This window comes from Gymnoscopelus braueri, assembly GCF_963280865.1.
Source record: "Gymnoscopelus braueri genome assembly, chromosome: 16".
Classification (NCBI taxonomy): Eukaryota; Metazoa; Chordata; class Actinopteri; order Myctophiformes; family Myctophidae; genus Gymnoscopelus; species Gymnoscopelus braueri.
The window spans coordinates 14,002,495-14,074,583 of NC_137616.1; the positions used below are offsets into that span (position 1 = coordinate 14,002,495).

Consider the following 72,089-nt stretch of genomic DNA (forward strand, 5'->3'; position numbering starts at 1 on the left):
TGTGGATGGACTCATGACACAAACTATAGTTTAAAATTTTAGATTTTTGGGCAAATTAATTGCCCGTGCGTGTGGAAGGACATTATAGTGTGGGATACTGATCAAGGCCATTTATTTGCAGCCTCGCTCAGAGAGCATTGTTTATACGCTTTTAAAAGGGAAATAATAATAGGGTTCAACATAAATTCATCCCGGGTTCGGGGGGTCCATGCATCATAACATCAGCATTCTTTACATCTCTCCACAGGTTGCCTATGAGGTAAAAGAAACAGTCCTTTAGTTCTACATTTCACCAGCAATTAACACTGTGAGGGAAATTGTGGAGTATTCGCTTACCGCCTGAGCACCCGTCTGTTCACCAGGAGAGCCAGACTGAGGCAGAGTGGCTGCCTTTGAGGTTTGGTGCCACACCTAGCCGGTCTTCGTAGGTGCGCTCAGTTGGGGCTGATTCATGAGGGCGGTTGGTAAGTAACGCCCCTCTATGACGCAGCCCAGGCTGCTGCGCTGTCTGTAGGGCCTCTCTCTGTCTCTGTCCCACTGTCTCTCCATGGTGAGGTGCCTACCTAGGCGGTCTCCTAGCGATACTCCACAATAGGTAAAGATTTTTTTTACCAAATTTTTACCACATTTAAGAACACTATCGATACCAGGAAGCTGTAATTAGAAATGGCTATCTATCACCGTGAAGAGCAACGAATAGCACTTTCCCCACATTTTGATCACGCATGTTGTGCAAGTGGCCGGTCAGCATTTCTTTAATGACACAGTGGATTTCTGCTCGGCTCATTAAGCTCAGAGGAGTGCAAGCTCTGGTGAAATAGATCATGTGTGACATGTGTCAGTCAAAACGGTGTGAAACTAATTGCCTGCTCCTCGTTTCAACTATTTACAATCAGCTCTCAGGTTAAATTCTCAGTGTTCATTTAAACCAGGGGTCTTCAACGTTTTTCAGGCCAAGGACCCCCTAGCTTAGAGCGAGATGAAGCAGGGACCCCCACTACATATTGTATTCATGTTATTCAACCTTCAATACGTTGTAAACTTGACCGTTTGCGCTGTACTTGGTCTGCTCTTTATTTCCCCTCTACACCAAACCTCTTTGCCGAAAATAGCTGATCTGCAAGCACACAACGCCTCGCGGCGCGAGGCGTTGTGAGCTTGTAGATCTGCTATTTTCGGCTAATGTTCCCCTCAGAAAAGGGATGCTAGGGTTCAAGTGGTTAGTGTAAAAAAGGAGTTCCTATCACACAAATATTTGGCGGCCCCCCCTGTAGTTACTCTGAGGACCCCCTAGGGGTCCCAGACCCCCTGTTGAAGACCCCTGATTTAAACCATCTGTAACCGGCACAGGTCCATTTGGTTACATTTGAAAACTCTCCGAGTTGAATTAACACTATGGATTTTACTGTGTACTGAGGTGAAATACTATATATATCCATGCTTTGGCATACATACATTGTCATGTCAGGTGGTCCCTGCGCCGTTTGTTTTGGCTCGAGACTACCGTCAGATGTATTCCCAAAACTCGGAGGAGCATTCTCAAGTGGCGTCTGATTCATTCAATCAGAAGCATCAAGTACATTTTGAGAAGTTACTGACAGTGCGCCTCGAGCGCGCCTCGAGCTATAAAGCGCCCGCAGACCATTTTATTTTCTCCACGCTGTGGAACACTGCCTCCTTACCTTACCGCATGACATCTGGCATCTGTGAAATGATTGTCACTATTGCTTTTCTGCCACTGATGCCTCTCCTCCGCACTCTGGCTGTTCAATCAAAACACCACCGACCACACAGTCCTCAAAGAGAAAAAATCTCAGTCGGAGTCTAATCTCTGTTTATTTAGGTCATGCAGTGTGTAAAAGTCTACAGTAGCCTGTCTACTGTATGTTCCAGGGTTTTCCCCAAACTTTTCCAATAGCCTCTGGCTTAGACCCCCTATTGCAAAATGGATTAAAAAAACAAACGAAAATAGCAGATCTACAAGCTCACAACGTGTCACACTGTGACGCGGTGTGAGCTTGCAGATCTGCTATTTTTGCTATTTGGCTTTGAAAAACGTACAGAGTCGTGACTTATGTACTTTAATTTCATGCAGGTCAACAGAAAGGTCACTCTGTCCTGCCTAGTCTGGGAAAGATTCAAACCCATGGGAAAAGCTACCATGACCATAGACTTGGGTCTATGGTCATGGTAGCTTTTCCCATGGGTCTGGAGTATGATTCGACTTTATTTATCGTTTACAACGCATTTCACGCAAACGATTAGTTTCTATGTGGACACTGGGCGCCAATAAAATGCCACAACCCATGGTCACCCCAGGGGTCCTTGGGGGGGTACCAGGGGTCCCCAGCTAAATTAGTTAATATAGCGTCACAATCATTTAAACCATATTTTATACTTTGGCTATTCAAAAATAGCAGATCTACAAGCTCATAGCGTGGCACAGAGCTATGAGCTTGTAGATCTGCAATTTTTGAAAGATCTTGAAAATGTGTGCAAATCTTTGAATATGTATATTTTTGAAACCTCAGCGCTTTTTTAAAACATTTTTAACTCAAATATTTGCTTCTGGGGGTCCCTGGCACAAAGCTATTTCAGCGGCCAAATAAATATCAATTTGGGGGTCCTTGGCATGAAAAAGTTTGAGAACCACTGGTTTATGACAATGACGTGTTCACACCTGATCACTTTGCATGTCATCCTCTCCCACTTTCCGTCCCTATGGAAAAGACCTGGCCCATCTGTCGTCAATTCATCTCCCTCACATCAGCAACTATCTTTGTGTTCATTTATAATGCTGAATTATACACTTGCACAAAGAGTGGGTCACACAAGTAAAGTTCAGTGCCTCATACATACTCATTGTTCTTCGCAACAACAAAGTATTGTCCAGCCAGTGGAAGTCAATACAAGCCTCTTGTTAGCCCCTTTCGGGACCCTGTTTACCTTTTTTGTATTTGGGAAGGCGGTATCCAGGGTCCCTTGTTGGTTAGAACACGCTCTCTCGTACCGGCGGCTACCACTGTCTGGTCTCGGGCGTACAGCTCGTCGCTTAGAAGTTGCAGAGATTTCTCAAAGGTACCAACAAGAGCAATACTAACACGCGAGAAAGCGGCATCAAAAAGCGGGGATCGGCGATGCCGTTTAACATTTTTAATAATTTAGTAAACCTTAAGCTCATTTCTCACACTCTGCTCCACTGCCCATGTTCCGCCCCCCCCCGCGGTGACTGACAAGCTGCGCGTCCTACGTTACTGCCTCTGATTGGCGAGCTCCTACACGCTTGCATGACAATCACAACGCGGGGAGGCGGGACATGGGAAGTGGAGCTGCAGGAGCAGAGTGTGAGAAAGGAGCTTAAGGTTTACTAAATTATTAAAAATGTTAAACGGCATCGCCGATCCCCGCTTTTTGATGCCGCTTTCTCGCGTGTTAGTATTGCTCTTGTTGGTACCTTTGAGAAATCTCTGCAACTTCTAAGCGACGAGCTGTACGCCCGAGACCAGACAGTGGTAGCCGCCGGTACGAGAGAGCGTGTTCTAACCAACAAGGGACCCTGGATACCGCCTTCCCAAATACAAAAAAGGTAAACAGGGTCCCGAAAGGGGCTAGCCTCTTGTCAGCTACAGACACAAATGGTGTCTGTAAATGACTGCATTGTGTCTTGGAGATGTAATGAAAAAAAACATGGGTTTTCTAAATGTGCGTCTGCAACAATGGGGTCTACCCCTTGGCTTATTGAGCATTATTCTCCATTATTGTCAGACTGATAAGCCATTGCTTGACTAGTCTCCCTTCAGAAGTGTCTGCGAGGCAATAAGACTTGCATATTGTCTAATCACAGTGGGGTCAAATGCATTCTTTCGCCTGTTTATTAGATACTGTTGTTAGCCTCCTATAATTCCATAAATTATATTGGGAATTTGCGGTAGGCATTTTGTTTTGTTTGTTTACTTAAAGGAGAAATCCGGACATTTTAAGTGTTATCTTTGATGTGTCGTTACTCACCTACCGACGTAAAAAGTGGCATTGTTTATTTCCAGAGATTCCCCTGTCGTCATATTTTCAACCCCCTCCGTTGTCATAATGGGAGCGCGTGGCATAGGGAAATTCGTCTATTATAACCGATGCAAAGTTATTTTTTTCTCTACTACTACTCATTGTGGAGTCTCATGATAGTCAAACATGCAGTGAAAGTTCCTGAGAGGCTACCGCTAATGACGAACGAGCTAACGCTAGTTGCTTGTTTCTCAACATGGCAACACCAAGTTGCCAGGTTCTGGGAGAGAAACAAGCAACGGAGGGGGTTGAAAATATGACGACAGGGGAATCTCTGGAAATAAACAATGCCACTTTTTACGTCGGTAGGTGAGTAACGACACATCAAAGATAACACTTAAAATGTCCGGATTTCTCCTTTAATGACATGCCCATCAAGGGTTAAACTTTGGAATGCTCTAACAATGGCATAATTTTACTTACAAGCTTTGTTGAGACTTCGAAATAGCTGGGAACCTTTTTGAAAACTTTAATACTTTTTGAGACATGTAACTTAAACAAAATGTATTTAGACTATAACATCCAGGTCATATTCAATACTACGTCCAGTCGTCCAACATACAAACTTGGGACAGTTCGGGAATGACTGACGTCAGTTGTTTTTACACGGAACATCCTGTGTCAGACTTTGAGCCCACACTGTACCCGTCTAGTTCGATATAACACTTTAGACATGGTTACATAATAATTCCTCTGACTATACGAAAACAAAAAACAATGCAAGTGCTATGAATAGCTAAATTAAAGTCTGAAAGGTCCCCTTTGAGAATTATTTTTATTTTCTCCCTGCAGCATTCTAGCTCAGAAATCTTTTACTCTCAGCTACATTTTATCTCTGCGCCTCGCATCCTGATAGATCAATGCGTGGTGACGGTGATAGGAGTTCATTTTAGAATCGACTCTTGCCACTTATGGCTCATTTGGAAACTCCGGCGGGCTTCAGGAAGATAAACAACTCACAGCTCTCATCTCGGCATTCTGGGCATTTAATAATTGAATGTTTGTTTTTTTAAGGTCAAATTCAGGGCCATAAGTTTTGATTGCTGGTAATGCTGCCAATTAGACCTTCACAGTCTGAGAGCATCAGCCACCCCCGGCAGGCAGGTTGTCCACACATTAGATCAAATAAATAAATACATCTTCACAAAGGGGGGGTGGGCGGCCGGGCATCAGCTCTAATGGTACTGCAGCACTTTCGCAGGGATCCTGCGAGTGTGGCTTAATCACTTGTAAGACTTGATTGAGTGCATGTTAATAAACATTAGGCTGTCTCTCTGTCCTCACGGTGATTAGTGGTTTAAGCCTGATTGATAGGCTACTTCGACCAGTGACACCTCAAGGACAATAGCCGATCTACAAGCTCACAACGCATCTCGACGTGACGTGTTGTAGAGCTCGTAGATCGGCTTGTAGATCGGCTATTTTCATCGTACAATGAAGTTACGTATAAATGACGCGTTGTGTGTGCTTCTGCTCCTCCACAGGCCGAAGACGCAGTCCTGAAGATTGATGGAGGGCCATGCTATTCAAACAGCAGGCATTGCTGAGACAGAAGCTCTTCGTCCTGGTCAGCCTCGCTATTGGAAGCCTCCTCTACCTCGTGGCCAGGGTCGGGACCTTGGATAAGTGGGTATCCGCGGCGCTAATCGAAGGCTTTGTTTTGTTTAATCAAAGTAAACGTCTCGTTTCACATCACGTTAATCATCATAAATGCCCCCAATGAAATCAGCGCAGCGGTGAGACTGAGGACATTATTCATGTGTCTGCATTTCAATCAGTCCTGAGTCAAATAGAAGAATAGGCTATTTCATTGGAACAAATTAAGATAATGGAATAATAATGTCTGTTGTATTCTAAATCATTGAAATGCTTTGTGAGCAATAACAGACATAACATTTACTGGATAGGCCTATAGACAACTTGTTGTGATTTGACACTTTAATAAAATTGAATTGAATTAAATTGAATTATAGACGAACCAGCTGGCTTGTGCTTTCCTCCTGTTTGCAGTGGGCTTTGGGAGAGAGGAGTATACTGTGAATCTCACACGTCCACACGGCACAAGACACTTAGCACCACAGATCACACTGCAGCTCCACAGAGCAAAGTGCACTACGAAATTAAATCAAGCCAAGCGCCTTGGTTTAGCAGACAGCAATCCAAACGGTGTAAAAGTCCCTCCCCTTAATGGCAGCCGAAGCGCAAAGGAGAGCTTAAGCACAGCTGGGTTGCCAGATCAATCTAGAGTGGGGAGGATGGTTTGACAAACAAACAAACAAACTAAAAAGTTCAAACCAGCTAACTAACCATCTCCACACTCCATTTACTACAATAAGTCAATAAACTATTCACATAATGTGCTCACCAGCTGTAGCCAGCCAGCTGACTACGAAAGGTTACTTCCTTGGCCTATTAGCAGTGTGCACAAGACATTTTGTGCAGTTCGCGAGATTAGTCCCACACTCGTTTCTATTGCTCATGACGTCACTTTTGTCCTATAGTGACTTGCCTCCCTCTGGCGGCTACATTTAGAACACCCCTTGCATAATTGAGACGCATGGAATCTCTGAGTATCTGTGTGTTTGTGTTGTCTGCATATGGATTTTTAATTACTAAATAATTGAGGCTATTGTGTTAGGCTGGTCTCTAGATGGCCACCCTAAACATGGTGGTCAGGGCTAGTGTCACCTCATCAGTGAGTGACACTTCTGCCTTGTCTTGGATGGCCATCTAATGACAACATAATTGTCATGCTGCCCTGTTCAGATAATATAACATGGTTTTGTCCTCTTTCAGGTTGCAGCCCCTTTGCCCCGTTGAGAGCAGACTGGCCCCTCCTGAGCCAGAGCAGATACCTCTTCGCACCCTGCAGTACAAGCGCGGCCTGCTCCACGAACTGCGCAAGGGCAATGCCACCAAAGAGCAAATCCGCCTGCACAACCTGGTCCAGCAGCTGCCTCGGGCCATCATCATCGGGGTCCGCAAGGGGGGCACCCGTGCCCTCCTGGAGATGCTCAATCTACATCCGGCGGTGGTCAAGGCCTCGCAGGAGATCCACTTCTTCGACAACGACCAGAACTATGCGCGGGGCATCGACTGGTACCGGGGGAAAATGCCCTTCTCTTTCCCTCACCAGATCACCATCGAGAAGAGTCCGGCCTATTTCATCACGGAGGAGGTGCCAGAGCGCATCTTCAAGATGAACTCCTCCATCAAGCTGCTGATCATCGTGCGCGAGCCCACCACAAGGGCCGTGTCGGACTACACGCAGGTGCTCGAAGGCAAGGAGCGCAAGAACAAGACCTACCACAAGTTTGAGAAGCTGGCCATCGACGGCAACACCTGCGAGGTGAACACCAAGTACAAGGCCGTGCGGACCAGCATCTACACCAAACACCTGGAGCGCTGGCTCAAGTATTTCCCCGTGGAGCAGTTCCACATCGTGGACGGCGACCGCCTCATCACGGATCCTCTGCCGGAGCTGCAGCTGGTCGAACGCTTTCTCAACCTCCCGTCGAGGATCAGTCAGTACAACCTGTACTTCAACGTCACCCGGGGATTTTACTGCCTGCGATTTAACATTGTCTTCAACAAGTGCCTGGCAGGCAGCAAGGGCCGCATCCACCCAGAGGTGGACCCCTCGGTGGTGGCCAAACTGCGAAAGTTCTTTCACCCCTTCAATCAAAAGTTTTACCAGATCACTGGGAGGACATTCAACTGGCCATAATGAGAAATTTGGACTTCTTTAAATGGGTTTGTTCGGCTCTGTGCTTGTAAAGGGCCAGGCTGGGAACAATGTAAAAGGATATTAATAGCACTTTGATTGAATTTAATACAAGAATGACAATGTGACCAAATACTAAGCGGAAGTTTGTTTGTTTTAAACTGTGTGAAAGTTCAAAGGAAATAGTTTGTTTGACAGTTTGACAAACATGATTCTGTTCAAAGCACTTGATCTTGCGAAATATTCCACCTGTTTATCACCACCCCTATACATAAAAAGTCCAGTGCATTAGTGTGTGGTAAAATAAATACATTATTTTTATGTTACCATATATTGCTTTTCAAAAGACTATCAACATTCATGCTGTTATGATAAGCTTTAAGTGTGATGCCTTTCATGAAAAAACAAAACACCATGAATGAATAAAACGTTCTTTCAGTATAAGATTATTTTATTTCCCATGACACAATTTTTTCCGATCCTGTCTGCATGTCCAATCAAGATTTCATAATTACACAGTCGACTCCTGTGTTGTATATGACATATTTGTATTCATTTGAAACCATTTCTTTCATCATGCTATTTTCAATAAACACTGTGGCTACCGTGACTTCGGTCTGTTTTCCAATGGCGTTGCTCAGTTTTGATTCCCAACACAACAGTTCCCGTTTTCCCACAATAAAGACCAGAAATGCAGTTACAATCTGAAGTTTCAAACTGAACTCAAACCATGTTCACGCATTAATAAGACTCGAGACTTGTGGAGTACTTTAACTTTCTTGCTTTTCCCCCAACAACATTTACCATTTGCTTTCAATCCGCTTGGCACAAAGCCATAGTAAAAAAGATGTTCTTGTCAAACCAACTGTTTATTCTATGATAATTAGCAAAATTGTCTGTTTGTGTGCAAGTATTCATTCTGTATCATAAGTGTGATGTAAAAAAATGGAAAAAAAAGATTTAATTAAAAGAACATGTAAATATGTGTCAGTTCATTCATTATTTAACAACTCACATGCAGCATTTCTTTGTTTGATCAGGAAATACCTAAGATAGAATAGAACAAAAACAGTAGAAGCCTAGTAATGCTACTAGTATGATTGCCTTTACCCCACCATGTGGTTGATATTCAAGGCAAAGCAATAAACATATCTTAATATTAGCGTAGAACATTTTCACTTCAGCTTCTCAGATTTTCTGTATTTTTTTGTATATGGTGCAATATTTTCAATGTTTGATTTTGCAGTAATCAAAAATGCCCATCAGGTTGAATTATTTTGAGATTATGTTTTACTAATTAGAAAAATTGCCATGTCATTTGTATTCAGTAACTGACTACACATTTCAAAGTAATCTGACCCAACCCGAGATTTACAACACTATTCCACTGCAGACAATGATGGCCATATTTTGCTCGCCTCTATCAATGACCCCAATGATGTATTTGTTTGAAATGAGTTAATTCAAGTGAATCAAAATAGCATCTGATTATCCAGCTATGCACCAACATACACAAGGTCAGAACAACACCCATGACACACTACTTAGCTGAAATGCAAGTCAACTTTAAAATCTGCCATTGAAGCAAGTATTACGTTTCCAGTTTCAGCTGAGGTGGTGATGATGTTCCAAGATGATGGTGACATCTAGTGTTGTTAGATTTTACTGTAATTTTGACCATAAATCATTACTTTGGATTAGAACATGTATTGTGTTGGTCCTCGTGACTAAACAACCTGATGTTCTATAATTTACAGGCTAAATTAACTGTTTGTCTACTCTATATTGCTGAATCTCACAATAATATTGGCATGTATTATTGCCTAATACAATGGTTTTCAAAGTGGAGTCCAGGGACAAAGCAAAAAGTCACTATTCTAATAATGTTTAAATATCAAAACTGTGAATCTATTTCTCATGTACAATTAAACATTTTCATATCAGGGGTCAGTCATTTGATACCCATATCAAATCCATGGCATAAAGAAAATCAATGTGGGGGTCCATGACATGAAAAGGTTTGACAGTGAAAACCCCTGACTTAACAGAACAGCAGAAGGAATTAATTTCTAAATCCATGCAGCTGTGTCACCATGGTGTCTAAATTATTTGAGCTTGCACGGTTAAGTATTTCACAAACCTTTTAATTTCAAGGACCCCCAGTTTGGTATATTATGCATTATTCCACTGACCCCCTATAACTCTGACAGTGTACAAAGGGGAACCAAATGGACCCGTTCCTAACTAACAATTTTGCTGAGTGGGGACCCCCTGGAACCTCCTCAAGGACTGCTGAGGATGGTCCCCAGGCGGCCAGACCCCAATTTGAGAACAGGATCGGCTATTTTCAGCAAAGTATTTTCAGTTCATTAAAGTAACTAAGTATATTTACTCAAGTACTGTACTTAAGTACAATTTTGAGATATTTTCACTTTACTGGAGTATTTCCAATTTTCAGTACTTTGACTTCTACCCACTACATCTCAAAGGCAAATATTGTACTTTTACTCCTCTGCAATTATTTGATAACTTTAGTTACTAGTTACTTTGCAGATATAAATTATGATATTATAAAACATGCGTTAACCACTTTAGCCCTATTTCATACATAGGCAATTACAAAATAGCCGATCTACAAGGCAAGCTCACAACACAATGCATCATTAGATCTGCTATTTTCAAACACGTTTCGTATATTAAGTACATTTTGATGCCAATACTTTTGTACTTTTACTCAAGCAACATTTTGAACACAGGCATTTTACTTGTAACAGATCATTAATAATGATCACTGATCAAAATAATGTATTTTGATATGGTAAATATCTGAGTACTTCTTCCACCCCTCCCCCTCCCCCTCCCCCTCCCCCTCCCCCTCAGCCAGTAGGCCCCGCCTGCCTCGTGCGTTAGCACCGCCTCCTCCCATTCAACACAACCTCTTTATTGAGGAACCATCATCATCATCAATAACAAGATAGTTAACACCGGATCCCAGGCCTGAGGCCGCACCATCTTTATCCACACAACAACAAAACCCGAGTCTAAACTAAAGTAGTGGTTTTGCTGTGGTAGGGGTTTGAGCAGCAGCATGGCCTTCACGGCTGCAGGAGGGACTAAGAAGAAGGTGTGCTACTACTATGACGGTACGTGCAGTAGTGAGGAACGGGACGTGATCCAAAGGATCATCCCAATATTGGCCCAAATCGGGGCACCTAACCTAGCCCGGCTGGTGTGATGTATTCATATACTGTGTCGCACGGAGCGTGTTGTTGCTTGACCAAAAAAATGACATGCTTTCGACCCAAGGGGACGCGATCCGCGTCGACGCTTTTTTTGCATCGGCGTCATTTGTGTCGATCAGCAACGCGCCTCGTCCGACCAGAGATGTTAGGGTTAGCCTGTAATGCTAGCTGGTTAGCAGCAGCAAGGTAGCCACACAAGAACGTTGTTGGCTAGCATTCAGCGTTGCCATGTCTGCTTATTGTAAGCGACTTGGCTTGTTTTTTTCCTTTACTTGTAAATATTGGTGGTTGCGTTTATTTGGGCTTGTTTCTAAAGTGTAGTTGATTATTTGGGCTTGTTTCACATTTATAAATTATTTTAACCAGTGGTTCTCAATTATTTATTATCATGGACCCCCACCCAAATGTATTTGTCCCTAACCCCCATCTGAAAATGTTTTGTGCCAGGGAGCCCCGCATACCACATTTGTGTTCTTCCAAATCTTCCACATTTTATTTCACGATTAAAAAAATTAATAGTAGATCTATAAGCTCATAATTGCCGAAGTGCCCTAGTTGCTTCTTTTGGGCTTGTTTTCCTAGACCTGGCTGCTTATTTCTCTCACAAATTCTGGCAACATTGATAGCACTAGTGAATGGAGCTGGTTAGCAGCTTGGAGGCTAGGTTGGCTAACTTGCAGGCTTGCTACTAACGTTAGTGGCTGATATGATATGACTAATTGTGTGTATGGGTGGGTGGGGTTTGAATGGAACACACACACACATATTGATTGAATACTTTACTAACAGTTTGCAAATGGTACAGTGGTACGATTATACAATATACAATGGTGCTAAAAGAATAACTCAAAAAGCCCTGAGGGCTTATTTCCATTGTGGTCCTGTGTATTCAACACACACACACACACACACACACACACACACACACACACACACACACACACACACACACACACACACACACACACACACACACCCACACCTTTAGTGCATGCATTTAAACCACACTGCAATGGCAGTGGTTTTATTTGTAAGGTCACAGAGGCACATTTTTTGATGGAAGTGCTGATTTTGAATATAGGTTAAATTATAGGTCTACTTATTGGACCCACAATGAGCCTTTTATGGCCAAATTGTATTATTAGAGGTTAACAACTGAATAACAGACATAGAATCACCTTTATCAAGCAGGACGGGAGTTGATAAATTGAGGTATGCTGTTATATAAATTGACCATGAAGATGATCCTTTTGATAAATTCTAAACTAACTAAACCCTATATACTTTATTGAGCGGGGTCCGCTTTTCCACCCCACTACACTCTACCTTAATTTCTACACCAAATCTTCTAGCTGATCTACAAACTCACAATGCGTCGCAACGTGGACTTGTAGATCTGCTATTTGCGCCAAATGTTTGCCTATTATGACAATGCCCAGGATAAGGATGCAAGGGTTCATGTGGTTAACCTAGTGTAAGATTTTTTAGCACTTTTTGTAAGCCTAAATATTTACATTATGTTATGGACAACGGATAATGTCAAATGTGTCCTTGGGTCATCAATGACATTACTTTCAGGTCACTGAAATTGATAGCAGTGCATTACTTATGAATGTTCAATTTAACCAGTTGTGGTTCATTTTTGTGCAGGTGACATTGGGAACTACTACTATGGCCAGGGTCATCCCATGAAACCCCATCGCATTCGTATGACCCACAACCTCCTTCTGAACTATGGACTTTACAGGAAAATGGAAATATACGTAGGTTACTTACTTAGGTTCAATCATAATTCTTGCCTGTAACATTGAGAGGATGTAACATAAATGGAAAATAAGGCATTTGTATGTTCATATTATACCCTTTTTTTAAGGTAAAAAATTGGGCAGTTAAAGGTAGGGTAAGTGATCTTCCTTTGTTAAAATAAGTGTTGAATAACTATATATTCAGATAGTAATCATTGCTATAGAGTGTTTGTTCAGTAACAGGAGGACAATGCATTTTCAACTCATACAGGATAAACATGTGAAATTGGAAGTGATGGAAGAAATAAGCAGACAAAATTGGAACTGGAACAATATAACATTTTTAAGCTGATAAATGGGTACTCTCTCCTGATTGGTTTATTAAATATCTGGAGAGACGGGGAGACTCCTGTTACTGAACATGCACTCTATAGCAATGAATACTATCAGAATATAGTGCTTTAACCTATTAATAAAAAAATATCACTTACCCTACCTTTTTATTTTAAAGTTGTGAAATTGAGAACAGTTACTTAACAATGTATCTCCTGTCCTACCAAAAGCACTGTTGTAGTACATAAGTTAGTAGTATGATATTATTTATCATTTATTGGTACACACTTTGTACAACAAAATTACACTCAAGTAAAGCAATTACTCCTGGCATACTATTGTACTATTTCAAATTGTCTGCAGTAACACATTTGCAGGTCGCACTTTCCATTGAACTGCTTTGGTTCTTTTGCATTGCAGAGACCTCACAAAGCCACAGCAGAGGAGATGACAAAGTACCACAGTGACGATTACATCAAGTTCCTCAAATCTATAAGGCCGGACAACATGTCTGAGTACAGCAAGCAAATGCAGCGCTGTAAGTGATGCGAGTAAACGTTCTTACGTAGGGCTAAGTCATTGGTCTTCATATTAGTAGTTTTTGGTTACAAAATAGTTTAACAGTCATGCACAAAATGCAATAATCACTCCCCCCCCCGTCCCCCCCCCCGTCCCCCCCTGTCCCTTACAGTCAATGTTGGAGAGGACTGTCCAGTGTTTGATGGATTATTTGAGTTCTGCCAGCTTTCCTCTGGTGGCTCTGCTGGTAAGTTTAAAGAAAAGATCCAACTATTTAACACTTGGTTAAGATACTGTGAAGTTGTGTACATAAAGTGGCAGCTGCTGGAAAAATGCTGTTGGTTTATAATATACCAAGATCATATGCAAGTGTACATGCGCTTATTGTCTCTTTTTTTGTGTTTAGCCAAACCAGCTTTTGACAGACTTGTTTGATGCCTCTGCTTTAAGCGTTATGCAGAGGTATTGGAGCCAACCTTTTACATACATGTACAGTATATCGCTGTTGTCGGGCAGAAACCTTTTTTTTTTTTTGTAACTTAACGCCCTACTTGATCATACTACAGCGTCACACAAAAGTAGCAGATCCACAAGCTCGAAACGCGGCGCGATGCGTCGATCTGCTACTTTTGATACTTCTCGAATCCTGAAAAGTCACAGTTTTGGACATGTGAGGTTTCCACCCGACAGAGACGATATACAGGTCTTGGTAAATGGGAAAAGTCCTTATCGAGGCTTATGGCTGTCACAACACCCATTTCGGATGCTGTCAATGCACTGAATGGGACATTATCACGTTGAATCAGACTATTGATTGGTCTAATCAAGAGATACTGGCCTACCGACGGGGCTCACTAGGTGTTTTGTATAAAGTATAGTTTTGGAGTGCGTCCGGAGGCACGCCGTCTCAAGCGAACTTGAGCCACGAGAGGCACCACCGAGAGAGCTTGAGCGAGTTGCCGTGCCAAACGTTGCGAAGTTCGCCTGAGCCGACTCAGCGCCGTCCGAGTTATGTACCTATAGGCACAGAATTGTAAATTCATCAACTTTCATCAACCCACAGTAGAACACCTACTGAGCCCCGTCGGGAGGTCAGTATCTCACCTACTTCGACCAATCAATAGTCTGATTAAACGTGATAATGTCCCATTCAGTGCGTTGGCAGCATCCGAAGCCGGTGGTCACAAAGAGGGTCATTGTAGTAAAGTGACCTGAACTAAACTTTATTTCCTTTATCTTGAAAATCTGAATCTCTGAAATGTTAAATGTCTAGCCTCATGTTTAATTTACCCCATTTTCAATGAAAGATTAAAACCGTTGATCAAACAATTCTTGCTTTTATTTGGGCCAGAAATATATTGTATATTAGATTGATGGAGGAAGCATTTTTGGTATGTTGGGTTATGCCATTCCTTCTGAGTGGCAGTCAATTGAAATGGCATGTCCTTATAAATATGGCATTTTGAAATAGAAAATGTGTAGACACCCTGTGAAATGTACAACATCAATGTACAGTGTGTGTGTGTGTGTGTGTGTGTGTGTGTGTGTGTGTGTGTGTGTGTGTGTGTATATATATATATATATATATATAATATATATATATATATATATATATATATATATATATATATATATATATATACATATATATATATATATATATATATATATATATATATATACATATACATACATACATACATACATACATACATACATACATACATACATACAAAAAAGGTACTAAGATGGCTCTCTTCTTGGCACAGCGGGGGCAGTGAAACTGAACAGACAGCAAACAGACATAGCAGTGAACTGGGCAGGAGGACTCCACCACGCTAAGAAGTCGGAGGCCTCTGGTTTCTGTTATGTGAATGACATTGTCCTGGCCATTTTGGAGCTGCTCAAGTGAGTATTATGTTTTGTTTTTACATTTCATCTTTCCTTTTTTTATTTTGTATTACATTTTTGGAGATGAAAATGCATTGAACATTTTTTTTTGATTGTTATTTTGTTGAAGAAATGACATTTCATGAAATTGTTGTGATACTCACTTGTGTCACTATTTCTCCTCTCCCTTCTCCCCAGGTACCACCAGAGGGTGCTCTACATCGATATTGACATCCACCACGGGGATGGAGTGGAGGAGGCCTTCTACACCACTGACAGAGTTATGACTGTGTCCTTCCATAAATACGGGGAGTACTTCCCCGGTACTGGAGACCTGAGGGTGAGCCTTTGCATTTAGAGTGGGTGTTTATGTTCAGACCTGATGATTTCCAACCGTACAATTGTTCTGAATGTCTTTACAGCCACTCCCCACTTGCAACACTTATCACAGCTATGCAGGCCTGTGGGACAAATATTCAGCCATGGCATTTCATGCGCTGAATGACCCATTTCCGATGTGGGGGAAATAAGTGCCTCACCTAATGTTGTTTTCATCCCTTGTGCTCATCCTCACAACAGGCCTACGTTTCAACATCGATTCTTTGACTAACAGAGGTAGCAGACTGCCCACGCAGTCTCTCTCACACACATAACCTTCCAACGTTGTTGTCACAGCTTGCCTATCAAATCAAGTAGATACATAGTAGTCTAAACCAAAAAATGGGCCCTTACCAAATCTGCTTTATTCTTATCAACGCATGCATGTGCGCGCTCTCTCTCTCTCTCTCCTACATAAACACATGCATGAAAAGTGAGTGAGACTTACTCAGTGATGGTGGCTACATAGGTATACAAGGCTGGATAGCTGAAACGTTTGTTCATTTAACATGTAAGAAATAATAAAAGAGGAAACTCACTTGCAACCCATTACTTTTATAAATGTTACATAGGGATACACACACCAGAATGCAACTCTATGATACACTATACACACGCACACACACACACACACACACCATAATACAACTCTGACACACACACAAAGATGTGTTATACTTAACCACACACTGCTTAGTAGAAAAGGCATTTATTTTTGCCTCTTCTACAGCCCTTGTCTTCATGAATGCAAAGTCCTTTATAGTCTTAAAATCCATCTGGTTAGCCAGTTCACACTCAATGGCAGGTTACTGAGCTCTCCTGCCACACTTACTGGTAAAGTGCAAGATATCATCAGTGCAATGCAAATCTCACCAGCTAGCTAGGCACTCGCTACCTCTTGGCTGGTAATGTTAGCCAACAGATTTTCTAACGATGCAAGCTTGAACGCGATGCGAGCTTGAAAATCACTTGTTGGCAAGCAGCATTGTGATGTAGTGTTAAATCAAGCTTACCTCTGCTCTTAGGACATTGGAGCTGGAAAGGGCAAATACTACGCTGTGAACTTCCCACTGAGGGACGGCATCGATGATGATTCATACGCTTCGATCTTCAAACCGGTGAGCATCTTTTTATGCTTTATTCACTGCAAAGACGGTGTGAATTCAACTCTGAGGGTACAAATTTTGTAATGATGCCTAAGATTTATTTAGTGCTTTTCTAGGTACTAAACGTGGCTTTACATTGAAAACGGATAAATAAACCTTTATCCGGTAAATAAATAAAACTGTACCCGTACTGGTTTGGCTTCCTGTGTGTAACTGCTTGCTGTGGGTTTACAGGTGATGGCAAAGGTGATGGAGATGTACCAGCCCAGCGCCGTGGTTCTTCAGTGTGGTGCAGACTCTCTCTCAGGAGACCGTCTTGGCTGCTTCAACCTCACCATCCGCGGTACGAGGGCTCAACTTTTAAAGTCCCCCTAAACTCAAAAATGTGTTTTTCCCCATGTTTTTGTCCAAAAAAGGTTTGGCATGACAATACCAACTGGTATTTGTGTGAAATTCATTTATAAAGGAGCTCGAAGCTCTACACTTTCTCCCTCATAAAATGTTACGTTAACTCTGAAATTATACAAATGTAACCAGAGTCTATTTGATTTCATTCATATAATTTGTTACAAATGGATACATTGACCCTGGTTGTTTTTTTTTCTTTTCCACAGGACATGCCAAATGTGTGGAGTACATGAAGTCGTTCAACTTGCCTCTGCTCATGCTGGGTGGAGGAGGCTACACCATCCGCAACGTGGCGCGCTGCTGGACCTACGAGACGGCAGTGGCACTGGACTCAGAGATCCCTGATGGTTGGTCACTGGCTTCTCCAAATATCTGTTGAAATTATGACTGAAACTATCCATTATTGTCTCAGTGATTATTCTATCGGTAGCTTTTTTTTTATGAAACAAAACATTTTGAAGCACTTAAAAAAAGAATAAAAAAATCTTTATATATTTCAACAAATAAAATCAACTAAATCGGTTAGTCTGGTGAACCATTTAAGCCCTATTTTTAAACGCCGTCGTGCAACGGTGTCGGAACATTCTCCCCCATGAAAATATGATGTGACCGCACCATAACTCCTTCAGGGAGCTGACATAACGTCTCCATCACAAAGCGTGTGTCTGAAGTAGGCGACATTATCAAAAGTGCCAGTGGTTCAGTTAATGGAATTCCGGGGCATTAAATGTAACCCTTTTCCTCTTTCTCGGCTATCCTCCACTCTCAGTGTGTCACCTTATAAATCACATTAACCGGTGCCGTTATCCCTCATTTTTTATTTGAATGGCATTTGAAAGGGCCGACAATGTGGCGCTTTCGTTGAAGCATCAGAGTATAAATCTGTTACTGCCATGTTCATCATCTTAACCCGTTAAGACCGGGAACGCATCTGTGTGTCATTTCAAGATTTCTTTGGCTATTAAAAAACAGCAGATATACAAGCTCATAGCGCGGCACTCTGTGCCGCGCTATGAACTTGTAGATGTGCTATTTTTCAAAAAACGTGAATATTTGTGCAAATCTTTGAATATATATATATTTTTTTGACGCGAACATTTTTAACTCTGTTACAACTTCTGGGGGTCCCTGGAACAAAATGTTTTGAGATGGGGGGGGTCCAGGGCCAAAATACATAATTTGAGAACCACTGATATTATTAGCAACATTAGTTTGGATTTAGAATACATTTTGTAGAATCCCCAGAAGCAAAGATTTGAGTAACAAATGTTTGCTTTAAAAAACAATATGTATTGAAAGACCCACGATTTCCCCCCCAAAAAATAGCCCAAAGAAATCTAAAGATCACAGAGATGCGTTCCCGGTTTGAATGGCTTAAGTCACAGCCCATATAGATTCCTCCTCACCATTTCCCAATGATGTTTCTATTCCAGAGCTCCCGTATAATGATTACTTTGAGTACTTTGGGCCTGACTTCAAACTGCACATCAGTCCCTCGAACATGACCAACCAGAACACACACGAGTACATGGACAAGATCAAGTATGTATTGTATATTAATGTACACAATAATAACTGCAACAGTGTTTTAAGTATTATATAAGTACAGTATGTTTGTGCAGCATTTTCATAAAGATACAAAGTAATGCAAAATAAAAGGAGCTCAAAACAAAAAAGATATACAGCATAGTATAGACGTCTGAAAGTGTTACCAATAACAGTGAGCGTTTCAGCCGATATTACCGTCTATTTCCTGGATACTAAATTAGAAAAAGTATTGTTAATTCAGAAGTTAACTTAGCTAGCTGGGTGTAATGTCCAGTAGTTATTATGATGTGGAAAAAAGGGATCTCTCTCCCTGACCGTTTCCATTGACGGCTACTGTGCTATCTGTCATTGATGTCACAGAAATGCTTTAAGAAATAATATTGTTAATATCAGCTGTACTGAACTGGTGTCGTTTATTTGAATTTCCAGGCAGCGACTGTTTGAGAACCTGCGAATGCTGCCTCATGCCCCCGGTGTACAGGTACAAGAGCGCCCTGAGGATTCCATTCCAGATGACACTGTTGATGAAGACACAGAGGATCCTGATAAACGCATGTCCAGTAAGACAAGACAGCCCACCATTTGTCCCTTACTTTTCAATGTAAACTGGATCTGCATAATGGACCAACAAAAAGATGTAACGTTATATAGAGGGTTGTTGCATGGCTGCATCAGTCCGAGCCAAAGGTGATACACCTGCCCCTCGTTGTATAACCTTGTTCAACGATGAATGCCGGGCCGTATTTTGCTCGTCAAATACCCATAGCCTTAATTTTTGGAAGTCGATGGGAAAATGGACACTAAATCAACACTTTAATAGAATAAATATATGAACAGACGATCCAAATGGTAATTCTTCTGGGATTCCCTGAATCAGTGTGGGGAGGGAGTTGGCTGAAAACACTGCAGGTGCTGCTGGAGGCCAGCGTCTGCATTATGCAGCCGTTCTGTGAGTTGTCGGCTCTGGCTCTGGCTATAAACCAAACAAAAATTACTGCTGACATCTATCCTTTGCCAACAAATCAGGTTTTGACAGTTTTGACTTGTCATCGCTGGCAGTATCTTAAGCATTGCGTCTCTCGTCCCTTTGCAGTTCGCGCCTCGGACAAGAGGATAGCCTGCGATGAGGAGTTCTCAGACTCGGAGGACGAGGGAGAGGGAGGCAGGAGGAACGTGGCCAATCACAAGAAAGGGTTGAAACGACCACGTGTTGAGGAGGACAAGAAGGAAGCAGAGGAGAAGAAAGTCGGTGAGTGTTGTTAAATTGGACGATGAGGCACACACCCGTCTTGCATCGTGCAAGACGGGTGTGAAGGATGAGGCTGAAGCTTTGCTCACATGACACAAGTTTTAAAATCCTGAACGATTTTCAAATCTGGTTGCATCTCGTACACAAGGATAATGTTAAAAGATTTTCTTCTCTATAATCTTACCCCATAAAGACCGGGAACGCATCGGTGTCATTTTAGATTTCTTTGGCTATTCAAAAATAGCAGATAAACAAGCTCATAGCGCGGCACCAAGTGCCGCGCTACAAGCTTGTAGATCTGCTATTTTTGAAACATTTGTGCAAATCATAGATTTATTTTTTTAAGGGAACATTTGTAACTCAAACCTTTGCTTTTTGTATTGCCATCTCAAAAGTCCTCTTATTCACTTCACGTCTGTCTCCTCGTAGACTTATCTCAACAATTCACACCATCCCACACAGACAGTAGTGATGTAATCATCCATATAAATGTCAAACATTTTGGATAATCGTCTGTAAGCAGATCGAGAGGTTTAAGATTGGATCCTTGGATCCCCTTACACTGCAGGTTAATCTGGGCAGATAATCACTCCTAATCAGCCTCGAACCAGTAGCATATTGTTAAGAGGGGCATTTCCAATCCAAATCTCCTTTATTCTCCTGTAGTGTGAGCCCAGCTTAAGATGTCTATAAAATGTGTGGATAACATTTGAGACATGACTTACAATGTTTTAGTCTGTCATGTACCAAGACCATGTTGTCTACATGCCTGGAGTTAAATCACAAGACCGACACGTTGCATGTATTGTTTGAAAACGTTTTGGAAGTAAAAGTATGAAAGAGCTTTTTCCTATCGTCTATGCTGAGGAACGGTATATTCCTTCCTATACTGAAACGGTTTATTCAATATTGAAATTACATGGAATTTGGAATGCTATTTCATGTGTCTTTTCTGCTTCTCTCCACCACAGAGATAAAAGAGGAGAAAGAAGAGAAGGGAAAAGACAGTAGCGCTGACAAGGCTGACCCAAAAAGGTAACACGCATACTGTGATTTTATTATGAATACAATCTTAATTTTATACACCGACTTTTCTCCGTCCTTTTAATTAAAAAATAAACCATGTTCTGAAAACTATTTGTAGATTTTTACATTTGGTCACTTTCAAAAGAGGCATTTATGTCCAATTCAGAGGACCGAATGCAGTTCTATATTTAGCTTTGTGTTGTCATATACTGCGAATGAGCCAGCACACATGCATGTGTGCATGCCTAGCTAATAAGAAATTGCTCTTGCTGACTTTAGCCATTAACCATTTAATGGTCACATTTTATCTTGTAGATCTGCTATTTTTGAAAATCTTTTTTGACAAATTCCGACTATAGTGACATGCCCAAAATATAGATGCCAGGTTGAAAGTGGTTAACGGCTAGTTGCATTGGACATGTGGCAAAGTTTGTTTTTGTCAGATGCGTTCCCGGATTGAATCGGTTAAGCCTATGTGTTATTTTAGATTTCTTTAGGCTATTTGCACAAATTTTCAAGATTTTTCCAAATTCGCAGATCTACAAGATCATAGCGCTATTTTTGAATAGCCAAAGTATAAAATAATGGTTTTAGTGGTTACACAGATGTGTTCCCGGTCTTAATGGGTTAAAGATGTCAAAACAAATCTTTCAAAGAGCTTATCTTTCCTCATCTTTTTATTTTCACAGTGTCGTCAAGGTGGAGCAGACAAGCAGTGCCTGAACACATTTTTCCTACACCAAACACAGCAGTGCAGTCTGACCACACCACCTGAAGCATTATGCTGTATTTATTACAGATCTCTTGTGTCCTAGTTGTAAATCTCTTGTGAAAGTTAGTTTCCCTTTGTGTATTGCAGCAATGGATTTCCTGAATCCGTGATTGACTTGAATTCCCAACACAGCTTCAATTGATACTATGTTTTGTTCCCCCTCTTTTCTTCCCCTACTGCTATTGTTCCAATGTGCTTTACCTTCTGAACAAAACATGAACCTCTTGACTTGTTTTTTTTTGGAGATAATTGTGTGGGTATTCCCTGTAGATTAACCTATAATGATTTCATATATTTGAAATTTGATAAATAAAACATTTTTATACCAAGTTTAGACTGCAGAAATTATTTCTCAACCTAGTCGTGAGTTCTACAGACGCTCTTCACAGAAGATATTTTGAAGAGTAAACACAGCTGAAGGTAATGCCACCATGGACAACTTCTGTACAGTTAACTTGATGCTGGCTGGCACACAATCAACAAAATAAAACGAACCCACATGCAGTGGTGTAAAATAACTAAGTACGTGTACTCAAGTACTGTACGGACATTTTTAGGCGTCTTTTACTCCACTACATCTAAAATTATTATTTCAAAACATACAGCCCTGTATACATTTGATAATACCAGATTTTTCAAAAGATTTTTTTGATACATTTTAAACTTATGAAATGGGACATTCTGATTCTGCACAATGAGTACTTTTACTTTAGGTACTTTAAGTATATTTTGATGCTGATAGTTAGTAGTTGTACTCAAGTGAACACACTTTTACTTGTAACAGAGTATTGCTTTTTTACAATGTTGTATTGATACTTTTAAAGTAACAAATCTGCCCACCACTGCCCACGTGCCAAAATTAAATGTCTGCTCTGTGAAAATAGACCAATTATTGTGTGTTTCATGCAATCAATTCTCAACCTGTTGTTTCGGGATGCACCCCAACCGCCTCTTGTGTGTTGGCTAGTGCTGCGCGCCCTAGCGAGACCTGACAGAATGGGTTTTATTTGCAACCAGAGTATGACGCTTGCAACCAGTGTGACGTCGTCTGAATGTGGGGTCTATTATAGAGAAAGGGGTGGTCCAATATGTCATGACAATATAGAGCCACACGAGGGCGCCACAACACCAGGTTATACTTGCCGCTCATACTTGCCGCTGCAGACAGTAGCGCCACTGATCATTTCCGGTCTTCATTTGGGAATGTTTGACTTGTTAGACTTGACAAAAGCGTATGGTATTTTTTGCACCGTGATGAAAATGTGCGTCGCCTGCAGCAGGTTTGGTTCATGTAGTTAACTGCTCATAAACAGCTGGAACCTGAAGACTCAAGAGAAGCGAGTAAAAAGAAGTGACAGCTGCTGCCCGGGGCGGGGCTCCCCCACAGCCACACACTGACCAAGGACAGCCAGGTATGGTTGGTTTCGAGTAAAAAGTACAACAACTACAATAGCATGGTGCGCATTTAAGCCAGTGGTTCTCAAACTGTTTCATGTCGAGGACCCCCACCCCCCCACAAATTGGCAGTGGTGGAAAAAGTACTCGCATGTTTTACTTGAGTAAAAGTATCAGTACTGCAATGTAGAAGTACCCTTTTACAAGTAAAAGTACCAGTGTTCAAAATGTACTTGAGTAAAAGTACCCTTTTACAAGTAGAAGTACCAGTGTTCAAAATGTACTTGAGTAAAAGTACAAAAGTATTAGCATTGAAATGTGCTTAAGTACTGAAAGTAAAAGTAGTCATTCAGAATGTCCCATTTCACAGGTTTTCAAATGTATACAAATCTTTTGAAAATAGCAGATCTACAAGCTCACCATGTGTCGCATTGTCAGCTTGTAGGTCTGCTATTTTCAAATAGCCTAAGTATACATAGGGCTGAAGTGGTTAATGCATATTTTTTAATAAAGATCTACAAAGTAACTAGTAACTAACATTTTAAAAAATTGTAGTGGGGGTAAAAAGTACAATATTTGCCTCTGAGATGTAGTGGAGTAGAAGTAAAAGTACTGCAAATTGGAAATACTCCAGTAAAGTAAAAGAAGCTCAAAAATCCTAAATACTCACTTTCCACCACTGATAAATAACTATAAATAACATGTCATGATTTAAACCAGTGGTTCTCATACAGTTTCATGTCAAGAACCCCCCAAATTGGTATGTATTTGGCCACGGGCCCCCATTTGCAAAGAGTTTTTAGGACTACCCCTTATTTTTTAACTCTATGGACTACCCCCATAAGAGCTCTGCAATTTTAGAATAGAGAACAATTAAATGGAGCTTAATTGTTCCCCATTTTTGCTGGGGACCCCCTAGAACCCTTAAGGATCCCTAGGTGGCACCCCTGACCCCACTTTGACTCGGCTATTTGACCGGCATAAAGCCTGAACATGGCTCACATACATTATTGTGATATAGACTCACTTGTTGGACAGGCGAGAGATACTTGCGTCATTAAATACAGTTAAAACTTTGTTGGTAATTAGGATGCATTGTTTGAGATGTAAGATTTTGAGATTTTTGGGGTCCCATCACCTCAATCCATGTCAAATTGCTCCTCACACAACAGCATAATTAACCTTTTTTTTGTGTGATTGTTTTACACAAAGTTTGGAAATTGACGACCTGAAAGGATCAATTTGAACCCTGTTTGCATTTAAAGGTGGAGTTCTAGAGTGACAATTGATAAATGCTACAATTTAGATTTTAAACAAGCCTGTTTTGTAAATGGGTGAAACAGCTGTGCCAGAGTGGCTGGCTGGCAAGGCTTGAGTTCAGATGCCTATAATGTGTTTGTTTCAATGCAATATGTAGTTGTGAGTTTGTAGATTTTGGAATTGTGTGCCTCTAATGACATGCAAAACATAGGGATGCCATGTTGAAAGTGGTTACGGATACAGTGACAAGAGATTGACACTAGATGTCATGGGCATGCACGAGCGCACACACACCTGTGACATTCCCACGTAAGTGTATACATAATTCAGCCTATAATAAATCACAATGAGCATATTTCCCCCCCAGTGGGCAATTCATTTCTCATCACAACTTCCACAAATGCTATGTGGCGTCAAACTTGTTCTATGATGGATTTTTGGACTCGCGCCAAAGTGTTGCAGCACCAGAATCCGTTGACTCAGAATGATGAATCCACTTAGCTTAGGTGTCAAAACTACACTTCAAACAAGCAAGCTTTGCTGCCTGCCTGACACACTACTGGCAGACTGGAGTGATTTATTCCCATTAAGACCCGAGGCCGATTCTGCAAATGCCTTCTAAATCAGTAGTTCTGACACTTTCGAGATTTTTCAAAAATAGCAGATGTACAAGCTCGCAGATGTACAAGCTCGAGCTTGTATATCTGCTATTTTTGAATAGCCAACACAAAGAATCTAAAACAACACTTCAGATGTGGGTTATTCCCACTATTGCCACAGGGAGGGTCAAGAAAAAGACAAAATACTGCTCAAATTTTATTCACATTTATTTTTGCTTTTAGTGTGCTCACAGAAAATCAGAACACCTTAAGCAGAGGAGTTTAATAAGCAATTTTTGTAAGCAAAGTTACATTCCATCTCTAAGTCAAATTGGTCAAAGCTTCTCCAGTATTTACAAAAGAAAAAAAGAGACAAGATGCTACACAAACATTGCATCTGATAGAGATTCCTTAAATTTGTCAAAGACCACTGAAAAAAAGCAGTTTGCTGTAATCAAAACATACCACAGTATATAAACAGTAACCATTCCACTTATCACAGCTTGGTTTGAGTTAAAAATTGCTTAAAAGGTCTTTCCAGGATGAATTTTGTTTGTTATCTTACAAAATGAGCGGGTGGAAAAGAGAGCTGCAAACTTCATGTGCTTCTTGAGATCAAGATTTCATTTGTACAATAATCACAGTTAAAAACACCCCGCCTATACATACTTACACTTTATTAAGGTCATAAAACCAGCAATAAACAATAAAGCCTATACAAACTTGTTTTTTTCTACTGAATCACTGACTGGTACAGCTAATGAGAAGTGAAAAGCTCCTATGATTTTTTTTTTAATATGACTTCCTAAACCTAACTCTGGGAATTGTATTTTTGTTGTCTTATAGTATAAATGACTTAGTGTTGTAAACCGCATGGTCCTTTCATGGTATTATAGACGTTGGTCGATCATGTGTGTGTGTGACGTGTCGTTGTGTGTTGTGTTTTTAAGACTACTCCTTACATAATAGTCTGTGGCACATTTCCCCCAGGCACAAGGGTGCCACCCCTCCAAAAGCCGTTGCCCTGGCCCCTCTCCCGAAACCCCCCCACCCTTCATTTACATCGCAACTGTATCCCCATCTCCTTCATACCATGGGCAAGTCCATACATTTTTGACATGTTTACATTTTGTATAAAAACGAGAAAAAAAAATTTAAAAGAAAAAAAAACATTTAATACTGATGCAAAAAAATATATGGCAAAATGTGGGTGTATTTTTTTCTGTTTTACATATTTGTAAGCCACCCACCTCCCTAGCCCATTGGAATAGTAGTAACATTGGACCGAGATGGGTTTTGTGTAGTTGGGGTGGGGAAGGGAGGGGGGATATGGAAACCAAGAGAGAAAAAAAGCTTTAAAATATCCCTGGTTGTAGACAAGTTCTCCAAACGCCATGGAACTGGCACCACTCCAACATACGAACAGGGAAATGTTCTTTGATTATCTTTTTTTCCTCCTTATCTAGACTTTTCTTCCGCATTGGCCGCAATACCTCTGGTATTACTCGGCGGCCTCGGCGGCAGCAGCGGGGGCCTCTGGTGATGCTGCCTCTTGTGTTGCGGGTGCAGCCTCCTCTGTTTTGGGCTCCTCCTTGGCCTCTGCGACCGGCTCGGCCGCCTTCTCCTCTGCCTTCGGCTCCTCCGCGGGCGGGGCGACCTTAGCCTCCTCGGCGGGTTTCTCTGCCTCTGGCTTGGCCTCCGCTGGGCTCGCGGCCTCCTTTGCCTCCTCCGCGGCGGGTGCGGCCGCCTCGGCAGGCTTGGCCTCTTCGCCACCGGCGGCGGCGGCGGCCTCCTCGGCGCCCTCCGCCTTGGCCTCCTCCGTGGGAGCGGCGGCCGCCTCCTCGCCCTCTGCGCCCTCGCCCGTCTCCTTCTTGGTCTTCTTGAAAGAGAAGCCGCTCAGCTTGAAGGACTTCTTGAAGGAGAAGCGCTTCTTCTTCTTCTTGGGTGTCTCGTTGCTGGTGGAAGGCGTGGCTCCGTCCTCCGGCTTGGCTGCTGCGGCCTCTCCCTCGGCGGGAGCGGGAGACGCGGCCTCTACCGTCTCCCCGTTTGCAGCCTCTGCCTTCTCGGCGGGTGCCTCCTCCGCCTTGGCAACCTCCTCTTTAGGCACCTCCTCAGCTGTGGCGCTGCCGTTGGCCTGCACCACCTCCTCAACTGCAGGAGAGGCATCTCCGTTTACTTTCACGTGACCGTTCTCCTGAGAAGAGAAAACAAGAGAAGAGAGAAATGAGGAGAATGCAAATAGCGCCTCTAATTTGGAATGCAATATGGACCAATGCCACCGACTGACACAAGGGGCAGCAGACACCATAAAAATCAGCAGCACCGACTCTCCGTTCACCGTTTGGAAGCCAGGCGTGGGCTCCATGATTTCACTCTCTCTCCCTCTCTACGTTGGCCCTTCTTAGCAAATAACGTTTTTGAACAAAAAGCTTAAAGTTATGCTCCAGTCGGCCTACGAGCTCATCCGAAAGTATCATTTGACATTATTTGACATTATGATGAGCGACATGGAGCACAATGCCTCTAGTGGATCGCAAGGGGTCGGTGCCTGGCTGGGCGCTCCAAAGAGCGGAGCGCCAAAGCAACGCAACCAGTGTTGCCATGTCCGCTTATTATAAGCGACTTTGGGCTTGTTCTTCTGTAAAGTTGCTTGTAAATATTGGTAGTTGCGGGTTGCGGTTTTTTGGGCTCGTTTGAGTAGTTTCTAAAGTGTAGTTGCTTGTTTGGGCTTATTTCCTAATGTTGTTTAAACCAGTGGTTCTCAAACATTTTCATGTCAAGGAAGTGAAGAAACCCCAAATGAATATTTGAAGACCCAACCTTCTGAAAATATTTTGTGCCAGAGACCCCCACACAAGATGTTGTGGATTTGCCCTACATTTTCACTTTTCCCCCCAAAATGTTTTCTTTGAAAATAGTAGATCTATAAGCCCACAACTCGTACTTGTAGATTGGCTATTCCAATGTATTTAGGATTCGAGTGCTCATGTGGCCTGGAGTCGCTTCTTTTGGGCTTGTTTTCATAGACCCGGTTGCTTGTTTCTCTCTCAAAACCTGGCAACACTGAGCGCAGCTGCTCATTAAAACGGCAGATGCTCATTAACACACAAGATCACGAAGAGAAGAGCCACATTCTGGTGGGTATCATCACAAAAACTTCAACATGTTAAAAAACGGCTCGTTTGGTCGAACTTGACCAAGAATAACTGACCAATGCATCTCATCTCTCTCGTTGTGTGGCCGTTCTGTTGTGTTCAGTGTGATAGTAGCTGCCATCTCCACTTTCTACTCGAGCATCGCTAACAAAAGGCGTGGTGCTGGAGCGTACAAAGCCATTGTTGGCGTCGTGCATCTCGTCTTCATTCGACTACCATGCATTCAAGCCACAAACGCTGAAACAAACTTCTCTTTTTCTCATTTTACGTAATCAATTTAGAGTGACTGGGATCCCAAATCACGTCCCCCGAATCAATCAACACATGGTTTTACTCTAATCCTTCTACAATGTGATCACATTCTAGGCGACTTGCTCTAAACAAAGGATTCCGCGTCTGGTGCCACAAAAAGGGTTCAAAATAAGAAATAAACCCCCATAAAATGTCCACGTTATCCACAACACAAAACTGTTCCATAATTTCGCAGTGAATGAAATTAAAACAAACAACCAACGGATCAACTGTTGCTCGCAAACTAGAGTTGAGTTTATTCTCATTCAACATCAAAATCTAGTTGATTTTCATTCACAACTCCTGGGTGCAATTCCGTTTAAGTTATCAGTCGACAATTACGCACGGTTTGCGCCATTGTCCATCCAAAGCCCCCCCACCGCCCCCCAGTCCCAGTGAAGACTCGCTTCCACTCGGTGAGCGTAAATACGATAATAAAACATCCTTTTACCTGTCCGTTAGTCTTGGTCGGTGAAGCGGCCACCTCTCCTGGCTTCTCAGCAACCGTCGTTTCGCCCTTTGCAGCCGCCGCCTTGGAGTATTGCGCTCCCATGCTTTCGCTCCAACAAAGAAACTCAACCGATCCAAAAAAAAAAAGCCCCGAACAAAGACCCTACAAGCTCTTCTTTCCTTTAAAACGGCAGGCGCTTTTTGCACAAGGTCTCCCCCCTGTTTGAAAAGTTCACCGCCGAAGAGAAATCAAGGGTGACCAAAGGCTGCAAGTGAACGAAATTTTAAAAAATCGCGAGGAAAAAAAACTGCCGAGTGAACAGAAGAAGTAATAAAAATCCCCCAGATTTGTGGCTGTGTGTCGCCGTAGACAGGCTGGAAAATGGAGAAATTTCCCTGGTCGCTAATAAGATGCGGAGTCCAACGCCCAAGTGCAGAGATGAATGGGCATTCCGAGCGATGACGGCACCGCACTCGCGCTCGGCCAATCACGGCGCGCCGTACGCGTAAGTGGGCAGGGCCTCGAGCGAGAGTGAACAATGGATTGTAGGATATTGTAACATATCTGAAAAGATCAGCTTATCGTGGGCTACAATTTGTCTTTTTTCTAAAAAACACAAAATGGTTTCCTTTGCGCAGCTCACGAGGATATATATTTTTAAAATCGTTTTGGTGACTTTAAGTTTTAAGGAAATAAAAAATATATATATTTTGGATTAACTCTTTGAAGATGATATTTCATTATGTTAAGCCATGTTGCCATGACTGTGCTTGTCTTAATGGGCGGTTGGTTATCTGACACTTGGAGCTGGAGGGATGGAGGCTACCATCCCTCCAGCTAGATTTTGTTTTGTTTTTTATATACTTTCACTTGCATGCCTGACTGTGTGGTTGTTATGCAGCCTTACAATTCACCTGTTTGTCTACTGCTCCTCATGTCCAGCTTAAGGACATTTAATTTGATTGAACAATGCTTTAAAAGCCCAGGAACTGTACCAATCGCCTCCACTGATGAGCAAGAATTGAGGCTTAAATGATCTATCCTGAGCTCTGGGGAATCACTGATCCTGATGCTCTTCTTAGCATGATATACCTACTTGGAAAATGGACTCTGGATTTTTTGTTAGAGTTCTGCCCTCTTTATAATTAAACATTGCATCTCCTTGTTGCTGGGAATCTCAATGTTTCCATGGCAATGTGGACGGCAAGTGGGAAGCTGAGCGGATGGAGGCGTGTGCATAATATGCACAAGGATATTATCCTTTCCTTGCAGTGCATCGTCCTGGTGCACATTTCACAGCTTATGCAAACCATAGTAGGACTTTAAACCACTGTCAACCTGGCATCCTTACTTTGGGCATGTCATGCTCATTATCGGCAGAAATGATCAAGGATTGCCAAAAATGCTCTCAAATAGTGAAAATAGCAGATCTACAAGCTAACAACGCGTCACATCGCGATTGTGAGCTTGTTGATTGGCTATTTTTGCTATTGTCGTACTACAATTATAGGGTTCAAGTGGTTAAAGTGCAATTGAAAAATAAGTACAGGGGGTTGTAAATTGTACCAGATTAGAGCCCATGATGGAAATACTTTTGAAGAAAAATCATGGGAGCATTGTTTACGGCGTTACGATAAAACACCAGCATTGCTGCAGCCATTCGTTTTTGTACTGCATCATTAGGCACACTTTGCATAAGTGCTTGGAATGACTCGATGGACTTTCCATAGAACTTTGTGATGTTTGAAGTATCCTAATACAAACTTGTGAGATGTGTATGTACTTGTGTTTGACTGAATGCAATGTTTTCCTCCAAAACGATATAACTGAAGGCAAACGCCTTGAATCTTGGCATGTGGTTCTCCTGAGCCTTGCGTGCACTTCAGGCTCACACAACACTCTCTGCGTTGCTGTTTGTGAATCATAAAACAATCACAGTCGTTTAATTTCCCTGTTGTCTTAAGCATTAGTCATTGTTTTAGCATAATTCGCAGTGCAAATCGTGTGATAGCCACACCTTGTGTTAAGCCATTATTCTCAGAGCAATAAACAAACATACACAAATAATGAGACGGAAATGATTTGAATTGATGCTCTCGTTCCCTTATTTTGTTTGTTTCATTATTTAACCACATGAACCCTAGCGTCCCTGTGCCGGACACGTAGCAGATGTACAAGCTCACAACGCGACGCATTGTGAGCTTTTGGATCAGCTATTTCCGGCTGTAGCGAGGGGAAAAAGGAGGGGACCAAGTATAGACCCCTGGGGGACCTCGGTCAACGAAGTACTACATACGGTTTAAGTGGTTAACTGTCAGTTGTATGAAAACATGTCATTCCAGTCTGAAACCAACATATTGACATTCAGTAGAGAGACGTTAGCATTTTGACAGATGATGAGTGAATTATCTTTTTCAGGTGACCGTCTAGGGCAAAAGGTCATTCGGGGTCACTGACAAAACTGATACCCACCCTCTCTGTGCATTCCTGCACGGACAGGCACCCTACCCCCCACCCGATGGGGTCTTCCCCCCCCTCCTGCCCCCACTCCACCCACCCCAAGTATGATGTAAGAGCAAAATGGCCGCCGTTCAATGAACATGTTCAATGATAACTGTAGGAGTGCAACAGTTAATCAAACTATCAAAAATAATTGATATTAATTTAATAAAATAATCGATTAATAATCAAACCCTACTTTGGGCATGTCATTATTGGCAATATGTAAAAAGAAATTTACAAAAGTAGATGATAATAATCAAAAATAGCTCATGTAAATTACAAGCTGTTTTTGCACAACACCATTGTATGACAAAGTATAAAGTAATGCCTTCAGTGGTGAATCCGCTTTTCGGTTAATCAAAAAAGTAATCAATAGAATTATGGCTAAGAAAATAATTGATTGCAGTCCAAGATAACTGCCCCGCAAAATAATGTAAATAAACCATACAGATTAAACCCACAAACCAATTCGATTTTTTTTCATAAATATTTTAACAATTATTATATTTTGCAAGACAGAAAAACCTACAAAAATCCAAGTTGGTAAATATGAAGGTAAGACCTGAGCTTCTGTTTCCATTAACCCACGTTGGTAAAAATGCACACTCGGCAGTATTTAGAAACCCTCCCAGATGCAGAGTGGACAAATTATCAATACTACTAGAGAGCACAGTGAGACCAAAACACAAGTTAATCTACATGAACTGAATTTGTGTCTGCTACTGTGCTAAAACACAGAAAGTCAAAATATTTAAGAGATTTCTGCCCGACATCGACGATATGTTAGTGGTTCATGGGTTCGAGGACCTGTTCAGCTGCAACCGCTTAGGAACTACTCGCTAGAGTCTGACCGTCTGCCTGGTATATCGGTCATTATTAGATTTGTTTTTAAGACATCAGTATTGGCAATTATTATATGTGGCGTCATTATAAAAATTCTCAAAGTTTCAAAAAAAGAACCACAAGCTCACAACAGTCGCAATGTGACTCGTGAGCTTGTAAATCGGCTATTTTAGAAATGTTTTGATTAGGGCTTAAATGGTTAAATAAAATAAAATGGCAAATCATCAGTAATCGGTGGTCTACGACTCTCCAAAATCACAATCATCTGGCATCGGTTGCACTCTACCACCTGCCCATTTGATTAATGACAGCGAAATGGACACACATTTGTTTGTTTGTGAAAATGTGGGCGTCACATCATGCATGTTTGTGTCTAAACACAAGTGTACGGTGTGGATATAATGTATGTGCGTGTGTGTGTGTGTGGGTGTGTGTGCCTGTGTGTTTGTGGGTGCGGTGCGCTGTTGACATCCATGTGATCTGCCCCAAAGGGGAAGTTGAGTGTGCAAACAGGTCCCATGTCCCACATTTGCGATGCAAATACAACATCACATGGAGCCAACTGCACTTTGCTGCACATGGAGATTGAGAAAACAGATATGGTTTGGCATAAGTACCTAGGCGTGCTTCCTGGAGGGACTTTTTTTTTCTGATATCAGATGCTATGCAAAAACATTAGAACTGCTACTACGCATCTTCCTCTTGCACAGAGATCTCATACTGCACAGTATGATGCCAGATTCCTGGGTCCCGATTTTGGAGAGTCCTAGACCATGGAATACCAATGTTTTAACAGACACATTGTCAAAAAGTGAAACATCTATTCTGATCCATTTGAAAAATGTAGATTTGAAAAAAAATGAAAATAGAAAAATAGCCGGTTTTCAAGCTTTTTGAGCTTGTAGATTTGCAATTTTTGTACGTTTTTGGAAAGCGTTTTAAAACTGAAAATGTTCACCTTAGATGAAAATGAGGACACCAGAAAGTTATAAAGAAATCAGGATTGGCTGCATAATTGCCGATACCGATGTAGTCAAAAAAGTCAAATAGTAGCGTGGCTGATATATCGTCCAGACCGATATTGGTCTGGCTTAATGTTAGAGGTGGTGTTGGAGGTGTGAAGGTGGCCTGATGTGTCCATCCTGGTAGGGTGCAAAAACAAACTAGTCTACTGAACTATACCTGCGGCTTGTAAATGTAAAATGGATCAGATGATGGTGTCATTAAAAGCCCTATTTTATACTTTGTCGTACGACGGTATTCCACAAAAACAGCGATGTCTAAGCTCACAACGCGTCGCACTGCGCCGCGTTGTGAGCTTGTAGATCGGCTATTTTCACTATTTTGGTACATAACGGAAAGAACAAACGCCAGGTTGAAAGTGTTTAAAGAGACTGTCCTGTAATCAGAATTTCAAAGGTTTGATCCCTGCGAGCAAATGTGTTCCTCAACAGCCACGCTGAAAACTGGAGGTCACTCATTATGTCATTAGTAATGCATATTGTACTCAGATTTATTTTCTTAAATGAGTTTTCTTAAAACAAATACAAATATAGGCTATATTGTCATTCTTTTTTCATCATAAGTATATAACAGGAAAAAAACAAATATTGATAACATTGCATGTTCGGCATGTGGATCCATTTTCCACTTCAGGCATCAGGATTAGGTTGAGCTGAGCAAACACCCCGTGGCAGCTTACAGTATGTATGTAGCTAATGTATCTAATGATTGAACAGTAAAAAGGGTGTCTGGAGGAGACATGACGGCCTGGTATTCTTGTCGTGCGCATGCAAATAATGTGATATATAGCATGTTCTATTTGCACTAATGAGATGTCGGTTCTGTTCAAACGCCAGCTTGTCTGTCTTTGGGAGTTTCACTCATATGGGTATCACGCGACCACAAAACAAGTTTCAACCTAATTTAGCATTTCTTATGTAGAACTTGCTATACGCGCAAGTTGCATGCAGACTACAGTGGCTACTTGATAACATGATTTAGCAGGTACTGTTGTGCTAATTACAGTGTGTTGTCATGACATTAACCACTTAAGCCTTATAGCCTATCTATAGCCCACTTTGTCGTAGAATGAATAGCTAAAATAGCCGATCTACAAGCTCACAACATGTCCTATTGCGATGCATTTTGAGCTTGTTGTTCTGCTATTTTGGCTATTCTTGAATATTTCGAATCGCAATGACTGGTGGTTAACCGCAATGTTGGTGAGTGAGTGTTCACCAGCCATTTTGATCTACAATGACCCATGTCAAAACAGCTTGGTGAAGATAAGGGTACTGTGATTTTAGTTGTTGAAATTACCACTGATCAAGGAGAATTAATGACCAGATTTACATCTCTGGCCTGTAGCTGATGCTTTTATCCAGACTAGGCCCTTATCCATTCATGCAGGACCATCTGGATAAAAATTGCTCAGCCAAATTAAAGCCCCTCTGGCAGATACTCATACAAAATGGTAGCCTATGTTGACAAAACACATTATTTGCCTACTCACAGGATTTGTTAGTAAACACACCTTTGTTGACTGAAACACAATGGCTGGGGACATACAGGGTAGGGGAAGGCGTAGCATTTTTAGAGGGCAGACTGTGATCTTCAACACGACACCTTTCCAAAATATGCGACCAACTGTTTTTTGAAAGAAAAATGATGTTACTATGTCAGTGGTTCTCAAACGTTTTCATGTGAAGGACCCAAAACTTTATATGTATTGGCCACGGACCCCCATCTCAAAATATGTTGTTCCAGGGACCCCCAGAAGCAAAGATTTGAGTTACTAATCTTTGCTTGAAAAAAAGATATACTCAAAGATTTGCAAAAATGTTCACGATTTCTCAAAAATAGCAGACCTACAAGCTCATGAGCTTGTATATCTGCTATTTTTGAATAGCCAAAAAATTACACAGATGCTTATCCCGGTATTAATGGGTTAATATGTAAAATTAATTTTACAACAGGTATTGCTATTGCTACACAAGCCAGGCAGTGTGACTTTCACAGGAAACATTGTATCGTAAGAGTGGAAGCGTGCTCTTTGCCTAATTAGTGTCTTGGGTTTCTACTGCGATAACTGCCGCCAGTCATTTTAATCTCCACTCTGCGCCCTTAACTGGCTTTGTGAAGATAAGGTGAAAGGTGGTCAACATGCATCACCTAAAAACTTTAATGAGCTTTACTTTGCCCAGCCGTGTTCACTTTGTCTCCCCCCCGAACCCGAAATCTGCTTAAGCAGCATGAGGTCCTATCTCCCTAAACATCCACCGCTGAGATGCCGTTATGTGAGATACTTAATCCCTAGCTGCTTAAAGTGAAGTTGCTGTACTGTGGTTCCACTGGTCAGCTGGAAGGTGTAAATGTGTAAAACCACATTGATGTGAATCAATGTGTTTCACTGTATTTCCTCCCTATATGGTATGCATCTTCTTGACTAGAACAGGTGCCTTGTGACTTGATGTTTACTTGCACCTGTTGTAGGACTACGCACGGTGTGTGGAGAATGACTTAGAACATTAAGAGGCGTTAAACTCTCAAGGGTTTGAGAGTCAGCATTTGATAATAATAATGTGTAATATTCCTGCCTGTCATCAACAGTGGTTACTTATAGTTTAACACAATTTCTGAAAGTACCATGATGACTAACACTCTGTCATTGTAGATTTACTTCCTCTTTCGGGTTCTGCTTTGTAATTTGTCACTTTTTCCCCCCTATTCTGTCATAGGCCTCCCCCCCTGCCCCTCCCGGTATTGATGAATGCCAGTGCACATTTTGTCCAGGGTTCAGGATGTTGTGGAATCAGCTGCACCTTGGGTAGCGGGGCTGAAAGCAGGAGAGGTGGGGAAAGAGGTATGGGTTCACTCACACATTCAAAACAAACCATGGTGATTTTCCGCTGACCTGCCTCAATTGGACAAGTGCAGGTATAGCCTCTTTCAAAACTCAATCTGCCCCCAAACCGTGCCATGTTTGTCCACAGCTTTTCTCCTCTCGCCGTTTACAGGAGCTACTATTAGCACGACGGGGGCACCTTTTGTTGCCCTGTGGGAATAGCCTGACTCAACCCCGTTGGCCCAAGCTGAGATTTTGTCTGCGTGGTTCCTATACAAAAGCTATAGGAACCAAACACTCAGGCGCACACAAAAGATCAGGGAAACGTGATATGTCTTTTTCATAAGCTCATGATTTTTTTTTTCTTCTGTCTTTGCGTGTGTGTGTGTGTGTGTGTGTGTGCGTGCATAGGGAGTGGCAAGGCTTCCGCTCTGGGTTGTGTATAATTGCACCCCCCCCCACCCCCGCTGTGGAGAGCTGGCCCAGGTTACTGCTCCCGTTGCTTTGTTTCTTCCTCTGCTCCGTGCCCCGCCCTCACTGGGAGAGCGTGGAGGGAATATCTCCTTCTGTTTTGGGTGTGCCGCTGTTACCGGCCCAGATGGCCACTCGAGCCCTCTCCCGCATTATCTGGTCGTCGACGACGACACACAAGTGACTTGACACGAAGCGGTGACTTCATTCATTGCGGTTTTCTGATTCGCTGTATTTTGCGTACGCCGCACGTTCTGACCTGCTTGAACCCTAGCATCCCTATTCTTTTTTTTAACCCTTTAAGAGACCTGAAGCCAATTCTACAAATGTCTTCTAAATCCCAACAGTATTCGGAAAAAAAACGTATGTTTCTATATCAGTGGTGCTCAAACTTTTTCATGTCAAGGACCCACAAAATGATGTGTATTTGGCCGCCGACCCCCATCTCAAAATATTTTGTTCCAGGGACCCCCAGAAGCAAAGATTTGAGTTAAAAATGTTTGCTTTAAAACAGTATATATTCAAAGATTTGCACACATTTTCACGATTTTACAAAAATAGCAGATCTACAATCTGCTATTTTTTAATAGCCAAAGTGTAAAATAATGCTTTTTAGCTCAAAAAAGTAACACAGATGCGTTCCAGGTCTTAATGGGTTAAAAGATATTTTTTGGGGGCTTTTTCTGCCTTTTATTGATAGGAAAGTAGGTTGACAGGAAAATGGGGAGAGACACACAGCAAAAGGTCGTCGGGATCGGGAGTTCGAACCCGCGGCACGCTGTTGAGCTGGATTAACCAGCATATGTGGTATGCGTCTGGACCGCTAGGCCAGCGGGCGGCCTCAGCATTCCTATTCTGAACATTCGGTGAATGAGCTTGTAGATGTCGTAGATCGGCTGAGCTTGTAGATCGGCTATTTTCGGTCAAGATATTTAGTTGTGTTGAGCGAAAGAAGCACAGGGCCTAGTATACTGCCCTGGCGGACTCTGGTTAACCAAGTAGCCTAGAGCAGCGATTCCCAAACCTTTTTAGCTCAAGACCCAAAAGAGATATTAGTTAATTAACGTTTGCCCGGGACCCAAACTAGTGAAATTAGCAGATCTACACTACTTCTGTTTTTATTAATTAATTATTTGATTTCTTTATTTTATTTATGAAATACTTTTGAAAATTAGTTTTTTTTTATTGACGAAAAGTTGTGATTATTTTGTTTAAACTTTTGTTTTTGAAATAATATCCTCCTATTATTTGACAAACCTCTGTAGTGCGTGGGTGCATAGTGTCGTCGTGGTGAGGCCAAAATTGTTCTGCCCGGTTCTCCTCAGTGGTTGGAGCAATTGATCTGAATTTGCACACAGCCATTGACTATTACCATGTGCACCGAACAGCGGGGCCCGTTTTCTAATTACACGAAATCTCAGCTGTTTATTAGCGTTTTTGTGTTCGCTGGCTCCCGGGTTGCCAGATCATGCGCGCATATCCCCCCACGTGTATGGTCTAGTTTTTTCTAAATGTAGGAAACCAAAAAAAGGGGATATTTTACTTGCGACCCATAAAAATTGGTCCGTGACCCGAACATGGGTCCCAACCCACTGTTTGGGAAGGGAAACAGTGGCCTATATAGGATTTAAGTGGTTTAACAGAGTAAAAGACATTGTTTGCCATCAGACCTGTTTTTTTGTTTGTCGTCAGAACCTGATGAGATGTAAGAGGAAAACAAACACTGCTCTGCCGCTCTGCAGTTTTTCTCCACTTTTTCTGAAGCCTTTCAACCCCGAGACTTCAGAATCTTCTAAATGACATACGATAACATATACTATGGTTTCTTGGCTTCAAATAATCAATTTCGTACACATCTTACAGTATGGTAATGTTGCAATTAAAATTGTAATACTTGTATAGGCCCTAATGCATGAAACAATCCTTCTGGGTTTGATGTTAAGCCTTTCCGTATGGGCATCGTGTATGTATGTATGTGTGTGTGTGAGTGGGTGAGTGGGTGGGTGGGAGGGGGGGGGGGGGCCTTGTTTCTTTGGGTATTTCCGTCTATATAAATGTGTGTTTGTGTGAATATTACCGTGGGTGGACATGCTGACTTGCGTACATGCTTGCCTGCACACACACACACACACACGTGCGTGTTCATAAGCTTGTGTGTATCGACATTTGGCACCTGGAAGTAATAGCCCCGCATTCCATGACTGATGTTTAAGTGTTTCTCATTAGCGAAGGAGGAAAGAGTCCCTGGCCCTGGCGTCCCTCACAGAGCGTGGTCGCGGCTGCGTTCTCTCAGCACATCACATCCTCCCCAATGCAGCCTTCATGCCCTTAAAAAAAACCTATTATTGCCCCAACCCTAAAACATCACTGAATGTTGCAACTATAAGCTCCTTTGTGAGTGTTTCGATTAGTCATGAATTGCACGCCGTCTTTTTCTGTTCTTCTTTCCCTTTTGAAGAAATTATTAAAAGCAGGCCTGTGTGAGGAAAGAGAAAGAGAGGGGCTTGCGGTGGTCTGTGTGTGTGTGTGTGTATGTGTGTGTGTGTGTGTGTGTGTGTGTGTGTGTGTGTGTGTGTGTGTGTGTGTGTGTGTGTGTGTGTGTGTGTGTGTGTGTGTGTGTGTGTGTGTGTGTGTGTGTGTGTGTGTGTGCTTGTATGAAAGGGTGATGGAGAGAGATATCTGGTAGTGTATTTGTGTGTGTGTGTCAGAGAGGGGTTTGGGGGGGGGGGGGGGTCAGACTGTTGTTTGTGCGCGGCGTGTCGATAAGACTTTTTGTCTGTGCGGATCGCTGCCTCAGCATTAGGCCGTAGCCACAGGAATGCCACCGGCTGACAGATGCACTACAACGCAAGCAGCATGTGTGTCACAGAATGCGATGTTCATCATAGCCCGCCCCAGTGTGCTGCTACGTGCCAGGCTGAATGGCCTCTCTCACTCTCTCTCTCTCTCTCTCTCTGCCTGTGTGGAATATCTTAAATGTGCACTGCATGGGTGATGGATTGGATTGGGTTATAGGGGTGCAACAGCTTAACGGCAAACTAATTGGTTCTGAATTTCGTTTCGCACCGATTCGCTGGTCTTTATATTAAAATTGCCTTGTGGGCGGACGGTGGGCATCACAAACGTAACATCGGGATTTGATTGCTTCATGTGATGTAGAGCTCTGATCAACGGTACTAGACTTTCAGGCTGCTGAGTGGACCATTATCATTGGTGCGCTCTCTCTCGTGCCAGCTCCTTGTTACGATGCTTAGATGTGGTTTGAATGAATACGAATCTCGTCTCCATGATTGTTCTGTAACCATTTTTGTTTGAGTAATCATCTTGCCGACTCATTTTCATTGAATAATAAAGGATAGGAAGGGGGAAGGTACTATGGAGAGCATAGCAAGGTAAACAGATGTAACATGAACTTAAAGAAGAATCCTGGCGAGAGAGATAACTCTGACCCGCCCCTTTAAATCACAATGTAAACAATGTGCTCTGGAAAGGCCAATCAACTGGTTAACAACTTAAAGGATATTATCGTTAACCCCCAAAAGTGACTTATTTATTTTCTATCGATTACACACCCCATGAAGACCTTGAATTCATGGATTTATAGAAAAGATTTTTTTTTATAGAAAATATAACTTTGCAAAAAGACAGGATTGTCTTTTTCTCATTGCCTTCAGCTTTTGCTTGAGGTAACGTTGTTATCCCTGGCTGTTTCCCCTCATACAGTTCCCCCAGTACCCACAGCAATGCCCCTAAGGCCTGGGGGGGGGGGGGGGTGTGCAGCACGCGCATGTCTGCAACCATTCCCTTTGATGACACCGACGGTCAGTTTCACCTAATTAATGAGAAACGTGTGTGTCAAGAATCTCTGACCCCTGACCTCTGTAAACAGGACTGCCGCTGGGTGGGGCGTGTCATACCAGAGAGCTTAAAAGCAAGCGTTTTAGGAGCTACTAACAGGAACAGGGTTCAAGTTAAAAAACAACCATTTAACAATCCCTGCTGCCTCTCTCCATATTTCTTAACCCAAGACCTGAGGCGATTCTTAAAAATGTTTTCTAAATCCTAACAGTTTTTTTTTTTTTAAAGGAAAAAAAATGTTTTCAAGATTTTTCAAAAATAGCAGATTTACAAGCTCATAGCGCGGCACTCGGTGCCGCGCTATGAGCTTGTATATCTGCTATTTTTGAATAGCCAAAGAAATCTAAAGTGACACAGATGCGTTCCAGGTCTTAATGGGTTAAATACTGTCCTACTATTACCTAATACTGTTTTTTTTTTTTTTTTACAATTTGTGGCTTATAATGTTAGAATTTCATCCATATCTTATAATTGGTCCTTGACCTTACTAACGCTCATTATAAGATGGCACCATTTCTGTCTACTCACTCTGTGTCTCATTGTTGGCTATGGACAGTTCAGAAACGGTGATTCCAAGCTAATAGAAACTACAGCCTTTCTCTTTTTTTTGCATGCTAAAATAGAAGCCAAAAAAGAAGGTTGAATTTGAAGTTTAAATGACCAAAACCTGCCTATGGATGATGTCACTGGTAGGCAGGCCTCCTCTGAGACATAGTCCAAGACAAGTAGACAGAGATGGAACCATATTTATAATGAGCATTAGTGAGGACCAGTTACATGAAGATTATATGAAGAGGTTGAAACGTGGTGAAGTGGTCTTTTAATTTGCTAGAATGAGTTGCATCAATGAGGGGTCACAGATGATCAGGTCAGGTCACGTGATTCATCAACACCCATTATGATGAATTCAATCTTTAAAACTATACAGTAGTGTTTGGAACTATTAGTCGCTCAGTGGCAAGCGTTACCTCTGCATTATTCTTGTTCTTGTTATCTCTGAGCACACCAAAACATGTGATTCTTCATTTACACGATCCGCCATTGCTGTAAAATAATTGGCCCGATGGAGTGAACAGAGATGACGAATCTCCTATCTCAATGGCTCTGGGTTAGAGCTAGCCTAGCATGGCCAGACTAATATCACTGCACTGGCAGATTCGTCTGTAATATCACTGCACTGGCAGATTCGTCTGGTTTCCAGGCTAGGTTAGAGCAGTGAATGGACCCTCATTTGGTACTTTTTAAAATTCTTTGGGACCCCAATCTACGATGTAAATGGAACTAAATGGATTTGGATCCGTAAGGACCCATAAGGGTCCATTTGGTTCCATTTGTACAATTTGGTTCCATTTGTACAGACGTAGAACTCTCGATCACAGTCCATCCACTACTATAGGATTGTATTTAAAAAGACCCCAGGCTTTCATGTAAGACGAGTGAAATAATTCCCTATCCCTGGCCGTGACCCCTGCCTTGTGGTACATTCTTGCATCATTCCAGTTTGGACACTGGTGGTGACACAAAAAACACTTTATACCCTGTTTAAAACTCCAGTGCCGAAAGTTTGGCAAGTTCCAAGTGCCTTTGGCAACTTGGAGGGCAATGCTTTCCAAGAGCAAGTCAGTAGGCCAGCTCTAAGCAAGATGAGAATCTGGATCTGTTGAATAGACTTAATTTGGCTTGACTTGTAATTAGATTGTCTGCCTAAATTGCTACTTGGATTGAATCTCATTTTGTTTATTATTGGAAATCATTTTGAAGCAGTGAAGCATGAATCATGGGATTGAAGTAGAAGATGGAATTTCTGCGACAAAGTAGAGGAAATTAAAGCCGAAAGGTTCTAAGATGGTATGTACACAGAGGGAAGCTAGCAATGACTCATGTCAACGTTCAAAACCAAAGCACACGGATGATGCTCTTTTCACAGACATATTTTATAAGCAAAGCTCAAAAAGATGACTTGGGAGTTAGCTTTAATCCTTAAAGTGTCTAGCCTTAAAATGGTGGGTATTTTCTTTTGGAATGAATCTCCCAAGTATTCAAATGATGGTGCTGGCGGATGTCTTTTAGTTTGTTTAATTTATTATTAGTGTATGGATGAAACAGAAGGATGCTAAAACACTTTGTTAATGTTTAAAAAGTATACAGGAAGATAAGTCTCTGGTGTTATGACAACAGAGGGTAGAGAAAGGTTAGAAAATGCCAGCGTTTTTTTCTACTGCTTTGGCCATGAGCCCAGCCGAGACACTGAAAGTTTCACAAGAAGAGGAAGGGGTTCCTCTTCTCATTTAACAGGAAGTTGCTTTAGATTGTCATTTCCTCATTCTACGATTTTCATTCTGATTCTCCAATAGTCTGTGTTTTACGTCATGGACAAATGGACTGATGACTGTACATATTACCAAATATTGTGGTTGGCTACTTTTTCCATGACACGTACCTAAATCACTTTTTGAAAAGTTTCAGAGGGGAAGGGTTGTACAAGAGACAACGAAACTCAATATTAGAAAACTGGTCCAAATATGTGTGTTTTTCAGCCAGAGAATGAACCATGATATTCTTGTGATATTAAGTATTATAATTAGCCTCATATATCAACTAAATGTCCCTTAAACTCCCCCTCACTGGTGGCGAAAAGTAGTCTCTCAATGCCCCGACAGCAGCACCTCACAAGACGTCTCGTCTTACATGTCTTTGTCTCTTCGCCTCGAGCCTCCATTAATCATTTTAATTGATGTGATGTGGTCAAACCCTCAAATCCCAATGAAAGCTCCCACAAGCAGTGTGTGACTCGTACTTCCCCTGCCAACAGAGGCCAGCCAGTGGCTGCTTTGGTGTCCACCAGCTGGGAATATGTCAGCGAGAGACGGAGGAAAAGGCCCCCCCTGTCTCACCCAGTGGAAGAGGTGGGAGTGGACGTGGAGGCAATGGGAGAAGACACAGGAGAGGAGTGGGGATGGCTTGGACCTGGTCCAGAGGAGTGGGGGGGGGGGTGTTGGCAGACCCCTAACAGGTCAGTGTACTTTGTCACTCGTCACTGACAGAGGGACCCAGTTGGTGGAATGAAAAGTGAAGGAGAGCTGGCAAAAATAATGACCTATTGAGGGTTTTGTTTTGTGTGGTAGTAGGAAGGGCATTGTTGGCTCTCTTGGTCGCAGTGCAGTCCAACTGCAGTCCACGTAGACTTTTAAAAGTATACACAAATAAACATCAGTACACTTGTCTTTAGTCTCATTTCAGTTAGCACTTATAGCGAAAGAAAGGACGCCCACACACTGTCCTCGTCGCTTGCAATTAATCCATTGAGACCGGGAACACATATTTTTTGATTTCTTTGGCTATTCAAAAATAGCAGATATACAAGTTCATAGCACGGCACCGAGTGCCACGCTATGAACTTGAAAAATTTTGTTTTGTTTTTGCAAATCTTTGAATATATATATATTTTTAAAGCAAACATTTTGAACTCTGTTACAACTTCTGGGGGTCCCTGGAACAAAGTATTTTGAGATGGGGGTCCACGGCCAAATACATTTGAAAAAAATTGTAGGATTTCGAAGACATTTGTAGAATCCCCCTGAAGCAACGATTCGAGTTACAAATGTTCGCTTTAGAAATATACATATTCAAAGATTTGCACACATTTTCACGATTTAAAAAAAATAGCAGATCTACAAGCTCATAGCGCGGCACTCGGTGCCGCGCTATGAGCTTGTAGATCTGCTATTTTTGAATAGCCAAAGAAATCTAAAATGACACAGATGCGTTCCCGGTCTCAACGGGTTAAAACATTTGACTGGTATTAGAAAACGTTTCGGTACACAGACCTTCATCAGGCTATCTTACAAAGTTAAGAGACCTCTTAAACAGGCTATGAAGGTCAGTGCACCGAGACGTTTTCTGTTCCCAATAAATACATTTTAATTGCAAGTGAAGAGAGAGAGAGAGACAGTGTGCGGGGAGACCTTTCTTCTACATCGGTTGGCCCATGCACCTGTCGACCTGTAGGCGTGCAAAAGTTCCTCTCGTTTAATTAGCACTTTGGTCAATTCTGACACACTCAGCAGGCTTTTAAATGAACGCAGTGGTAAAGAGGAAGCTATAGATATAAACCACAAAGTGAAAACCAGAACAACTTCCGACTCAGTCCGAGCACAGCCTTTTAGAGCAGAGGTCAGAGCAAACCGGGACAGCTTCTCTGTTTGTCTGACCTCCTTCCATCAATAAGTATCGCCATTGAAACTAATGGAGGTGGCCGTTACAGTCAAATGATTGCACAACTGGTCGGTCATTTATAAAGCACAACGCATTTTCTTTGTATATACTTTAAGTAAAATAATAAGAGTCAGGGCAAATCTGAATTTCAGGAAATTGAAAGTATAGAAAGAAAGAATATGAAAGAATAAAATGTACCTATAATACAGATAAAGTTTTGTGTAAAGCACTTTGAATGGTTGTTGTTGAAATGTGCTATACAATTAGACCTGCTTTGCCTTGCCACAGCCAGGAGGATTATGATTTCCATTCCTTCCTTCACTGTAAAATCCTGAGTGTTAACTTAGCACTGAGGGTGTTTACCATTTTTAACCCTTGCAGGTCCATTTGGTTACATTTGTACCCCCTCTGTGTTACAAGTGAATACCACTGAGGATTTCACTGTGCAGTTGCTCAGATGGCATTAACCCTTCCATAAGAGCAGTATAGGCGTATATTGTAACTTTGACAAACATCCGACATTCAATTTCACGCCAAGGTACACTGATTAATGGCCACAAAGAACATTAGAAATTAATAAAGAAAATTAAACCGTGAGGATTTGATTGTCCAGTAGAGCTGCTATTGCAGATAGAATCCACTGTAGTTATTACCCGACTTTTTCTTCTTCATCACCGACTCTGAGAGCCTTGGAGGGCTTCTCCTCATTCTCTTCATTTAACATCTGTTTCTGTTTGGCTGCTCCAAACACCTCTTCATCATAGCACATTCTGTCTGCTGATAATGCACTGGAATGTGCAATCTGTCTGGCCATGGAGAGATCATCTGGACTCTGAAAGCGTGTGTGAGATGTGAGCAAATTTGCACCCTTGTTCCTCGGCTCTCCTCTTCCACAGACTGGAAACGCTCCAAATCATTGGGACACTTCGGTGGAAGAGAGACACAAAGTATATACTAGAAGGTAGACCTTTAAGTATGCCACAGGAAATTCAGTTTCAGCTTCAACCCCTGCTGACATGCTCAGAGGTGCTTCAAGGGGAGCTGTTTAGGGTGTCTTCTCTCAGGGATGCTCGGGGTCAGCAGGAAGGTGAACCGGTGAACCTTTTGATTATCAGGAAGTGGTACACTGTAAAGTGCGTAAAGGTCAGTGGTGTAAAGTAAGTACATTTGCTCAATTGCTGTACTTAAGTGCAATTTTGAGGTATTTTTTACTTTACTGGAGTATTTCCAATTTCAGTACTTTTACTTCTACTAACTCCACTACATCTCAGAGGCAAATATTGTACTTTTACTCCACTACAATTATTTGAAGACTTTACTAGTTACTTTGTAGATTTTTGTAGATTATTATTTCAAAACATACTATTAACCACTTAACACCCTATATACATTTCGGCCATTTGAAAATAGCTGATCTACAAGCTCACAATGTGTCACGATGTTATACATTTGAAAACTTGTGAAATGGGATATTCTGCATAATGAGTACTTTTACTTTTGTACTTTTACTCAAGTACATTTTTTATTCTGGACTTTTACTTGTAACAGAGTATTTCTACACTGCAGTATTGATACTTATCAGAGTTAACAACATTACTTACTTCATATACGTTATAATACTTCATCGTACGACAAATAGCAAAACTAGCCGATCTACAAGCTCACAATGCGTCATGACACGTTGTGAGCAGAAGATATGCTATTTTTGCAACAACAAAAAAAGGGAAAATCTTTGATAACTTTTAACAATTGTTGCCAAGTTGAAAATGGTTATATCGACACTCAGAATTCTGCTGTGTTATGCTTTTCCTGCCATTCGGGGGGGACTCCTTCATCCAGAGAGCGTTGCCTCTGTACCAGGCCGTGAATACATTTTCAGTATGGGTGGCCCCTGGAAGTACGTCTACCCTAAACCCCTGGCATCAGTTCTTACCGTGTTCCATGTATTGAACTTTTAAAACCACACTGCTCCCGTCCGGCATATACTATACACACTCCGAGATCAAAGAAGTGTTTAAATTGGCAACAGCCACCTCTTTAGCAATGCCAGTCGAAGGCGGCGGGGAGTAAAAAAACCTTTTCTCTCGATATCACACGCAAGTGGTTCAATTTCTTTCTAAAACACTGCACAGTAGAGCCCAATTTTTTATTTGTCACGCACTGTCACGCACAACCGGTTGGTCATTTATAAAGCAAAAACGAATTTCCTTTGTGTATACTGTAAGTAAAATAAGAGTCAGGGGCAAATCTTGAATTTCAGGAAAGCATTGAAAAAATGATGACCTACAAGCCCACAACGCATTGCGGATGCAACACATTGTGAGCTTGTAGTTCAGCTATTTTCAGCGTCTGACATCGTCGTTAAGATGGAGCATAAATTAGGCATAAGCTCAGGAACCTTGTGGTTAGCAGATAAACGATTTCTTTCTCAAGCAATTGCATTGCTGACAATGGAAATGGAAGTCGATGTATGTGCGTGTGTGCATGTGTGTTTAGAGACCTCTGCTTACTGTGGCTCACCAGCAGAGAGCCTGTCAATAGCAAAAATAATGAATGCAGGCCCAAGCAGTGACTACTGTATATCCAGTAGAATTATAGATAGCGGCGGGCACTCTGGGGTAAATTAATTTCTTTCTTCAGTAACCGATGCCGAGTCTTTAGGCTTTCAGTCTTCATGCCACAGGTTGTGACTCTTCATACCGTGACCTTTATTTGCCTGATAGGCATTCATTCTTTAGAGCGCTGATGCTTGGTCAAGCGTCGATTTGAAGGAGTTTAGTGTAGTTCTCATCCAAGCTCTGTCAACAAAATGCCCCGAGGGTGCAAGAAGAACACGCAGAGGCAGTTGTGGTACAAGGAGACTAGGAAATTAACTTGTCAGAGTTTAAATGGGGACACTGAGAAGCCACCAATCACTGTCAACTGCCGCTGCGTAGCATTTGTGTTTGAACGTGAGGGTGCAGTCCTATAGTCCTATAGTCCAGATTTCTGCGCCTGGAAATTTGCATCGGCTGACTGAAGAGCAATTTTGGTGTGATACCCTCTTCACTGGGATGTTAAGAGGGGAGAGACACGGAGCCCTGGTAGCTCAAACACTTCATGTGTACTATAATCACATATCCTGGGTACGATGTCAGCTGTTAACTACTTAACCCTTTAAGACCTGAAGCCGATTCTACAAATGTCTTCTAAATCCCAACAGTATTCTGAAAAAACTTATGTTTCTATATCAGTGGTGCTCACACTTTTTCATGTCAAGGACCCCCAAAATGATATGTATTTGGCCTCAAAATGTTTTGTTCCAGGGACCCCCAGAAGCAAAGAATAGAGTAAAAAATGTTGGCTTTAAACAATATATATTCAAAGATTTGCACACATTTTCAAGATTTTTCAAAAATAGCAGATCTACAAGCTCGTAGAGCTTGTAGATCTGCTATTTTTGAATAGCTAAAGTGTAAAATAATGCTTTTTAGCTCAAATGAAAAAGTGACAGGTCTTAATGGGTTAAGCCCAATTTTATACTTCATCGTACGACCGCGTTGAACAAAATTATCAAAAATGGCTGCTCTACCGTACATAGAGCTTGTAGATTGTTTTTTTCACTATATGACAATTTCTACCTATGCTATCTCATGCCCAAAGTAGAGAGCCAGATTGAAAGTGGATAATTAATTAATTACGGACTTTGCCGTACGCTGTCTAATAAATTGTTTAAAAGCATATTTTTTAAAAACAGAGCATGCACAGTATAATCCGGAGTTAATTAACATTTACTGTTTCTCTCAACTTTAGAGGGCACAACGACCCTTACATTAAATTAAATTTTATGGCACGTGGATTTACTGCTAAGCACCTATAAATACAGTTTAACATAATACGACCCTTAAACCCGAACCTGCAGCATTGTTCAACATATTGAGCAGAAGGACCCCACCACTCATGCGGAATATTCAGATTTTCCGCATTCTAATTGGCCTTGGTTGCCCTAATTTTTTATGTGAAAATATTTGGAAAGCAACCTTTTAGCCCTGGCCAGAAGACAGACAGCTTCCCACGTGTGTAGATTTAATGAGTCAGAGTCTGGGCAAGGAGCTTAGAGAAATGAACAGGCTCTTTAATGAGACAGCTTTTGTGGTTGTTCTCATCTTCCCTGTGTGTTCGTCTGGGCGTGGATACCTGGAGAACGAACCGGAGCTTCTCTCCACCCACTCCAATACAGGCTCATTTCTCCAATAGAATTACAATGTCTGCATTAATATGCCTGGTCTTTCAGACGGAGGCACAATCACTGTCAGTCAGTCAGTCAGTCATCAGTCAGTCACTCCATCAGTCGGTTAGTTGCCATGCACCAAACAGTCGCCACCTTCCCCAGATATATGCTGTTTTCCTAATTAACCCATTAAAGACGGGGTGCCGTGATTTTCAGTGATTTTTTCCCCCCCCTAAAACATAATCATCAGGTATTATGGTTATACTAGGAGGAAGATTTTTTCAAAAAAGTGTACAGAAAGTGTTAAAATTATGTTTTTATGTGGACACGCCTCCAGTTCATTAAGTATACCTGGTTCTCACCTTAGCACCTCCTCCACCACCTTAGCACCACCTACCTGTCCTAGTCCCTCCTCCTCCTCATGCCCACACCTGTTGTGTTATGATAATGAGGGGGAGGGTATAATTTTACTCTGTCATTAAAGTGCTGTTTTTCCATTGGCACGTTTGACCCTCAAGGTTTCAGCCTCCAGGAAGAAACTCAGAATAGTCAGAGAAGACATAAAACACCATAAAAACACCACCAGGGAGCTTAATAAAGTTCTATCAACCTCATAGACACATGAAAAACAGAAAAAGCCATGGCACCACCTCTTTAAGACCTGAAGCCGATTCTACATGTCTCCTAATCCCAACAGTTTGCTGAAAAACTTATGTTTATATCAGTGGTGCTCAATCTTTTTCATGTCAAGGACCCCCAACATTATATGTATTTGGCCGCGGGCCCCCATCTCAAAATATTTTATTCCAGGGACCCCCAGAAGCAAAGATTTGAGTTACAGATGTTCGCTTTAAAATATATATTCAAAGATTTGCACAAATTTTCTCAATTATTCAAAAATAGCAGATCTACAAGCTCATAGCGCGGCACTCAGTGCCGCGCTATGAGCTTGTAGATCTCCTATTTTTGAATAGCCAAAGTGTAAAATAATGCTTTTTAGCTCAAATAAAAAAATGACACGGATGCGTTCCAGGTCTTGCAGTGAAAGTATAGGTACAGTTGTGAAGATGAAAACCATTTATTGCAATGATATTGCATTTATGCAAAGCAGAGCCTAAATATGTTCTGTTATTACATGGACATGATAATAGACATATGAAACCCTCATAGGCCGGGTTAAAACCTGAACATACACAGAAGTGAACAGAACATGATACAATAGGAACCTGCATTGAATGACATGCTGACAGCTGATAGTGAAAATCTAATCTGAGTTCCCAGAAATTCTGGCATTAAAAAACGGGAGGGGGCGAGAACAGTGAAAACGTAAATGCCTCTATACGGGAGGAGGCTGGGTAGGTGGAGGGAATTTGATCACTGACAAGCTGTCATTTGTGGTCGCAGTGAGAGATGTTAAGCATGTAAGAGTGAATATCAGTCTACTTAGATGGACCGTGTAGCTTGAACCATTAGGATCATGGCCATTATGTGATTGGAGTAGGGTTTAATACCGGGATTCCCGGAAATCCCGGAGGTATTTACCGTCCCGGGAATTGACCTCGGTTCCCGGGATCCCGAAGGTTGTTTTTTTTCTTGTTAGAAATTACTGCTAATTAGTAGAAAGGCCTATCTACAGCGCAGAGGAATTTTTATCACAATTATGATTAGCCAAGTTACTTGCCGCGTTGCCGACCAGGGTCACATCGTCCCGTTTTGAACCAATACGGGACGCACTGAATTGAACAGAAATGAACAAAATCCTTAATCTGAATAAAAAAATGCAAATTCAACTCTCAGAATTAAAATGAACGCTGTCTACAGTCTGATTGATATTAAGTCCCATGCTGAAAATAGCCGATTGGCTATTTTCTGCACAGGACACCGTCGTACTATACAAAGTGTATCAGGCCAGTGTGTACATGCATGGACGGCAGATGCATTATCTGGCAAGTTGCAACCCCTCTTGGTCGTGACAGCGAGGAAGCTGGCGTCTCACCACAGGACATATCTGCGGTTTTGCGGCGCGTCATGTGCATCTCAGACCGCCTGGCACCCTCTCGCTGATCACTGAGACGGAGAGAGGAATGCACACAGAGCAAGACCTCCAAGTCACCCTCATTACATGTTCTATCACATCTGTTGCTTCGATACATATAGGACCCGGTGTAATTAATGCCCTGGGCTGGGTGTCATTATGAGGGCAGAGCCGTATTGATTGATCCATAATGTATCAATTTAATTTAATGGCAGGGACAACAGCACACATAAGTGGTAGCAGCACAGGTAATGCATTCACAGAACCCCCAGGGAGGTGGACGTCTGACTTAAATAGATGACTTCAGTCTTGGATTAATTGTTGGTACAAAACGACTAAATCATGGTAATTGCCTTATCAGTCTTTCCTGCTTACGGCTATAACAGGGGACAAGCTAAAGCGATGCTTGTCCTTGGCCTTTCGCTTCAGGAAAAATAACATGTATTGCGTGTCAATTAGGATGCTAATGGTTCTGTTTGTGTATACTTTTTTTTTACATTTTAAAAATGAGGGTGGGAAATGTATTCCACTCTCCTTTTACTTGTTGTTTTTCTATCATTCAAATGCAGCAGAGTAACCCTAAGCCTCATACCTCCCTTCCTGGGGAGGGGGGGGGGTGAATTCCACTTTTTGATTGAGCGGTAGATGTTTGGTTTCCCACGTGGGAGACGCGGGTTTGAATCCAGGTGGTTACACAAGCACTTGAAAACGTCGAAAGGGAGAGACAGCAGCACGGGTCCAAAAACAAAGTGTCTGGTTGGATTTGACGAGCCCCCCAGACAAGTAAAGGGAGGTGCTTGTCACTCCAGAGGCGAGGGGGTCTTAACCACACACTGTAATATATGTACGGCACTTAATGCAAGCACCTGTGCACCTGTCACACAGCCCACTGACGTCTTTCCCCCTTACCAAAGATAAGGAATGATGCACGAAGCACACGGTGCGCATTATATGCCGTCACGCCTGTAATTCGGTTTTGACAGATGGGCGGAAATCCTTCCATTATGTGGCACATATGCACAGTTATACAGTGGTGGAAAGTAACTAAGTACATTTACTTAAGTACAGTACTTAAGTACAATTTTGAGGTATTTCCAATTTCCAATACTTTTACTTCTACTCCACTACATCTCAGAGGAAAATATTGTACTTTTACTCCACTACAATTATTTGAAAACTTGAGTTACTAGTTACTTTTCAGATATAAATTATTATATTATAAAACATACATTAACCACTTTAGCCCTATTTTATACGTAGGCCATTTGAAAATAGCCGATCTACAAGCTCACAACGCGTCGTATCGCGACGCGTTGTGAGCTTGTAAATCTGCTATTTTCAAACATTTTAGTACTTTTACTTTTGGTACTTTAAGTACATTTTGATGCCAATACTTTTGTACTTTTATTCAAGTACATTTTTAATTCCAGACTTTTACTTGTAAAAGAGTATTTCTATATTGCAGTATTGATACTTTTACTTAAGTAAAACCTTTGAGTACTTTTTCTACCACTGCTGTTATACCATTGCCCGAATGTTCGCCCCTAGAACCCTAGAATGTTCGCCCCTAGAGGGATGCTAGACTTCAAACAGTGGTGGAAAAAGTACTCATGTAGAAATACTCTGTTACAAGTAAAAGTCCGGAATTCAAAATTGACTTGAGTGAAAGTACAAAAGTACTGGTATCAAAATGTACAGTACCAAAAGTCAAGTCACTCATTATACAGAATGTCCCATTTCAAGTTTTCAAATGTATAAAAATCTTTTGAAAATAGCAGATCTACAAGCTCACAATGCGTCGCATCGCGACGCATTGTGAGCTTGTAGATCGGCTACACCACAACCAGTTGAGCGTGATGCCTCGTCCCTTAACGGAAGAGAACCCAGTGGATTGAATTGTTACCATTGCCATGTATTTAATGTCATGTCCGCTTGTACGTTGTATTTAATATATGGGACCTATGGGAAACCGGCGAATTGGCGGGGATTAAAGTGTTAATCTCAATTGGCTTTTTGTCCTATAGATGAGACCCCTCTGAGAGCTTTATTTGGTACTCTGTCAGAGGGCTAATTGTGAGACCCTCTAGACTTCATATAGGCTTACTTGTGCAATTGCAATGCTACTTGGAATGAGCCCCCTCCCCATCACACACACACACACGCACACGCACACGCACACGCGCACACACGCACACACACACACACACACACACACACACACACACACACACACACACACACACACACACGCACACGCACATCTTGCTAGGGGCATACATACATGCACTCTGGAATGCCGGAAGGGCATTGTTATGTCCTTTGGAAAAGGTCTGCTGAGGTCTGTGAATGTTACATTCCCAAGCCCTCTACATCATGTATAACTCACAGCTCACTAATTGCTCCTTGGTTTGGCCGGGGGTATTTTGGGGGGAAAAGAATGGGGCAAAGCCATGGTCAAAGTTGCATGGAATTTTGTGAATGAATAAAGACATGGACATTATGTCAAAAAGGGCAAATATAGTACAAAAGGAACGGTTCCAAATGAAGGGACCATTAGAGAATGCCAGGGCCCGCTGAACTGGGAAAGTGATCCATGCTTTGGCTGGATGGAACGTCTCAAGCTGGCCTTGTACAGTTGCTTGCACACATCCATGGGACTGCAAAGGAATCGTGAAATGCACCGAAGAATACTTTTAACCAATTAAACCCTGTATTATACTTTGTTGACCTGGGTCCCCCAGGGGTCTATAATTTTGGTCCCTTCCTTCTTTTCCCCTCTACACCAAATCTTCAACAAAACTGTTTAGTCAGCAAGAAAGTGTTGTGCGACATGATGTTGTCAACACTTTTCTTTTGAAAATCCAAGAGAAATGTACCCAATCACCTTTTTTTTTACCGAAGAATTGATTAGGCTCAATAGGCTCACGTTATCTAGTTTGTTTGCGAGGTCGTCATAGTTACCCACTGAGTTTGGGACATCCCTGAGATGACACGCGCACCTTAGCCGGTGGTATAAAGGACACCGCTTTCTCAGAGAGGGGGCTAGATTCAACCAACGCACTTGAGAATCTCCGACTATCTCCGCTCTTCTGGACTCAACTCTTCGCCGGTCTTCAAGACTCACCCTTCAGGATCTTCAGCAGGACTCGGCTCTTTGAACTGACTCTCCTGGACTGTTTCTTCAAGACCCCCGACCTTCAAGACATTACCTTTGAGACAACCACAATCAAGCACACTCCAACACCAATTTCCATACGAACCAGGGTATACTTTAATTCGGTGCCGGAGCTGGTGGTGGGATAAATGTTGTGCTGGGCGTTGAGTTTGAACACAGGACTGCCAGACCATCAGAGGAGAGCGTTTCGTGTTCCTGTCGGAGTCGGGAACAAGGCGTACTTCTTTGGAGTGTACCGCGATGGTGGTCCGATTGATGTGCAAGTCTTCTCTGCTGTGTCACTCTGCTGGAGGATGTTTCCCCCTGCGACAAGAGAACCTCACCTAAATACTTCCTTAAGCTGCGGCTACACAGCTGTGCTGATAGACGATACTGTCTACATCTGGGGGAGGTTGTGGTGGTACGGCAGAGTGCTTTATGCGTTTGATGTCAACACCCACAGATGGTTCAAGCCCAAGACTTCAGGTGATGTTCTACCGGCGATGCGGGACCACTCAGCCGGTGTCTTGGGGAAGCTCATGTATATCTATGAAGGATCCAACCGGACTATATACAATGACATCTACAAGTTGGACACCACCACAATGGTTTGGTCTTTAATTAACACCGGAGGCACTCCACCACTTTCCTCATGCGGTCGCTCCGCCACCATCATCGGGACAAAGATGTTTGTGTTTGGGGGGATGGGGGTGAAGGACAACAACATCAGAGTGTTTGACACAGAGACCGACAGCTGGCTGAGCAGTACGCCTTCAGTACAGCTCCTTCCAAGACCACGCCACGGTCATGCAGCCTTTGCCTACAAAGGAGAGCTGTACATATTTGGTGGCTACAACGACAACGCTAACCAGGGCGTAAATGATCTGTGGAAATTCAATCCAGAGACCCTCTCCTGGAAGGCGCTTGAGCCTCTAGGCGTCTAGGATGTGCTGTTGCATGGTGGGAGATCTTGTCATCCTCTTGGGAGAGTTTTTGTATATCTTAGACCTAAGTCCTAGTCTGAAGACGTTATGCAAGCTAGCAGCTATGAGTTGTGAGCACCGTCTGATTCAGTCACGAGTACTCCGACACGACATCAGGTGGGAACTGACCGCCATGCAGCCAGGGCCGTGCTAAGGGACCAGGAGGCCCTAGGCAAACCCCAGTATGAGGCCCCTGGGTCGGGACCCATATGTGGGTCGCGGACCAATTCTTAAGGGTCGCGAGTAAATAACCCTTTATTTTTTGTTTCCTATATTTAGTTTTTAATTATTTCAAAAGATGAAAAAATGTTTTACAAACATATAAAAAAAAATCAAATCATAAGTTTAAAATGAACTGAACGTTTAAAATATATATATATATATATATATTTTTTTTTAAAGGAGTGAAAATAGCAGATCAAGCTATAAACTTTTTTCCTAAATATTTTTGGGAAGTTTGAGATTTTAAATATTGTGCAGTGCACAGGGAGCAATTAGGGGTTAAGAGTCTTGCTCAGGGACACACTGCTGACCTGGCCTGGAATCGTACTTGGGACATCCAGGGCCACTGGCTCCTCAGGCGGGCTCACTAACCACTCAGCTATGGCCACCCCAGAATTGTATAGAGAAAGGGAGGCCACTTAATTACATTTAGAATTATAAAGAGAGAGAGAGAGTTTCAAACTTTCAATAATGATTATTAAACGTAATTGTAAAGTTTTTAATGAACAGGGTTTTTTACATGATTTATTTAATTCTGATTTGGACAGGGTCATTTCAACTCAAGACCCTGACTTAGCTCTTAACTATTTTTAATTCTGTTACTGAGAAACATGCCCCCTATAAGAATAAAAAGTAAAAAATCGATCGAGTCCCTGGTTTTCAGCGGATCTCAAAGAGGCTCTCCGCCACAGAGATGTGGCCTGGTCAAAGGCCAGAAGTTCTGGTGAACCAGCAGACTGGTTATCTTTTAGATTACTGCGAAATAAAGGTATCAGTATGGTCAGAAAGGCAAAATATTTTATTTATCTAGGTTACAATATATAATCTCGGGAATCTACAAAGAAAACAAGATGTCAGCATATATTTAGAGAGAGTTGGGGGGGGGGGTCTTTAATATGTTATGGTATCTTTATGTTTTGACATTGGGATGTTTTCTCCAAATGTTTATGATATCGACCGAATATGAATTTACAAGCAGTTCAATGCGACGCGTTGTGAGCTTGTAGATCTGCTATTTTCGCTGACTGTTCACTCCAGATTACGGACGCTAGGGGTTCATGTGGCTAATGTATCATACAACACATTATGCCCTGTGTTTTATAATCTGGCCACCTTGTTTCGGTCATTAATTCCTTCATAAAATATGTCCTGATTATTAAATAAAAATTAAATAACCCTCCTCTGTGTCAGGTGAAAGGTGGCCGTAAGGTCCTCGCACAATTTTTTTCATGTGGTTCTTTGCCCCCAAAACTATATATTTTAGAACCGTTGATTGTGTATTGAATACGTCCACACAGAACACTAATATCATGCAGTGATAAAGCAACAACATTTTTATTCGGAATGGAGTTGATTTTTCACCGCGAATAAAGGTGTCAACCTGTTTGAATGATGAACTATAATATATGAATAGTTGCCGGCGATTTTCCTATTGTCTATTTGTCATGCCCCCGGTGTGTAAAGACCTTTTAATCTGAGCAAATTTTGCTCTGGTGCCCCATCTCTTGTTCAGAATGGAGGGAAAAAAAAGGTCTCCAGGTGCCTCTAGTGATATAGGGCCATCGCTGGTTGCACAATCACCCCTTTGTGAATGGGGAATTCAGTTACAAGTGACAACAATGTCGGCGGAGTATCTCCGCCTTGTGCGTCAGCAGTGTCTTCAGCAGAGAAAGGACTCATTTTTAAAGTGGGAGGAACAGCCTGGGGCAATCGCACCCTTTCATCCACTATATACCCACCATATCCCCCAACCCCGTGAAACCAGAAATGTTGTCTCACTGTGGGCTTAATCCGTCTGAAATCATAGCAACTGGAAAGACTTCAATGCCATTTAGGGCATTTTTTGAAAAAAAGAATACTAGTGTTTGCTGTAACCAAACAGGCACAGTAGTCTGTCTTTTTAAATTTACATTCCCTGCGACACATTCAAATAACGAATGACGCCGCCTGGTCGTAAAACCTACAACAATATGCAAAGCGGTGACATCACGTTGTAGTGGTCGGTTGGAAGCTTGTTGCTGAATTGACGAGCATCCCAAACGGCCGCCGAGGGAAATCTCCAGCCTTATAGACGGAGATTCTTACAGAAATTTAATTAGAACCGCTTTCCTCTGATAGTGATAATCAATTAAGCTGTTTACATAGGCAGAATGAAATTAATGTTCTGCTTCTGTTCCCATTTCCGTGACAACAGGAACAATAGCAGATACAGTACTGTAGCTTCTCATGAGCATCCTCACTTCACTATGGGCTATAAACAGTCATACGTAAGTAACAGTTACTGGTGCTCCGTTGTATCTTTACTGCAGTCTATTTTATGCTGACGCATTAAAATGTTGATGACAAGTAGATGGAAATAATAATAAGAGCTAACATGGTGAACATACCAGTGGGTAGGAGGATCAAGCTCTCTAAAACAGTGGTTCTTCTGAACCTTTTTTAATTTCAAGGACCCCCAGTTTAAATGAATTTATCTCTGAGAGGTTCCATTTGTACTCTCTCTGAGTTACAGGCAAAGCACGTGTCCATTTGGACCTCAGGTGGTCCCCGGGCCTGACATTGAGAACCAGTGCTCTAAACAGTGATGTAGTTATTATATTGTAGTATACATCTTGTTTTGAAATCATGACTATATCTACGGTAAAAGGGCTCGCGGCTTCTATGTGTCGAATTGTCCCTGAGTAAGACCCCTAACTGCTCCCCGGGCTGTGTAATAATAGCGCCCATTGCTCCTAATAATTAGGAAGGGTAAAGGCAGAGGACAAATTTCACCTATGTGCAAAATGTACAGTGACAAAAAATACCCTAAAGGGGTGGGGACTGAATTAATTTATTCTAATCAAAGTAACAAGAATTAACGGGGCAGCGGTAGTCCACTTATTTAAAAGGTGAGATATTGAATGTGTTATTCGTCGACTTCCTATCCTTTCTTAACCTCTTAAACCCTATACCTCTTTTAGCGGGGGCCCTCATCAGTCTGTACCAAGTACAGACCACAATTTTCTTTCTACACAAAATCTCTCTGTCGAAAATTGCCGATCTACAAGCTCACAACACACATCGCTTAGCTGCTGTTTTCACTGAATGTTTGCCTATTATGATATGCCCAGAATAGGGACGCTAGGGTTCATGTGGTTAATAAGATACAAGTATATTTGTCTTTTGAGTGTCCTAATAGACCCAGAACATAATTCAGTGTCATACTCATTCAATATTGGTGTTAATCCCGATTCCCCAAATAATATTCTTTTAAAAGTGAGAGCAAATATCTTGAGATGAACCAGAGCACGTCTTACCCAAATGATGTAACTTGACATAAGGAAATGTTTGAAACAAACTGATTTGGATTGTGAAAAAAAGTTAATTTCCCCTTGCCCCACACTTCTCCCAGTTGTTGTAAGAAAACCTTTTAATTCCTTCTTTTTTCTTTTTTTTTACTCATTAAAATTGACTCACGTACAGTAAATTACAGATCAAAGACACATCAAACACAAACTATTTAAACCCCAGTAAGTGACTCAGGGGTTATTCCTGGCGGTTCAGGGCTGTGTGTTTACCAATAAAGAACTTCAGTCAATTAGTCCTGCTGTCAGGGTTGTGAAAGAGCATCACAATAGATACACCATCATGCTTTTCAAACACTCCCCCCATTTACTTTCCAAAAACCTCATTTGCATTTTCCTTTCAAGCCGGGGGGTGGGGGGGGGGGGGGGGGGGGGGGAGCCCTCAAAAGGAGTGGAGGGCCATACATCTTTTCACTGGCTTTTGACTGCCTTTGCCTTGAAGAATGAGGCCTAGTGATTGTTCCAGGTTTCCTGCATTGTCAAACATTTACCCAGGGGTTTTGAACTGGCTTTTCACGGACGCAAGCGATGCAGGCTCTGTGTTGTCGTGTCATAGGAGCGACTGTCCCTTAAAGCGTGATTTATACTTTGTCGCACGGCGCGGTGTCACGTTGGCCAAAAATAGCCGAACTGCAAGCTCGCAAGCTTGTAGATCGGCTATTTTTGGCACTGTCGTACGATGGAGTTTAAATTAAGCATCGCTGTCTCTACCCTTTTAGACAGATAGACTGAATAATGGCTGCAGTTTGTACGGGCAGGGTGCCGACGTTTCCATCCAACGAATGCTGTAACATCGCCATGTGGTCAAGAGGATGGCTTATAGAATCATTTTACTGGTAACTGTATTATTAGCCTATAGTGTAGACGTTGGCCAGTGGATGAATGCATATCTCTGCATCTTTCTGGACTCTAGTCCAAACCATCTGTATACTGTTATTTAAATAGCAGGATCTGAGATATCGACAGATGTTTTACTCTAGAACAATCAAAAAAGAACTTGACAAAATTTTAAATCTTTAAAAATGACTAATCCCATAATGACCCCAGTGTGGGAACACTTCACAGAACAATGTCATGCTCTAAAGATGCTTCGTAACCATATTACCGCCTATTTGCTGTAATAAGAGGCAATTTAAGGATTTGTTCGTGGCATGTGTGGCTCATGTGCAGTTTCTTGAGGGACACGTGATGACAGCTGTTCCTGGTCTTGCACTCATTCTTAATGGTTAGATCCAAACATGGAATCCGTCCATTGCATACCATAGGAGTGTTGAATAACTGTAACTATGAATGCCGTTGATTTACGTACGAGTCATTTATCGGACTCTTTTATCCAGAGGAACGTGAAAGGATTTAGCAGTGAGATGTGCCAGAGCCTGCAACTATTGATTATCTTCTATTTGGGATATTTCTTTTAAAATGTTTATATATCAAAGAATCAAAGCGATTTCCCCCCATAATTGACTATATTGATTAGCCTGATAGTAGGTCTAAAAATAGCATATCTAAGCTCGCTGTGTGAGCTTGTATTTCCGCAATTTTTTTAAATAAATGTTTTTTATTAAAATTGATTATTTTTGATAATCGGTTAAATCAATTAGTTTGATTAACTGTTAACCCCTAAACAGCACATTGACCATTATTCACACACGGCTGTCCTTTTTACTCTTATTTCATACTTTGCAGTGTAAAGACACGGCTGCTGTTTGGATATGGTCACTGAGGGGCACTTTGACATGACGCAAGACATCTCTTGATGGACACAACAGCTATCGTGGGGATCAAAACTGTGACACTGTGACACCTCTCAGAACAGCGTTGTGAGCATGTAGTTCATATTCGGTCGATATCATAAAAAAGTTAAGAAAACATCCCAATGTCAAAACATAGATCAGTGTAATTTGTGTGTATACCCTGTTGCTGTACAGCAGTGTTGATTTCATCGACTAAAACTATGACGTCGACTGCCTTTTTTCACTGACGAAAACGAAATAAAAACTAAGCCACGATGACTAAAACTAAGACTAAATATACTGACATTTTCGTCAACAAATAAAAACGAGACTAAAATGTTAGTGAGGGACGAGTGGAGAAGAGATCCAGTAGAACTAGAAGACAAGTCATTTTACATTTGGTTGCGCTCGGGTGTTGCGCTCTGAAAATAGCAGATCTACAAGCTCGCAACGCCACCCGCTGCTTATGATATTTATTGGACTAAAACTAGACTAAACAGTAAAACATTTCAGGTGACTAAAATATGACTAAAACTAAATGGAATTTTATTCAAAAGACTATGACTAAAACTAAATCAACATTTGCTGTCAAAATCAACACTGCTGTACAGTATATTAATTATATGACATGTCACACAACACTTTTTTGCTGACCAAACAGGTGGTTTCAGAACAGTTGTTGTTGTTGTTGTTGTTGTTTTGGGGGGGGGGGGGGGGGTCAACTGATGGAGATGTCATATGGGAACAGAACTCCTCTCTATGTTAAAGGATGTTTTTCCTATTACTGTGTGACTCTGCAGGAGGCTAGCCGTCTTTAAGAGGGTTGGTCTGTGTGTCTGTCTGTCTGTCTGCGTGTCCAGAGATAATCTCTCAAACCACTGGGGCTGATCCGTACCAGATTTCTTATGCACACTGCCAGTAAGCCAAAGAAGTACCTCCAATTTTGTATACTTTTTTTCTTTAATTATTGATGGGACTGTGATCGGACTGAAACCTTGCCCAAATTTGGAGTTTACATCATACAGTAAGAATGATGTCATGGATGACTGATGTTCACAGGCTGGCCACTTGAAGTCTGAGATCCACAGTCCACTCAGAGGTGGACTGTGTATGGTTAGAAAATGTGCCTACCTTAGTGAGGAACAAATATGTGAAGAGCTGAAAATAGGTGAAGTGTTCCTTTAACCAAATAAGCTCTTTTTCACCCATTATTTTATACTTTCTTTGGCTATTCAAAAATAGCAGATATACAAGCTCATAGCGCGGCACCGAGCCTTGAGCTTGTAGATCTGCTATTTTAGAAAAATCATGAAAATGCGTCCAAATCTTTGAATATGTATTTTTTTAAAGCGAACATTCGTAACTCAAATCTTTGCTTCTGCGGGTCCCTGGAACTTCATATTTTGAGATGGGGGTCCGCGGCAAAAACTGTTAGGATTTAGAAGACCATCGGTCTTTATGGGTTAAAAACATATTTCATCAGACACCGGGATTGCACAGCAAAAATAGCCGCGTTGTAGACGGCTGATGATGTTCACCTAAAATGACACGGCTAAAACAGGGAGACGCCAGGTTGAAAGTGGTTCTAATGGGAGGCTGCTGATGCCCCCTCTTCACCCACATGGCACACGTGGCCACCGGCTGCTTTAATGAGCATGAAAACAATGTAAAGCAGATGGCGTGCCCATCTCACTTACCACATCTCAAGCCAATTAAACACTTCTGGCAGAGCAGCTGACGCAGCTTTTTTTTAAAATCATTTTCTTGGAACAAATGGAACCAAACTGAATACTTTATAGAACAAGTGGTGCATTATTATTATTAGTAATGTGATAGTAGCAGGATGGATAGTATGGTTCTAATAGATCTTTGACACTTTTTTTATCCAACTTAACCACATGAAACTTTGCGTCTGGTGCTCTAAAAACGTTGCCATGTTTAGTGAGAGAAATAAGCAACCATATGGGATCTAAAAACGTTGCCATGTTTAGTGAGAGAAATAAGCAACCTGGTATAATATGACTGTGTCATATATTGTTAATCTATATGTAAAATTTTTGTAATCTGAACCCATTATAATCCATGTAATCCATCACTCCCTAGTTGTGGCCACCACATACATACAGTAAACACCATCTCATTCCCCCCCAAAAAACACCCACCTCTCCTTACAAAACTCCACCTCCCTCCCACCCACCCACCCCCATGATAACAACTTGTACACGACTTGTGAGCTTTTGGCTTCCTCTGTGGTTGGTAGGAGAATCCCGCTGACCTACATTTTACAAGCCATGCAGAGTTTACCGCCGCCGTCGTCGTCAGAGAGCTCCAGCAGCCCGGGCCCACAGTTTGCATGCGTCTGCCAGCAGCTCCCAAATCCACAGGGTGCTCCGCACATCAGCGATCTGACCCACATCTCCATGGCAACGGCTCCACAATGCCCCCCCCCCCCCCCCCAACCCCCCTCAATGATGCACTGCACCCGGCTGCTGCTGGGGTGGGAGGGGAGAAGAGGGGAGGCAGTATTACCGCCTGAGCCCCCACTCTCCCCTATCACTCTCACTCTCCTGGCTGTCCCATTCACTGCTCTCCATTTTGATTGGTGGGGAGGGGGTGGAGGGGTGTGGGGGGGGGGTCATAGAAAGCACATGTATGAGGGGATGTGTTGCATCGTAGTCAACAGCAGCACTTTGTCGGTTTGTGAATATAATCTTTCCATTATTGTTGTTGTTGCTGTTTGGTGGAAAGAGAAAGAGAGGCAGCAATAGAATGACTTATTTCGTGTCGATGTCTCCTTTAAGCTAGATAGATAACCCCCCCCCGACACACACACACACACACACACACACACACACACACACACACACACACACACACACACACACACACACACACACACACACACACACACACACACACACACACACACACACACACACACCGATCCTCCCTTCCCATGCCATATGCTGCCATAATTCATTGCCAGCCATGTTGTTTTTTTCCCCCTTTTCTTTTTTTTAATGCCACGTGTTGAGTTGCCCTGTCAGTCTCTACCATTCTGCCATTTTTAGTTTTCTGTGTCTATTGTTCATGTTTCTGATGTGATTCATTGATGAAAACATAACAAATACACTTCTATTGAAGTATTAACTTCAAAGATATAGGGCAAAATGTTTAGTTTTTTAGTCAATGGACTTCCTCTTACTTTAGAGCTGATTCAGCTGTTCTTAAGGCTAGTGATGGCAACTTCACGAAGATTGTTTTATTAGCATGTCTTTTTTAGATGTAGGGGGCAAGTAGTGGTTCTTTGTTGTAAACGGATACTTTGGTGATCCATTACATAGATTTCTTTTTTTCCTCCACCATTCACACAAAAGGGGGGGGGGGGTTTGGATCACATTACCACCACGCTGGCTCACGTCACACATGTCCCCTCTCTCTCACTGGCTAAACGGGAACCCCTCTGTAATCAGGTTGGCTGCTCCCGGGTTTATCACAATAACGCACTGTCACTTCACATGTACACCGGTTTGAAACCTACCCTGCCAACTGCCACTTGGCTGGTTCAGATAACACTTTGTGACAATTGGCACTTTGTCTGGATCTGTGTCTCTGGGTAGATATGCTGCTGCAGTTTGTAACGTGACGAACAAGCCACACGGGGGCTGCTGTCAGGCATACAGGTATAGACGAGTTGGACACGACTCACGTCTTTCCACCGTCATCATCATTAGAGGAATATTCTGAAAATAACACAGGGAGAGAAACCGATTTGGTGGCTACAATGGAACATGCTTGCAGGCTAGGTCCTCAGGGTTGAACACTCTGGATACATTTCAAAATATCTCCCTTAGAGTCCCTAGTTTTGATCTCTTTCTGTGCACTCTTACAGGGTCATGATGGTCTGTATCTTCACCAAGAGAGAATAGATCCATAAACTTTAATACTATGAACTAATCTATGCAGGATATCATGCTAATCTATATTGAGTTACTTAAAGGCCCCTTACATTAATTATGTTTGAAGATCTCTCCCTTGTGATTTACAAGATAAAATACGTTTAAACATTGCGTATTGTCTCTTTGTCTGAGGGTTGGGATCAAGTTCTGAGAACGGATCAAGTTTACACATACAGTATGCTCTCTGCATGTATTTTGATACATGCTAACATGTTTTACATATGTAGTTTGCACAGTTCGTGAGCACTGTAGAAAAAACAACGTTTATTTGCTTTATTTGGCTTTTATTATAAATTACGGAAGTTCCTCAAGCAAGTTTTCCACCTACGAGTCCAACTCTTCAGGAATATGTGATTATTTATGCTATGTTATATTTGAATTACCCGGGTTGGCTATTAAACAACATGGGTCAAAGCATTTACTCATACATTTGATAACGTTATTCTGCTAATGGTTAATTCAATACGGTCCACTTTACGCTGGCCGACAACACAGAGCAAAACGCAGGAGGATGTATGCAGCTGTCCCGTTCAATCACGTTTAACAGGGGAGCATATGAAATGAAACAGGAGGTCCTTTCGCTCTGGTAATACTGAATTCTTACGCTGTTCTGCGAGTTCACACCTGTTCTCTGTCCGTGTCAGTCTAGCGCGGAAATCATTTGGAAAATGTTTTCAAACATTTGAACAACTCCCTGGCACACAATATATTCAGATGGGGATCCACGGCCAAATACATATTGAGTCCTTGTCCTTGACATGAAAAAGTTTGAGAACCACTGATATAAGAGACACCACAAACACATGTGTGCTCGCGCACACACACACACACACACACACACACACACACACACACACACACACACACACACACACACACACACACACACACACACACACACACACACACACACACACACACACACACACACACACACACACACACACACACACACACACATACACACACCTCACCCTGGGGTCACCGGTCTGATATTCCATCTAGGCTACCATTCTCTCTGCTCAACCAGCTTTTCCAGTCTGTCAGCCTTTATGCCATGGCAACCGGCGGAATAGAGGTTCAGCCGAACAAAGGACCCGAGAAAACATAATGTATCGAGAACAAATCTCCCCCAACTGAATGCAAAGGAACATGCTTTCAGTCGGAGGACTAAACCCTGTGGAGAATGTAATGACTGCTCCACTTTCAGCAGAACTTCTGAAACTGATATGGAAGACTTAATTTCACCCTGGGGGCCCTAAACTTGACCTTTTGCATACAAGACCTTTAAAATATGTGTCTTTCAGTGCAAAGCACTAGACACAATATATTACGTTTCCTGGTACAATCTTAGAGTTGATAATGTTGTATTTGGAGACGTCCTCTCCTAAAGTAATTTAGAAAAAAAATAAAATGTTTATTCCAAGATTTTGTAACCCATTTTTCACCCAGTGCCAATTGCCTAAGCTTGTAATCCTGGGCGCTACTCTCCCTCCGCCAGCCTGGGGAGAGCCCCGAACTGAGCTCATGCTTCCTTCAATGCATGGAGGAGTGAGCAGGCCGCTTCTTATCACCTGACAGGGAGGAGTTTCCCCGGTACGACGCAGCGCGTGGAAGGAACACGTTATTCCAACCAGTTCCTTTCCCCTCCATCAGGCGCCCCGGCTGACCAGGGGGAGGCAGTATAGAGACCAGGATTACTGCATGTTTTTTTTGTGAGGGTCTAGGCAAACTCCACACAGAAAGGCCGGAGATCGGGTATTTTAAGCATGCAAGTATAAATCAGGCTTAAGACATCCAGAATCCACAGACTAGGTTGAAATCCACTGTCAGACTCAGGAACAGCTTACTCACCATCTAACACAGTCAAATATTTTTTGGTAAGAAAATGTTTTCTTTAAGTTTAAACTCAAATGAATTTATGACCGACAGTCCGCCCTATGACGCCAGTTAAAGTTTAGTTCCTCTCTCCGCCAGTGGCCACATTTTCCTCAAGCTACAGTATAGTGCCAGTTGCCAGTTGAATACCATTTGCTTCCAACCCTTCTGGCTTTGCCGTAGATGTGCCTACTAGTGTTGTGGACAAATCCTCAACACTGCTTAAGGCTGCGGCATACTCCTTTGTGGAAAGTTTGGCAAGGTAATAAAAAAACGAAATGACGGCATTGCAGAGAATACAAACAAACCCATTGCCTTCGCAAAGTTCGTTTCAGCAGCTCTTTGCACCTCCAAAAAGATTGACAGTTCGGCCTATGGGATCTGTTGTCACCGTTACGCTCGTGGGCTGTGTTGTCCCGGTTACGGTGTACCCGCAGGCTATGGGTTTGGGTTCAGTAGCCTGTGACAACGGTAGCACAGGCTGCAGGCAGACCTGGCTCACAGCTTCAAAGTTGTAAAAGAGTCGAGGACTTTCATTTAGGAGCCGTGTCCACACACACACACACACAGCCTTTTATGAGCGGAGGGCCACTATGGATATCATTTTCCATAGCACTTGCATTGCACATTGACACGTGCACTGTTCCGATCAACATTGTGTTAGCTCTTGATGCTAATAGCGTTAGCGTGTACAATGTTTACTCATTCAATGCAACGGAGCAGAGCATCGCTTAATGCAGTGGTTCTCAACCTTTTTCATGTCAAGGACCCCCAAAATGATATGTATTTGGTCGCAGACCCCATCTCAAATATGTTGCTCCAGGGACCCCCAGAAGCAAAGATTTGAGTACAAATGTTCGCTTAAAAATATATATATTCAAAGATTTGCACACATTTTCCAAGTAAAAAAAAAATAAAAAATAGCAGATCTACAAGCTCGTAGCGCGACACTCGTGCCGCACTATGAGCTTGTAGATCTGCTATTTTTGAATAGCGAAAGTATAAAAGGTTAAAATGATTGTGATGCTATATTAACACATTTTGCTGGGGACCCCCTGGAACCCCACCCCCCCAAGGACCCCCTCACAGAGAGAAAGAATTCTCTCTGTGAATGACGAGTGAGCTGCACCGTGTGTGTGTGTGTGTGCGTGTGCGTGTGCGTGTGTATGTGTTGTAACTGTCGGATCTATAGGCAGAGATTGAGTCATCCTCGGGTATGGACTATTGGAGTATATTGTTTTAATTCTGCAATCGGCCCCGCGCATAGCGTAGCATGGACAGTTAAATGTTGGCTTAGGAGGTACAAAACTCTATAATCCCTCTCTAAGGGACTACAAACACAACCAGAGGGCAATTCCTGAATGGATTGAGACGGCGCACACTTTGTCCCCCGTCTGTCACCAGAAACGCCAAGTGTGACAAATTATGTCAAATGGTTAGGGTCAGAGGTCAACGTAAACAACCAGTGGAGGCCCAGGTGTCAAAATCACCATTCCAGCACCGACTGTATACAGCGAGTGGGGTCTAACATTCAGAACTCATTGGCTATAAAACAATTTAGACCTCAGAGAACTTGTTAGGTTTCGGGCAAGCCGGAAAAAAAGTTCAACTTCGTTTGAAGTATGCTGCCAGCTTGAGTCTCTCTACTATTTGCTCCTTCGAAAATCCTGGATCTCATCTGCCCTCATGCTGTGTTCAAATGCGCGGAGGCCTAGTCCCCAAACTGCCTCACAAGAAGCGGCTTTGATCGTGGCCTTCTCTTGCCAGTCTCTTGCCTTCTTTTCTCTTAACAGGTTTTTTGACTAACCTCGGTGACACTGTTGCCCGTGCCCAGAAGGCCTTGACAATATAAAAGTGCCCTCAAAAGGTTGTAGATCTTTCTCATTAACACTCAACCTGTTTTGTCTCAGTAAGTTGTACCCTTTTTTTCTTTGGAAAAGTCTTACATTATTTGTGTACCAAATGGCCCTCTTACTAAAATGAAACATCTTAAACAGACAGCCGATCCATACAGATGAGGTCATTGTTTGAATTTGGCTTAGCCTGAGCATATCTCTCTCCACTCGAGTGACTTTTCACTAAACAGGAGCCTGGCACGTTGGATTAGTGCCGAAGATCGCAGACAGCATTATCAAAAACCGTGAACATCAAATTATTTTCCGCTTCAAAGGGGGCCGTGAAACATTGAACCTTGTCTGAATTCTGCTTTTTAATTTCTTCTTTGAAGGAAAACAGCTCTTGTCTTTGAAGCCAACCTCCCTAAACATAATGATTTGTTGCAAGGCAAACATGTCAACGGAGGTGCAAGTTCCTGTTGTGTGTGTGTGTGTGTGTGTGTGTGTGTGTGTGTGTGTGTGTGTGTGTGTGTGTGTGTGTGTGTGTGTGTGTGTGTGTGTGTGTGTGTGTGTGTGTGTGTGTGTGTGTGTGTGTGTGTGAGACACAGAGTGAGAGAGGAATGGAGGAGAGTGAGAGAAGTGTTTGACAGCTTAAAAAAGCCTGTTAACCACTTAAGGCCTACGTGATGAATAGTGGAAATAGCTGATCTAAAAGCTTGTGCTATTTTAGAGAAGTTTTTGACATTTAAAAAAATTGGAAACCTTTCCCTTATAATGACATGCCCAAAGTAGGGACACCAGGCTTAAAGTTGTTTAAAGAAGTGTGCGTGTGCGTGTGCGTGTGCGTGTGCGTGCGTGCGTGTGTGTGTGTGTGTGTGTGTGTGTGTGCGCGTGCGCGCATGCGTATTTGTTTGTTTGCGAGACAGAGGGGGGGGAAAAAAGAAAAAAAGAGACATTAATCAGCCAAAAAACGTCTTCACACGGTGAAAGAGAGAGAGGGAGAGTAAATCAATGGCAGCACTTTGACGTTCACTTTCCCCTGCTCTCTCATGACTCCTATGAATGCCTTCAATGGTGTCTAAAGTGATTATGAAGGGGATATTTGGCAGATGGCCGTGCTTCTACTCCTGAAAGGGACATGAATGGAGGCCTTGGTGCGCCCTCTCTCCCTTGTCCTCTTGTGATCTCTCCTCGGGGCACCAGACGCACAGGAGGGGATGCAAGGTGAGGACAACAGCTGCAGGGAGACTCACCCGGCAGTCCTTTTAAAAAAGCCTCTGAACTTGGCAGATTCGTCGTCCCGCCCCCTGCTGTGTCCTGTGAAAAGCACCATATATCCTTTTGGTCTTCACTGACATGCCCCGGTTTGGAGTTAGATGGGCAGCCCTGGCAGTAAAAGTGGTGTAAAGTAACTAAGTACATTTACTTAAGTACTGTACTTAAGTACAATTTTGAGGTATTTGTACTTTACTTTAGTATTTCCAATTTTCAATACTTTTACTTCTACTCCACTACATCTCAGAGGAAAATATTGTACTTTTACTCCACTACAATTATTTGAAAACTTTAGTTACTAGTTACTTTGCAGATATAAATGATTACATTATAAAACATACATGAACCACTTTAGCCCTATTTTATACCTAGGCTGAAAATAGCAGATCTACAAGCTCACAACGCGTCCCGATGCGACGCGTTGTGAGCTTGTAGATCTGCTATTTTCAAATATTTTTGTACTTTTACTTTTGGTACTTTAAGTACATTTTGATGCCAATACTTTTGTGCTTTTATTCAAGTAAATTTTTAATCCTGGACTTTTACTTATAACGGAGTATTTCTATATTGCAGTATTGGTACTTTTACTTAAGTAAATAATTTGAGTACCTTTTCCACCACTGGATGTCACGCACGTATACGCATGCACGCACACACACACACACACACACACACACACACACACACACACACACACACACACACACACGCACACACGCACACACACACACACACGCACACAGAAGGTAGATGAGCCGTGTCATACAGTATATATATATATAAAAACGTGAAAAGCAATGCATCTTGTTTAATCACTTGTACACTAGCGTCCTTATTCTGAAGCGAACGTTCAGCAAAAATAGCCAATCTACAAGCTGACAACGCGTCGCTTCGCAGCGCGTTGTGAGCTTGTAGATCGGCTCTTTTCGGCAAAGAGATTTGGTGTTGAGGGGGAAAAAAGGAGCAGACCTAGTATACAGTAGAGCAGTGGTTCTCAACCTTTTCAGGCCGTGACCCCCCAAAATAATCATATTTGAAATGGGGACCCCCACACCTGACATGCACTTGGAAAGTAGGGGTTGAGGCATTACATTTTCAATATTGTGAAAATAGCAGATCTACAACAATTGTGATGTGCTTGTTTTGTTTGTCGTGATCGGCTGTGATCGCCTTTTTTACATTTTTTGTCCTCTTTTTTTGTTTTTTATAATATAGTTTGTTGATTACTTTTGATGCAATAATGGTCTTTTTCTTTTCTTTCTTTTTGAGGCATTACAAAGGTCTTAAAAGCCCTTAAATTGTCACTTTACTGTCATCTGGGGACGCCCCCAAAATCACGTGGGGACCCCCCTGGGGGGTCCCGACCCAGTTACTGTATATAGGGTTCAAATTGGTTAAAGGACCATAGTGGCCTAGATATGTCATTGTGTACTCACAGCTTAGCCATATCGTAAACAGACCAGTCTGCCATTAATTGCTTAGTTTTAGAGGTCATGGTTATAATATTGTTTGCATTTTGCTGTAGTCATTAGCCGAAATTGCAGAATAATTGAGTCACTATTAGCTTTACAAAACTGTGCAGTTAATACGCATTTTGTTCTTAAATCTTTTAAAATGCATGAAAACTCAACGATAACATAACTGACCAAAAATAGCAGCACAATAAAGTTTTAGTGTGTTAGATTACTTATCTCAAGCACGTTTCAAGCACGTTTCAAGTCCCTGCATACCGAACTGAAATTAATGGAAAATATTGGCCTCCTCAAAGGCCAAACAAACCACAGTATGCTTTGGAAAATGGTCAGCAGTAATATTAAGTACACGGTGAGTCGTATCAATAAGCTAAACAGACCACCACTGTGGTTGTTTAAAGTAAGTCTCGAACACACACACACACACACACACACACACACACACACACACACACACACACACACACACACACACACACACACACACACACACACACACACACGTTAACACAAAATGGCCTATTGAGCTGTCTTATTCAATTCTTCAGAGACTCTTTTTAACAATTGCCAGATCTCAATAAGCTATTTATGAAACATAGCCTATTTCTCAACAACAGTCAGTTGGTTACTAGGACATGGACCAAGGATAATGGAGAGAGAGGGGGTGGGTAAAAATCTGTAGTCATATATCGTCCACATAGCCCAGATGTTATAGGTGACCATTGTCATGGAAAAACTGGGAGCCCACTAGTTTTATTGGATGGGAGGAGGCAGGAGAGATCTTGGTTAATCCTATAGGGGAAATTCAGTTTCAGCTTCACTTCAGCTGATGGCTGCTCAGATGGTCATGATGAGCACTCGGGGGCTGTTGGGGGGTGTCTTGCTCAAGGATACTCCTTCGACACACGGGCGGGCCAGGAGGTGAACCGGTGACCATCTGATTAACCCATTAAGGCCTGACTGTGGTTCCGATTCTACAAAATATCTTCTAAATCCAAACTTTTTTGAAAAAAACTATGTTACTATGTCAGTGGTTCTCAATCTTTTTCATGTCAAGGACCCCAAAATGAAATGTACTTGCCCGCGGACCCCCATCTCAAAAT

The 72,089-nt window shown here is 42.2% G+C and overlaps 3 protein-coding genes across 3 annotated transcripts; 2 read left to right on the forward strand and 1 right to left on the reverse strand.

The window, feature by feature from the left end:
• Nucleotides 1-5,549: 5,549 nt before the first annotated feature.
• LOC308102677 (heparan sulfate glucosamine 3-O-sulfotransferase 5) lies at nucleotides 5,550-7,786 on the forward strand (the record flags this gene model as incomplete). The annotated part of the gene is made up of 2 exons (XM_080452509.1): nucleotides 5,550-5,685; nucleotides 6,856-7,786. Exons 1-2 carry the CDS (start codon nucleotides 5,579-5,581, stop codon nucleotides 7,784-7,786), a joined length of 1,038 nt encoding a protein of 345 aa, XP_080308635.1. The 5' UTR covers nucleotides 5,550-5,578.
• A 2,922-nt stretch (nucleotides 7,787-10,708) lies between these two features.
• LOC308103420 (histone deacetylase 2) lies at nucleotides 10,709-22,329 on the forward strand. Its single transcript, XM_080453376.1, has 14 exons — nucleotides 10,709-10,926; nucleotides 12,676-12,788; nucleotides 13,524-13,641; nucleotides 13,795-13,869; nucleotides 15,392-15,530; nucleotides 15,711-15,852; nucleotides 16,916-17,008; nucleotides 17,231-17,339; nucleotides 17,611-17,751; nucleotides 18,838-18,946; nucleotides 19,382-19,512; nucleotides 20,046-20,201; nucleotides 21,173-21,236; nucleotides 21,917-22,329. Exons 1-14 carry the CDS (start codon nucleotides 10,872-10,874, stop codon nucleotides 21,948-21,950), a joined length of 1,479 nt encoding a protein of 492 aa, XP_080309502.1. The 5' UTR covers nucleotides 10,709-10,871; the 3' UTR covers nucleotides 21,951-22,329.
• Nucleotides 22,330-25,463: 3,134 nt separating this feature from the next.
• marcksa (myristoylated alanine-rich protein kinase C substrate a) lies at nucleotides 25,464-29,570 on the reverse strand. The gene is made up of 2 exons (XM_080452944.1): nucleotides 29,151-29,570; nucleotides 25,464-27,447 (listed from the first exon to the last, which is right to left on the reverse strand). The coding sequence occupies exons 1-2, from the start codon at nucleotides 29,250-29,252 to the stop codon at nucleotides 26,755-26,757; spliced, it is 795 nt and encodes a 264-aa protein (XP_080309070.1). The 5' UTR covers nucleotides 29,253-29,570; the 3' UTR covers nucleotides 25,464-26,754.
• Nucleotides 29,571-72,089: the final 42,519 nt, after the last annotated feature.

What these genes read in the sequence shown, in the direction of transcription:
- marcksa (XM_080452944.1), bottom strand. Translation starts at nt 29,252, where the DNA reads ATGGGAGCGCAATACTCCAAGGCGGCGGCTGCAAAGGGCGAAACGACG. An exon ending in CGACCAAGACTAACGGACAG is followed by an intron (nt 27,448 to 29,150) that starts GTAAAAGGATGT and finishes TTCTCTTCTCAG; the next exon opens with GAGAACGGTCACGTGAAAGT.
- LOC308103420 (XM_080453376.1), top strand. Translation starts at nt 10,872, where the DNA reads ATGGCCTTCACGGCTGCAGGAGGGACTAAGAAGAAGGTGTGCTACTAC. An exon ending in GAGTACATGGACAAGATCAA is followed by an intron (nt 18,947 to 19,381) that starts GTATGTATTGTA and finishes TTGAATTTCCAG; the next exon opens with GCAGCGACTGTTTGAGAACC. An exon ending in TCCTGATAAACGCATGTCCA is followed by an intron (nt 19,513 to 20,045) that starts GTAAGACAAGAC and finishes GTCCCTTTGCAG; the next exon opens with TTCGCGCCTCGGACAAGAGG.